Below are 52,902 nucleotides of genomic sequence, written 5' to 3' on the forward strand. Positions count from 1 at the left end.
TGGGGGAACGTACTTGACCCCATAGAGATAGAAAGAGGGTGGATGGATGGAACCTGTTTCAGCATGTACAGTGCCATTGTGTTCTTCCACCATTACGTGGCTTTATACCTTTCAGACTATACACACTCCAGCACAGTCAGTGGTGCTACACACCTTTTCAGTTTATTTACGAATTGCCAATTCACTCATAGAAGTAGAGGAAACATAATACTTTAAAGTGGAGATAGCTGCCCATGCTGTCACAGAAGATGTCATTTGCAAGGATAGAACGTGTGCTATCTTTCCATATCTATGCTGGAGCCTATGTTTAATGCTGCGCTCGTAACCGTGTGGAAGGTGGGAATTTACCATTTGTGAAGTCGTAAATACTAGTTGGATGCATGCATGTGCTTTGAACTCGTTGAGAATTTGATTTGATTTATTAGGATCCCCATTAGCCGACGCCAATGGCGACAGCTAGCCTTACTGGGGTCCGACATATTACAAAAAATACATTACAGACAAAAAGCTTCACGATTGACGTACATTTAAAAACATAAACATGTAGTGTGTGTGTGTGTGTGTGTGTGTGTGTGTGTGTGTGTGTGTGTGCATCTAGCAGTTACACAGACATGTCAGTACATACACACAACAAATAGGTAACATGGGGGAGAGGCGTTGTGCTGTGAGGTGTTGCTTTATTTGTTTTTTTAAACCAGGTTTGCTGTTCACTTGCGCTATATAAGATGGAAGGGAGTTCCATGCACTCATGGCTCTGTATAATACTGTACGTTTCCTTGAATTTGTTCTGGACATGGGTGCTGTGAAAAGACCCCTGGTGGCATGTCTGGTGGGGTAAGTGTGTGTGTGTCAGTGCTGTGTGTAAATTGACTATGCGAACAATTTGGAATTTCCAACATGTTTCTTATAAAAACAAGAAGTGACACAGTCGGTCTTTCCTAAACTCTTAGCCAAGACAGACTGCCATGCATAGTATCAATAATATATATTGATTACAATGAAGAGCAAGACGTGCCGCTCTGTTCTGGGCCAGCTGCAGCTTAACTAGATCTTTCTTTGCAGCACTTGAGCATATGACGATAATCAAGATAAGACAAAACTAGAGCCTGCAGAACTTGCTTTTTGGAGTGTGGTGTCTCTTTATTATGGACAGACCTCTCCCCATCTCTACAACCATTGAATATATATGTTTTGACCATGACAGTTTACAATCTAAGGTGACACCAAGTAATTTAGTCTCCTCAACTTGTTCAACAGCCACACCATTCATTACCAGATTCAGCTGAGGTCTAGAACTTAGGGAATGATTTGTACCAAATACAATGCTCTTAATTTTGGAGATGTTCAAGACCAGTTTATAACTGGCCACCATTCCAAAACAGACTGCAACTCTTTGTTAAAGGTTTCAGTGACTTCATTAGCTGTGGTTGCTGATCCGTATATGGTTGAGTCATCAGCATACATGGATAAACATGCTTTGTTTAATGCCAGTGGCAGGTCATTGGTAAAAATAGAAAAGAGTAGAGGGCCTAGGGAGCTGCCCTGCGGTACACCACACTTTACATGTTTGACATTAGAGAAGCTTCCATTAAAGAAAACCATCTGAGTTATATTAGATAGATAGCTCTGAATCCACAATATGGCCGATGTTTATGGTCAATAATATCAAAGGCTGCACTGAAATCTATCAGTACAGCTCCCACAATCAATTTCTTTCAACCAATCATCATTTATGTCAGTGCAGTACATGTTGATTGCCTTTCTCTATAAGCATGCTGAAAGTCAGTTGTTAATTTGTTTACGTTGAAGTAGCATTGTATTTGGTCAAACACCAGTTTTTGCCAATGAAGTAATCATTGAAATAATTGGCAACATAAAATGGTTTTGTGATGAAGCCATCTGATTCGATGAAAGATGGAGTTGAATTTGTCATTCTGATCATAATTTCATTTAAAGTACTCTACAGTTTTTTTCCCATCATTCTTTATATCAATGATCTTGGCTTCATAATATAGTTTATTCTTCTTGTTGTTGAGTTTAATCACATAATTTCTCAATTTGAAGTAAGTCAGCCAGTCAGACGTATTAGCCACTCCTTTTGCCCCATCTCTTTCAACCATACAAATCCATGGAGCCTTAACAGTTCTAACATTTACATTTTACATTTTTAGTCATTTAGCAGACGCTCTTAACCAGAGCGACTTACAGTTAGTGAGTGCATACATTTTACAGTCAGTTTCTTAACAGGTGCATGTTTATCATTAAATTCATCAAGCGCAGCATCTGGATACTCCTTATTAATCACATCAGACCAACAAATATTTTTTAACATCATCCACATAAGAGTCACAGCAAAATATTTTGTATGATCTCTTATATACTATTTTAGTCCCAGCTTTTGGAACTTTTGCTTTCCTGGATATAGCCACTATATTGTGATCACTGCATCCAATGGGTACGTATACAAACATGTGATCAATACATGTGGATGATCTTGTTCCTCTAGTGTTTGTAAACACCCTTGTAGGTTGATTAATAACCTGAACCAGATTACAGGCACTGGTTACAGTGAGAAGCTTCCTCTTGAGCAGACAGCTTGATGAAAACCAGTCAATATTCAGGTCCCCAAGAAAGTAGACCTCTCTGTTTACATCACATACACTATCAAGCATTTCACACATATTAATTTGATACTGACTGTTACAAAAAGTGTTAAGTAAAAAATAGATAAATAAAAAAATAACAAATAATTAAAGAGCAGCAATAAAATAAAATAACAGTAGGGAGGCTATATACAGGGGGTACAGAGTCAATGCAATTAGTCCGGGTAGCCATGATTAGCTGTTCAGGAGTCTTATGGCTTGGGGGTAGAAGCTGTTAAGAAGCCTTTTGGACCTAGACTTGGCGCTCCGGTACCGCTTGCCGTGCGGTGGTAGAGAGAACAGTCTATGACTAGGGTGGCTGGAGTCTTTGACAATTTTTAGGGCCTTCCTCAAACACTGCCTGGTATAGAGGTCCTGGATGGCAGGAAGCTTGGCCCCGGTGATGTACTGGGCCGTACGCACTACCCTTTGTAGTGCCTTGTGGTCGGAGGCTGAGCAGTTGCCATACCAGGCGGTGATGCAACCAGACAGGATGCTCTCGATGGTGCAGCTGTGGAACCTTTTGAGGATCTGAAGAACCATGCCAAATCTTTTCAGTCTCCTGAGGGGGAATAGGCTTTGTCGTGCCCTCTTCAAGACTGTCTTGGTGTGTTTGGACCATGATAGTTTGTTGGTGATGTGGACACCAAGGAACTTGAAGCTCTCAACCTGTTCCACTACAGCCTCGTCGATGAGAATGGGGGCGTGCTCAGTCCTCTTTTTTTTCTTGGCACCACACGGCCAGGTCTCTGACCTCCTCCCTATAGGCTGTCTCATCGTTGTCGGTGATCAAGCCTACCACTGTTGTGTCGTCAGCAAACTTAATGATGGTGTTGGAGTCGTGCCTGGCCATGCAGTCATGGGTGAACAGGGAGTACAGGAGGGGACTGAGCACACACCCCTGAGGGGCCCCCGTGTTGAGGATCAGCGTGGCAGATGTGTTGTTACCTACCCTTACCACCTGGGGTCGGCCCGTCAGGAAGTCCAGGATCCAGTTGCAGAGGGAGGTGTTTAGTCCTAGGGTCCTTAGCTTAGTGATGAGCTTTGAGGGCACTATGGTGTTGAACGCTGAGCTGTAGTCAATGAATAGCATTCTCACGTATGTGTTCCTCTTGTCCAGGTGGGAAAGGGCAGTGTGGAGTGCAATAGAGATTGCGTCATCTGTGGATCTGTTGGGGCGGTAATCAAACTGGAGTGGGTCTAGGGTTTCTGGGACAATTGTGTTGATGTGAGCCATGACCAGCCTTTCAAAGCACTTCATGGCTACAGACGTGAGTGCTACGGGTCGGTAGTCACTTAGGAAGGTTATCTTAGTGTTCTTGGGCACAGGGCTATGGTGGTCTGCTTGAAACATGTTGGTATTACAGACTCAGTCAGGGACATGTTGAAAATGTCAGTGTAGCAGCAGTACTAGATTTTTTGCACCAGCTGTTGTTTACAAATATACACAGACCGCCACCCCTTGTCTTACCGGAGTCAGCCGTTCTATCCTGCCGATGTAGCGTATATCCCGCCAGCTGTATGTTGTCCATGTCGTCGTTTAGCCACGACTCTGTGAAACATAAGATATTATAGTTTTTAATGTCCCGTTGGTAGGATATTCTTGATCTTAGGTCGTCCATTTTGTTTTCCAATGATTGTACATTGGCTAATAGGATTGATGGAAGAGGCAGATTACTCGCTCGTCGTTGGATCCTTACAAGGCACCCCGACCTACATCCACGATATCTCAGTCTCTTTGTCATGCGAATGATGGGGTTTTGGGCCTTGTCGGGTGTCTGTAGATATCCTTCGCATCCGACTTGTCAAATAAAAAACACTCGTCCAATACGAGGTGAGTAATCGCTGTCCTGATATCCAGAAGCTCTTTTTGGTCATAAGAGACTGTGGCAGAAACATTATGTACAGAATAAATTACAAATAACGCGAAAAAACACACATAATAGCACAATAGAATGGCGTCGGAGGAGATGGCTGCCGTGTTACGGCCCTCTAACCAATTGTGCTATTATGTGTGTTTTTTCGCGTTATTTGTAATTTATTCTGTACATAATGTTTCTGCCACTGTCTCCTATGACCAAAAAAGCTTCTGGATATCAGGACAGTGATTACTCACCTCGTATTAGACAAAGATTATTGATTTCTAAGGCTACATCTACATCTATTAATATGGGCTATTTTCAGCCCTTTCCTGGGTAGCATATTGGCTAATGGCCAACAAGCTGTGTCAACCATACACTAAAAGTACAGCTATCATGCTTGTAAACAAATTATATAGTTTAAAAAATATATTAATAGATTGCTTTTTATAAATAATGGTTTTTTAACTGCTGAAAATGCTGTTATCGATGTCATTTCCTTAGTGGGTGATGTCAGAGGTCAGCATATGGTAGAAGTTGGAGCTCAGGGAAGATTTCCCAATAGTAACCAGTTGGAGGGCTGTTCAAGTGGATCTTTCCCAGTATGTGGTAAATTCCCACTTCGTTACTAACGTAGCATAAGGCTCCAGCATAGATGCCATAAAGTAATTGCCTGGGGAATCACTCCAAAACAGAATCAAACATCAAAAATACTTTAGTAGGCCAATCTCTGTAAACTGAGAATCTAGTTCATGCATGAATTTCTATTTATAATCAAGCCTCATTTAGTTGATTATTCAACTGCAAGTAACTGTTGAAAACATCTCTGGTTTAATATCTACCATATAATTTCTTCAATCAATTTACCTAAGCGAGTTGGTTTAGTGAACTATGATGAGTAACCTTGCCTGAGACCTGAAGACTTGTGTTGGCTTCCTGGGATAATCTCATCAGAACCAGTGTAATTCTGAAGATTGTTAATTAAAGAAATGAGACCTACAGGGGTGAGTGTGCGCATGTTCACTTGGGGTGTGAAATCCAAACACAAGCTCATTTTCGGCGCAGTCCCCAGAGCAGAAACACTCTTCCCGTTCTCATTTAATATTGAAGAGCCCTCACTCTTGTGGTTCATTGGGAAGAGATCAACACACACACATGCACAGGGGAGAGACAAAACACACACACACACACATACATACACAGGGGATCAACAGGTTAAACACAAGGAGACTGCCAAATGACTGTGGAAGAGGGCAGTGAGAGGCCATTGGAGACTCCAGTTATGGAGCATTGAGGAAGTGTCTAAGATTGCGTCCCAAATGGCACTGCTTTTAACCAGAGTTCTATGAACCCAGATCAAGAATAGTGCACTATAAAGGGAATAGGGTGCTATTTGGGACACAACTTAACACTTTATTTATGGGTCTGATTTTGTTAAACATCTTTCCAGTTTGTTAGAACATGTATAAGGCCTGTTGTTCATTCTTTATATATGATTACATTCAGACTTAAAATGGTTTATACTGTTCATAAATATATAAATGGTATTTATGGATAGACTTACTTGTATTTCTGGATAAAAATAGATGTATATGTCATTTGTTGTAATGATTTACTGAGTTTTCTAGACTGTTGAGATGCACCCTCTGTATGTATCAAGCGTCTCAACGTCGGAGTGCTGATCTAGGATCAGGCCCCCCCTGTCCATGTATTCTTATTCATTGTGATCTAAAAGGCTAAACTGATCCTAAATCAGCACTCCTGCTCTGAGATGCTTGATACATACGGCCCCTGATCATGCTGAACGGGTGTGACATCAGAGCTACCTGCATCATCGTAGCCAGACCTGTCACCTGGTGGCTGTGTCACCTGACACTGACAGTCCTAATTTATATGTGCCCGTCCCACCTAACCGTGTTACCTCTCTGTAATGAGCAGCCATGCTGAGTACACACACCTGTAGATCTCATTTCTTTACTAAACCATCTTCACACAGGTTCTGATGAAGCAGGCAGCTTTAGCTCTCTGGGAGAGATTGAACAAGCAGAGAAAGAAAGGATGGAGAGAGTGATGAAGAGAAGGCAGTTGTAGGTGAAAAAGTGTGTGTGTTCTGTTCTATACAGCTGGAGAAAGACTTCCTCCCCACTATGGTAATAAACCAACTGCTGAGCGGGCGGGTGGACGGACGGACAGACAGACGGACAGACGGACAGAGCCTTTGATCTTTGATAGATGCGACTGTTTGGTAATTGGGGCTTTACAACAGAAACCAATGTTAAACACACAAAACGAATGCTATTAAAAGGCATAGAGGTACTGATGTGAAACCACTTTTGCTTTCAGCAGATGAATAAACTATAAACCAGCAGGGGGTTTAATGAGTGGGCAGCCCGTGGTGGAAGTACAGCCAAAATCTAAAATAATAAGATTGAGACGAGGTCTTTTGTCATCTCTCTTTTGTAGTTTTTCCCCTCACTCCTTTCATATTTTTTTAATGGTTCTTATTGAACAGAGGACAGCAGACAGAAGCCAGGAAAGACTGGAGGAGATCGAGTCAGAGGGCCAGATTTGAACCCATGTCGACTCTGGTATACGTGTACCAGGGTCAGTGGCACTATAATCACTGGACCACACAGGTCACGTAATCTTTCTGTCAGGTGCCTTTATTTGTCTTGTTTAGATCATGGATGGATGACTGTGGTTCTTAAGGGCTACTGTAGGAGTGTACATCCTTTTGTTACAGCCCAGGAACAAAAGTTTCCTGATGGATCTGCGGTGAGCCATTCAAGCTTTCTGTGATTCATGCTGCTGCACTTGGCAATGTCATATCGCTCAGTCTCAGTTTAAAACAGGCAAAACTTTGATAAGCAAAACATAAAAAGACTACCAGAAAAGTATGGATTCATTCCCAAAGGCATCACAGCAATTAGGCAAACAAGCGAGGCAGGCACTAGGCAGTTCATTAACATTCTGCCAGTCAAACACTCATTCTCAGCGTGCTCTCAGTCTCCTGTAATAATACTGTTATTCCTTTGTTAAGACAACAGAGAGTTTTGGATCCCACTTCTAACACCAAAACTATGCTAGCTAGCTTTGGTGAGCAATAAACAAGTGTGTACTCATTCAACAGTCTTTATTCCTAACCAAACCTCCTGTGTCCCCTGATGGCAGCATAATTGTCTCATTACAGAAGACGAGAAAGAACTGAATCACAGGAATCTTGAAATGGAAACAAGGTAGTGTCATCTGTAGAGAACCTAACAGTTTATTCCTCGCCAATTCAGGCACATTCTAAGACAACTTGTTTGACCATTATGATTACTAGGGGTCTTTAGCAAGCACTTAAGAGGGCCCAAGTCGAAACTGAACCCTGGCCCCTTACCTAAGCCCTTGTTGATGCCCCCACTAGAATATTTAAATGGATTGGATCAGTATTTAAACAAAAACATTGGAGTAAGGGCTAATGATCAGTTTGGAATTGGGCCACCAGGCTCAGCTCCACCACTGTCTTGTTGACTAGTTCACAGCTTCATGTCTTATCATAATATCATCATACCAAACAATATCATCACAGCTAGCACAGAACGTTCCCTAAAGGTTCTCTTTTGGTTGTTTGAAATAACTTTCTCACAATGTTCTGGGAACCTAAATCTGTTAGCTGGGATCACATAATATGATATAATGTGCTATATAATACCATTTCATCCACAGAAGGTTGGTGGCACCTTAATTGGGGAGGACGGGCTCGTGGTAATGGCTGGAGCGGAATCAGTGGAACACATGGTTTGATGCCATTCCATATGCTCCGTTCCAGCCATTATTATGAGCCGTCCTCCCCTCAGCAGCCTCCACTGATTTCATCATCAAACCATTGAAGTCCAGTTGACTAGTCACATCACAGTTAAAGGAGAATTTTCCTATTTCTGAAGTAGATCTATATTTCTGATGTAAATGGCATGTTATAGAAGGGTCGAGACACTTTTTGTGTGATTTGTCTTGTTTTTTAAACGTTTATCCCAGCCACGATACACTTCCTCATTGCTCGTTATGCAGTAGCAGGGCACACAAAAGACATGAACAAAAGCTCCAAAAACAACCAAATATGTCCTTTTAGAAACGGACACGCTTTCAGTATAGTGATGTAGGTCTTCAGATGTTGTACACATTAAATTGTGTCATTCCGAAATGTATCCGCAATGTTATAATCCATTTTGGTCGAGTTGCACTGTTTCCCCCCTGCAGCTGTGCAGGTTGAGCGTGTCCCTATCGTACACGGACACAGCCCGCGCAGCACAGCTGGTAGAAGAAACGTCTCCAGTCGCACAAAATGTAATATAACATTGTGGATAAAGTTCGTAATGACACAATTTAATGTGTACAACATATGAAGACCTACATCACTATACTGAAAGCGTGTCTGTTTCTAAAAGGACATATTTGGGTGTTTTCTTCATGTCTTTTGCGAGCCCTGATACTGCACAACGAGCAAGGAAGTGTATCACGGCTGGGGTACGTTTTCTCAAAAACAAGCCAAATAAACAAAAAAGGTGTCTGAACCCTTCTTTCACATTACATTTACATAAAAAATAGAGATTTACTTCAGAAATAGGATGATGTATGTGCCTTTTAACTAGTCCAGGACTTCATACAGGACCTCATCTATCAGCATGTCGTTGTTGTCTACAGGTATGTCCTGACACAGCTGTTCCCTGAAGGCCAGAGCGATGGCGTACGGCTTCCCCTTGGGGTGCTTCATACAGCGTTCCAGGTATGTGTCATAGAAGCCCTTCCCTCGGCCCAGCCGGTTCCCATTCCTGTCAAAACCCAGGCCTGGCATCAAGATCAGGTCAAGACCTCCTGTATAGGAGCAGGAGGAAGACATGAAAATACATTAATGAGAAGGCTTACTAGAATACCTTAAGAACGATTTATTTTAGTTTTCAGACAGCTGATGCCAATGGCCAGATGCCATCTCCCTTATGTGAGCACAATGTTTACTTGCAATCTGGGTAAGAGGTTTTACAGCAGTGGTGTCTGATGTTCAAACTGCAACCTTAATTGAATTTCAATAAATCTTGTTAAACAGTTGACCTACCCCCGTATGGTATTCAAAGCACAACACTATGAAAGGATTGGTTGGTTCAAGAACTTGAAAGGAGCTCCTCAAAGCTATAAAACAACGCTGCTTCATCCTATTTAAAACAGAAATACACTCCACCCTACAAAATAAATTTGGCAAAAAATGCTATTGTTGCTTCGTATTAGTGAACTGCAGGCCTGCTTCAATAAATGCCAGAACTAAAACATGCATTCCCAATTTCAGTTCCAATTCCCAATTTCTCATGAAAAAGAAACTTAGCAATTTTAGCAGTCACGTTCTACAGTCTCCAGCATGATCAATTCTTTAGAATTCCATCAGACCGAACAAGCTGCAGATTCTCTGTGAGTCAAAAGATGGATGGTGTTCGCTGCAAGACTTCACAAGCCCTTGGATTCATATTTCATAACATCCTGGTGCAACCATAGCATCAAGTGCTCGCTCACAACTCAAATAAATAACAGATGAGATAATTCACAGAATGTTTCTTAGAACATCTGATATCAGAGTGCTGATCTAGGATAAGTTTAGCCTTTTCGATCAAAATGAATAAAGGTTACATGGACAGGATGAACCTGATCCTAGATCAGCACTCTAACTCAGACGCTTTATGAATGCGGCCCCAGGTTTCTGGTGATGATGTGAACCTCCCACTCCATCCTCCTGTGTGTAGCTTGAGACTCTAATATCTAAAGCTTTTCCTGTTGTCACGTAACCATGACATTCATTAATCATTTATGCAGATTAAGCAGGGACATTATGCATACACGTTCCTCAAAACAGCAGCAGGTTGCGGATGTCATACTGTTGCGTTCTCTTTTCCGGCCCTCCAGACTGCATGGTAATAACATTGATCTATTATTGATGCATGTAGCCTACTGCTGTTCAGAAAACTAATCTGGCATCACATCATCTACTTTAATGGCAGTAAGGATTTAATGCTAACAATTGAACCCTGATAGTAAAACATTTTTTAAGCCTGACGCGCACGCTCGCACACTCCCACACCCTCCCTATGTGTAAATAACACAGAGCCAATCAAATATCTCGGTTTTTTATCTACTCCAGTCTGTTCTATTCCTAGCCAATAACAAAGATCTCGGTTGAATGTTAAATCATTCCCTTTCTGAAGGACATCTACTCCTGCTGTGCCAATTTGCCATTGCCCCTTCTCTCTCTCTCTCTCTCTGCTGTGTTCTCTCTATCCCCACATGTAAGTATCTGAACAAGAGGAAAATGATTTGAAGACGACTTTCAGACGCTCAGCAGGATGGCAATCCTGGCAGGTAGCAATTTGTGTTGTGTTGTCCACACACACACACACACACACACACACACACACACACACACACACACACCTCCTGACCTTTGCCGTCTATGCACCCCAGGACAAAGATACATTCTTTATGTGGATGGAACTGCTGTTATGAAAAGAGGGAACGATATTGTGGTCTAAAACCCTTCTGTAAGTCACTGGGAATATTCAAGGTACTTGGAATAAGGTGCCCTTGTTGCTAAGTAAAAACCCTGACGCTAATCAAAGCTAATCTGGTGGCACGGCAAGAGAGACCTTTTGTTTCCACTTCACATGTATTAACATTTGCATTGCATTATGGTCTATTGGTAGTTTCCTTGACAACAGCCATGACAAGTTCATGAGAGGTATTGAAGGCTGCAGGACTGAGTCAGAGTCGAGAGAAACACATCAAACAAACTGTTCACTGTCAGAGAAAAGACATGTGATTGATTGGTATACAGTGCCTATAGAAAGTCTACACCCCTTGAACTTTTTTTCACATTTTGTTGCGTTACTAAGTGGGATTGAAATAGATTTAATTGAATTTTTTTGTCATTGATCTACACAAAATACTCAATAATGTAAAGTGAAAATATATATTTTTATTTTTCAAATTAATAACAATTAAATAACTAAAATAGTCATTGCATAAGTATTCACCCTCTTTGTTTAGGCAAGCCTAACTTAGTTCAGAAGTAACATTTGGCTTAACAATTCACATAATAAGTTACATTGACTGTAAGGTCCCTCAGTCAAATATTGCATTTCTAGCACAGATTCAACTACAAAGACCAGGGAGCTTTTCGAAAGCCTCATAAAGGAGGGCAGTGATTGGTAGATGGTTACAATAACAAATGAGACATTGAATATCTCTTTAAGCATGGTCAAGGTAATAGTTACAGTGGGGAGAACAAGTATTTGATACACTGCCGATTTTGCAGGTTTTTCTACTTACAAAGCATGTAGAGGTCTGTAATTTTTATCATATGTACACTTCAACTGTGAGAGACGGAATCTAAAACAAAAATCCAGAAAATCACATTGTATGATTTTTAAGTAATTAATTTGCATTTTATTGCATGACATAAGTATTTGATACATCAGAAAAGCGGAACTTAATATTTGGTACAGAAACCTTTGTTTGCAATTACAGAGATCATACATTTCCTGTAGGTCTTGACCAGGTTTGCACACACTGCAGCAGGGATTTTGGCCCACTCCTCCATACAGACCTTCTCCAGATCCTTCAGGTTTCGGGGCTGTCGCTGAGCAATACAGACTTTCAGCTCCCTCCAAAGATTTTCTATTGGGTTCAGTTCCGGAGACTGGCTAGGCCACTCCAGGACCTTGAGATGCTTCTTACGGAGCCACTCCTTAGTTGCCCTGGCTGTGTGTTTCGGGTCATTGTCATGCTGGAAGACCCAGTCACGACCCATCTTCAATGCTCTTACTGAGGGAAGGAGATTGTTGGCCAAGATCTCGCGATACATGGCCCCATCCATCCTCCCCTCAATACGGTGCAGTCGTCCTGTCCCCTTTGCAGAAAAGCATCCCCAAAGAATGATGTTTCCACCTCCATGCTTCACGGTTGGGATGGTGTTCTTGGGGTTGTACTCATCCCCCTTCTTCCTCCAAACACGGCGAGTGGAGTTTAGACCAAAAAGCTCTATTTTTGTCTCATCAGACCACATGACCTTCTCCTATTCCTCCTCTGGATCATCCAGATGGTCATTGGCAAACTTCAGACGGGCCTGGACATGCGCTGGCTTGAGCAGGGGGACCTTGCGTGCGCTGCAGGATTTTAATCCATGACGGTTTAGTGTGTTACTAATGGTTTTCTTTGAGACTGTGGTCCCAGCTTTCTTCAGGTCATTGACCAGGTCCTGCTGTGTAGTTCTGGGCTGATCCCTCACCTTCCTCATGATCATTGATGCCCCACGAGGTGAGATCTTGCATGGAGCCCCAGACCGAGAGTGATTGACCGTCATCTTGAACTTCTTCCATTTTCTAATAATTGCACCAACAGTTGTTGCCTTCTCACCAAGCTGCTTGCCTCTTGTCCTGTAGCCCATCCTAGCCTTGTGCAGGTCTACAATTTTATCCCTGATGTCCTTACACAGCTCTCTGGTCTTGGCCATTGTGGAGAGGTTGGAGTCTGTTTGATTGAGTGTGTGGACAGGTGTCTTTTATACAGGTAACGAGTTCAAACAGGTGCAGTTAATACAGGTAATGAGTGGAGAACAGGAGGGCTTCTTAAAGAAAAACTAACAGGTCTGTGAGAGCCGGAATTCTTACTGGTTGGTAGGTGATCAAATACTTATGTCATGCAATAAAATGCAAATTAATTACTTAAAAATCATACAATGTGATTTTCTGGATTTTTGTTTTAGATTCCGTCTCTCACAGTTGAAGTGTACCTATGATAAAAATGACAGACCTCTACATGCTTTGTAAGTAGGAAAACCTGCAAAATCGGCAGTGTATCAAATACTTGTTCTCCCCACTGTATGTTGTGGATGATGTATTAAACCACCCAAACACATCAAAGATGCAGTCTTCGTTCTGAACTGAGCTGCAGGACAGGAAGGAAACTGCTTAGGGATGTCACCATGAGCCATTGGGGATTTTAAACCAGCTACAGAGTTCAATGGCTGTGATGGGAGAAAACTGAGGATGGATCAACAACATTGTAGTGACTCCACAATAATGACCTAAATGACAGAGTGAAAAGAAAAATACAAATATACAGAATATTCCTAAATATGCATCTTGTATGCAACAAAGCACTAAAGTAATACTGCAAAACAAAACAAGGCAAAGGAATACACTTTTTGGCCTAAATGCAAAGCCTTATGTTTGGGGCAAATCCAACACAACACATCACTGAGTAACTGCCTCCTTATTTTCAAGCACGGCAGCATCATGGTATGGGTATGCTTGACATCGGCAAAGACTGGGGAGTTTTTCAGGATGAAAAGAAACGGGATGGAGCTAAGCACAGGCACAATCCTAGAGGAAAACCTGCTTCAGTCTGCTTTGCACCAGACACTGGGAAAGGAATTGACCTTTCAGCAGAACAATAACCTACAACACAAAGCCAAATCTACACTAGAGTTGCTTACCAAGAACACAGTGACTGTTCCTGTGGCCAAGTTACAGTTTTGACTTAAATCTGCTTGAAGATCTATGGCAAGACTTGAAAATTGCTGTCTAGCCATGATCCCCAACACCTTGACAGATCTTGAATCATTTTCAAAAGAATAATGGGCAAATATTGCACAATACAGGTTTGCAAAGCTCTTAGAGACTTACCCAAGAAGACTCACAGCTGTAATCGCTGCCAAAGGTGTTTCTAACATGTATTGACTCAAAGGGGTGAATATTTATCTAATCAAGGTACTGTATTTTAGTGTTTTATTTTTCAATCATCTTTAAAAAATGTTTGAATTTTTCTTCCACTTTGACAGAGTATTTTGTGTAGATCTTTGACAAAAAAATGACTATTAAATCAATTTTTATCCCACTTTGGAAAGCAACAAAATGTGAAAACATTTAAAGGGGGTCTTTCCATAGGCACCAACGCCAAAAGTGAACCTGGTGTCTTGAGGTGGCGTGAGGTGAGAGGTGAGAGGTGAGAGGCGTGAGAGGTGAGAGGTGTGAGAGGTGAGAGGCGTGAGAGGTGAGTGAGTGAGTGAGATAATTAGAATTTACACAGGTTATTGCCAGACAGGAGTGCATTCAGACATACACAATGAACGAGCGTGGTTATGACCTGTTTGGTTCCATAAATCATGATGACATTATTTGAACAGCTCAAATAGACTCAGAGAATGCACCATAAACACATTTCCTCCCCAGGCGTCGGTATTTAATATCCTATCTAAAGATGAAAACTGTGACGGTCTGGATTAAAATAGTTGAGAGGTTGACAGTGCCTAAAAAAAAGAAACACCATCCAAGAGATTACAATGCTAATAACCATTATCAATATGACTTGTCTTCTTATTCAGCAGCAGCAGAGGTGATTAGAATAGAATTATGCAACTTCACCAATTATTCACAAGTGCTTATTTGGTGCTCAGGGTAGATGTTATCAGATCTAGGATCATCTTATCCTCCCCCTACCCCATGATTAACCTTTAGGGGGGGGGGGGGGGGGGGGGGAATGCCAAACTGACCTTAGATAGTATTTCGATTAAGTGTCACATGACAGGTTTGTGGCCAGATGTAAGATTGTTATTGCAGGAGACTACAATTTTGATGTCTCGATGATGGTGCTATACCACCATCTTGTGGAGGAAACCAAAACATGAACTTTGGTCTGACGCTAATATGGTGTTATTTGGGGGGTCACACGTTGGAGACTGTGAATGCATCCCAAATGGCACCCTTTTCCCTAAATAGTGCACTACTTCTAAACAAGGCACATGGGGGAACAAAGATGACCTGTGTATAAGGGAAGAAAGATTAACTTTGCAAGGCCATGCCAGGATTTAGGTAATTCAAACACATGTAGGTCATAAGTGTGTTATGATACACACAGCTGGTAATATACAACAGACAAACTAATAGGGCACCCTGTGTGTGTGTGTGTGTGTTTTCCTACCTTATCAGGCCCACAATGTCCTGACAAGTCACCAGAATGTCCTGACAAGTCACCACAATGTCCTGACAAGTCACCAGAATGTCCTGACAAGTCACTTGAATGTCCTGACAAGTCACCACAATGTCCTGACAAGTCACCACAATGTCCTGACAAGTCACCACAATGTCCTGACAAGTCACCAGAATGTCCTGACAAGTCACCACAATGTCCTGACAAGTCACCACAATGTCCTGACAAGTCACCAGAATGTCCTGACAAGGTAGGAAAACATGAATCATTTTGAAGAGTCAGGACTTTTTTCATGTCCTGAATTTGTTAAAATGTTATTTTAGGCTTAATGGTTAGGTTTAGGAGTTAGGTTTAGGTTAGGCATTTGGGTTAGAGTTAGGGTTTGAGTTAAAGGTTATGGGTTAGGGAAAATAGGCTTTGATTGGGAATACATTTTTACTCCCCGAAAATTCACGAAAACAAAGCTGTGTGTGTCTGGCCTTGTGTGCGTACTGAAAGAAGGTACCATCACGCTTACCTGACTCAGTAGGATATAAAGGATCTTTGGTTGTTGTGTAAAACCAATAAAGAGTTCACCAAGAAATAGGATAGGTTCTCACACAAAGTGGACGGACTCCAATATCTTCTTCTTTGTAATTTTGTATGTTTTAATTTTATTTTCTTGCAGCAGCAGGGCAAAAAGCTTTTGTTTGTGTGTGTGTGTGTGTGTGTGTTTGTAGGCTAACACTGACCTGTCTCCAAGGCCTCCTCTCTGGTGTTGTCTTCATCGGCGGGCTGTCTGATGTTCCAGGAAGTCAGAGGCAGTGACATCATATCCTCCATGCTGGTGAGCTTCACCATGTCCATGTGGTTACTGGTGCCCTGGGTCAAGTACTTGGGCATAAAGCAGGTCTTACCGTGCTTAAACACGTCCTGAATGATCTCCTCTGTTCTCACCTCGTCGTGCATGCTGAGGAACACAGCGATGCGCTCACAGCTAGCATACTTGGGGTGCTTGAAGAGCTGGTTGAGAGGAGAGAGTATAAGGGGTTAGGCCTAGTTTTTTAATTTCCCTGTCATTTACGGATCAAATTACATCAAATAATGCATGTAAATTAACCATTCAAAATGTGTTGTTAGGTATTGATGAAAGTAATTAGGTATGAGGTGTCAGACTGGTAATTATATGATTACAGCATTGAAGTATTGGCAGTTTAACACGCTAGGAGGCAGTATGGCCTATCAAAACCACGCAAGGTCATCAACTGGAAACATCTGAAAAATGAATTGTTTGATTTATTTGATTATTTTAAAAGCAATATTGTCTATCTGTTAGTAAAAGACAAGTTACATATAATTGAAAGGATTCATGGCTAGGTGTCTTCTGCTTGCGGGTATTGACAATACTAAATACAAAAGTAGCTATAGAGAGCAATAGTAATGGTGTGTTTTTGTAGGCACCAACTCCACCCTGGCTCACACTAAATCCAGTTTTTGCTCCACAGGTTGTCTAGCCGTGACCAGGGGATGGCTCCAGGGGCCCTTGGGGGTGTGCTGGGGGTCCATGGCCAGGTTGGGTGAGACTCCCTAGGGGGGCCAACACCCCCCCACCTGTGACCCGCCACAAGGGAGCGCCACTGGTCGTTTTAGGCCATTTTTAACCACGGCACCTGGGAACCATTGTACAAAGCCTATGGGGAAATTAATGGAATTTTTGTAGGGTTTTGAGATAAACGCCGAAAATGAGGTATGTGGTAAACACAGGCTTAGGAGATCTTATAAGTTTTGTTCTATGATATCATCTCCATCAGCTAGAGAGCGCAGTGGCGCAGTGGTCTAAGGCACTGCAGCGCAGTGGTAGCTGTGCCACTAGAGATCCTGGTTCGAATCCAGGCTCTGTCGTAGCCGGCGCGACCGGGAGACCCATGGGGCGGCGCACAATTGGCCCAGGGTAGGGGAGGGAATGGCCGGCAGGGATGTAGCTCAGTTGATAGAGCATGGTGTTTGTAACGCCAGGGTTGTGGGTTCGATTCCCACAGGGGGTAGGAAAGAATGTATGCATTCACTAACTGTAAGTCGCTCTGGATAAGAGCGTCTGCTAAATGACTAAAATGTAAAATGTAAATGTCTAACATCAAATAATAATAATAAAATAATCAGAAAAGCTTCATAATTCATAAAGGTCATGTTAACTGACTGATATCTTCTCATAGAACAAAACATACCAGATATCCTAATGCAACATTCAGAACAACTGGGATCTCTGAAATCTCCGACGACTTCTGAGCGTTCAAGACAACCAGGAACTCAGAAAAAACTAACTCTGACTGTAAAAAGTATTTTGAAAGGTCAACTGGAATTCCATGTCCGAAACTCTGCTATCTTTCTAGAGCTACGACCTGAAGCTCACCGACATCGTGATTTCACCTAGTTTTGTTTCTAGTTCCCATTTGTCTTGAAAGCACCATAAACCTTGTTAATCCCAGACCTTATTTTCGGCATTTATCCCAAAACCCTATTCTTTCCGCATTCATTTTCCCCATAGGAATGGCTGAACGAACCAGAGGTAACTCATTTCCGGTTTTTAGGACTACAAACTGGCGAGCTCTATTGGCCACGCGACGATGACATGTATACACAAAATGAGTTTGTAGCATTGTTTTTCACGAAACGTCATCCTCCATGCACATTGTAAATGTGATGGCCACTTTTTTGCTACATGATTGTTTATATCTCACTGCAGTTACCTTCTGCGAAATGACTCGAGACTGGCGAAGTTTCTCTTGATCGTCCAACGCTGCTACTCGTTTCTTTATTTCTCTCCTCAGAGCTTGTTTGGCTGCACGCAAGGCGGCCATACTGGCTAATGTAAAACTCGTGTCCAAAGATAAAACTGTTGCAATGTGTGTGAGTTCAGGGAAGGCAGCAATTTAGGCTGGCCTTGAAATTAGCAAATTCAACATTTGGGTTGGACTCAGCTAGCCACGTAATCGATTTGCCAATCAATCATTAAACAGACTGCAATAACATAATTCTCATCTATCTCGCTATCTATCACACACACTTAACTACCCACATTATTTGACAGCCCAGTGACGTGTATCGAGTTGTCTGTGACGTCACAACCAATTTTACAGTCGGAGTTTAAGTGAAAAAAGTAACAAAACAGGCAGTGTCTGGTTGGGGGTAGGGAAGAGGCGAGAAAAGACCGACCCAACAATACCGCGTTGAGTTAGCGAGCAAGCCTACAATCATTCGTTTTTCTTAGCTAGATATTATTTTCCGAAGTCCAAAAAAGTTGTCGTGGGGTAGCTAGCTACTTACGAGCAGAAGCGTAAACAGAGAAGGTAAGCAACGTGAGTTCAAACTAGCTAGCTACTGATAGGTCTGGGTGGGTAGCTAACGGACTAGCCAGTAGATATCGCACTAACTTTTAACGATGCTTTGGATCTTTATTTAGCTACAGCATCTATGTTCTGGTACAGCTAAGTTATCGAACATTAACTAGCTAACGTTAGTGTGACTAGATATACGATGTACTATCCTGCCAGTGCTACTAGTTAGTTAGCTAACCCCGTTAGCTACTGTAACTGTATGACCTCGGTCCTTAAACTAGGTTAGTGTCCACTGTCCACTTATCGAAGGACGGCTAGCCTGCACAAAACTTTAACACTTGATGCTAGCTAGCTACCTATCATTTTTTTTTTACATTCCCTGTTTTAAACTTAGATTTCACTATAAAAGGTCAGTAGACGAGTTGGAAAGCTAGTTAACTACATCATCATGTTGATGTCAGCAACTTCTTAGACGTACAGTAGATCACATTTGCTTAACGTTACACTGATAAATGGCAGCTAGTTAAGAGGCCGCTAACGTTACAATATTTTATTGTCAGTGACAATTTGTCACTATGCTTGTTTTTTGTCACTTTTATGGCGGGTGTATACTTTCACATTCCCTGTCCAACCAGCTGTGTTTTTAAAAGGCTGTAAATGATTGACGTTTAATTTGTGAAAGACGATAATATATATGGGCGTGGTTTACTAAACAAACAGCCAATGACAGTGGATTTTGTGTAGTCAGTAGAGTACGTTACGTTGTGGCATCATTCTGCGTATGATGTCGGATGTAATCTGCTGGTGTAGAGACGAAGAAATAGAGGAGTAGAAAGAGAGAGGTGGAATTTGAGACGATTCTTGAGGTTGGTCCAATACAAAGTTACATGATTGTGAAGGACACCCATTTCAGGTTTATTCTCAATCAACGTTATTTGTCTACCTAAATTGCCTGTTACAATGATGCACTTATTTGAACATTACTGTGCACTGTTGAGGCAGGCAATGAAACGATAATACAGGCTAGGCTGGGGATTTTCAACAACCTTTTTCACACAGTTCCGTGTGATTTTAATCGCAATTTACTACACTCACTGCAAGCTACTGTAAGAGCTCCTTACTAGGTTAATTGTTGCTAGTTTATATTGTCTGATTATATGTTTGGGTAATGTTATGTAGTTGATGGCAGCATTTGTTTTCCCAATTAGATATTGTAGCTAATGTGCCTGGGAGTAGGACAAACAAATAGCTTTTATGACGTTGTCGTACAATGCCCTTCACTTTGTTGCATCACAGAGCTAATATTGGACTATTTCGAGTCACAATGGAGGTAACAGACTGGACCCAAACCATGCTTCCTCTGTTGCTGCTAGGTCCATCCTTACTAGTAGAGACCCAGTGTTGCTGTATCTGTAGCAAGACAGGCAAACTCGCAGTAGCTGTTAAGTTAAAATGATAGCTCATTAGCTAAATAAACAAAGCCAATGGCAAATCATATGTAGACTAACACGTGATGTAATGTGAATGTAGGCTAGCCTATGGCTATGGGTTCCTGTGACTTGGATAGTGTTGGGCTATTCAAACAACACTAGTAGGCTATTACCCTAGCCTATAAGAACAGTTATTTAGTTACATTGGTCCCACAAACCACATTATGCCATTGAGATAAATGAAATCAGCTGACAATGACAAGTCCCTGGCCGATACCCTCATGACATCCTTGCTAGTAGAGGAGAGAGCTCTATCCGCAGCAGAGCTCTAGGTGAATGTGTCGGCCTATCTGTGTGAGAGTCAGCATGTAGCCTATAGTCATGTGTGACTGTGTGTCAGTCTCTGTTGAACTGGTTCACTGTGGTTTGAAAACATAGTTACACAACTAGGCCAATGACATAACACTGGCCTAGCCTATGGTGTGATGTGTGCAACAAGACTTCAGCTGGAGTTCATAAATTTGTTTTCCAGATTTCAGCTAAACTGAATGTGTAGGTCTACACAAATGTTTTGGCATTTAGATAGGCCTTATGTCTCTTACCTGTTAGTATGATTAGGGAAGTTGTTCAGGCTAGCCTACATATTGGATTGGATTCCTCACCATGTTCGTTAAAGACACGTTACTGTACTGTGTAACAATGACATGCCAGACATAGTTTCAGCTCCAGGTAGGTCTAATGCTTGTTGTGTTCTCCGACTCATTCACCTCTCATCAGGGCTGGGTCCTAAATGGCACCCTATTCCTTATATAGTGCACTACTTTTGACCAGGGCCCGTAGGGAATAATAATAATAATAATATGCCATTTAGCAGACGCTTTTATCCAAAGCGACTTACAGTCATGCGTGCATAAATTTTTGTGTATGGGTGGTCCCGGGGATCGAACCCACTACCTTGGCGTTACAATGGTGCCGTTGTTTTGGGCTGGAGCATCTCTCATTTGCCTGCAGTAAAGACAGTCCACATTGTTTCTATGTTCAACCTGAGAAAGTAGCCTTCTGTGTGTCAAGTCGCCACGTTTTATTGCTTCCACGTAGCCTACTCAAGCTGTGATCTGATTTCAGTCTATATGCATCGTTGACGTGTGTGTGAGTTTCTCTCTCCCTTATGTGCGTATTGTGTGTTTGTGTGGGATTGTTACTAGTGTAGATTTTAATGGCAGATTACATAACATAATCTAGACTAGAGGAGGCCATCATAAAATCTCACTGTAATTAATCTGGAGATCACCATCAGGCGGAGCCTAGGGGGTCAGGGGGAGAGAAAGGGGGCGATGATTGGTGCAAGGAAGGGCAGCGAGGAGGGACTTTAATTAAAGTGGCAGTAATATTGAGAAGGACAGAATGGAATGGTGCTGATCTTCTGAACCTGAGATCTGAGCCTGTATTTATCAAGCGTCTCTAAGTAGGAGTGTTGATCTAGGATCAGTTTAGCCTTTTAGATCATAATGAATCACATTATTATGGACAGGCAGGATCTGATCCTAGATCAGACGCTTCATAAATACGGGCTCTGGCTATATAACGTTTCAAGTTGTATTAGTCGTATGTACGGGATACACATGGTATACACTGTCCAACTAAATTCTTATTTAGGACCCCTGCATGTCTCTTCCCCCAGTAAGCTATTTCAGATCAAAGGAGAAAAATCACACAGGCACAGCCAAAGTTTTAATCGTGGCACAGGACCTGAGCAAAAAGAGAGCCTATAGGTGGTCTATCTTTTCAGGCTGTAGCAATAGAAAGAGAGTGAATCTCAGCTCACTGTTAGCATGATCTTCATTGAGTTAACCTGCTGTTGTATCGCTAGCTTTCTTTTCACCATGGTAATCTTGGTATTTCAGCCCCTCTGTGAGTGGTTGCTATCCACCCAGATTAAAGACAGTCCCTGAGATTACCACTGGATTATGCTCTCTCTCTGACTTTCAGTCAAATCACTCTGTTTATGTAAAAGATAGAATTAGGCTGGTGAAGTCCATGTCACGATGAAGTCATATGATGTCCTCTCCGTACTACCAAGGAGCCCACTACAATGCTGACGACACTTTGGCGTCACACGTCCACACTCACTAAAGCTTGTTATGCTTTCTGTATAGTTTTCATATGCATTCTCAGGGTAGTGAAGCAGCCCTCCCTATCCTGTCTCCCACAGACAAAATGATAGTGTACTAAACCATACACCAGATGTCCAACCCAGCAAATGCACCATTACATTACTACCAACCCAGCAAATGCACCATTACATTACTACCAACCCAGCAAATGCACCACTACATTACTACTACCCAGATCACTGTTACCATATCCAGGCTTAGGTTAGACTACGTCCCAAATGGCACCCTATTCCCTATATAGTGCACTACTTTTGAGCAGGGTCTAGTATAATGTCATTTGGGATGCATCCTTATGTAGCTTATACCACATTAGCAGTGATTTCATTTATCTGTGGCTTCTTTGATGTTTTGACATAGTAGCCTAACTGTTACGAAGAGCGTAGGCTATCGACATGGCTATGGAGCAGTAGACTGTATCGAATTAGGCCTAATGCTGTTCCCCGCACAGAAAATGAGGCCGTATAGAATGGATTAGGCCCAATTATATAGCCTAGTGCAGGGATCATCAACTAGATTCAGCCACAGGCTGATTCTTTTCTTGAGAGGATGGTCGGGGAGCCAGAACATAATTACAAATAATTTGTAAACTGCAAATTGACCGCAAGAAGCCCAAACATATATAATATTTGACTAAAACAGTCATTTCAAATCTTGCTTAGATTTGTATACGATCACATCTCTCTCTATGTGTGGAAATACTTTGGAAAAGATCTCCAAAATTATTTGGTGGTGTTTTTGCATTCTTTAGTGTCCCCCCAAATAAATTCAACTGTGGGCTGCCAGTTGGGGAACCCTGGCCTAGTGTATAACATAAAAGGTGAGCTGTAATTCAACAACATAAAGTTGTTGGCCTACGCCGAGGCTATATGTTACCTGTAGTTAGTCTCTATGTATAGGTCACTCATATCCAGTTCTACTGGTGACATAAGCAGCCTCATTCCTTACCCCTCTTCTTACCCTCTTCTCTCAAGTCTGTCACTTGTTATACAGGAGAGTGACTGTGAGGCTTAGATTCCTCGTCTGATTTTAATACAGCACATTTGAACTCTGCACATAGACTATATCTTGTTTTGACTGCCTTACAAGGGCAGGCTGGCCCAGAGAGAAGCAGAAGTGAGAGGGACATCATACACACTCAGCAGTCGGTTGGTCAGAGATTAGTGGTAGCTTTTATTATTACTTGTATTATCTGCTTTCAGCAATTCATCTACATAGGAGAGCTATGTGTTAATATCAGATAGCCTAAGTACCAGTGATTACACATTTTCAGCGCTTAGGTCATTGTGTTGCCATAGAATGCTCGGGCATTGTGATGCAACAAACAACTTCTAGAATTTTCTAGGGAATTATGACCAACTTGCTTAGGCTTACACCACGTTGAATGCTACAGCCAGCTGGCTAGAGATTAGAAGAGTAGAATCTTCTGGTCCTGTGTGTCTCATTTGGTAAGAGTATGGCACTAGCAACACCACAGTTGTGTGTTCAATTACCACAAGGATCACATACTTATTCTAAAAATGTACACTCTCACGGTACTAAAACTCACTTTGGATAAAAGTGTCTGCTAAGTGGCATAGCCTAGCCTATAGCCTTTTGCAACAGCACACTTGGCATCTCTCTTTTTTCAAGAAACTACCCTTTGGCTTTCACCAATACCTAAGCATGTTTTAGACCTAGGCAGCGTCCAATCCTGAAACGGCGTGATAGCCATATTGACCTTTGAACTCTCACCTCTTGACCTCAACAGGAGGGACATGGCCCAGGAGACCAACCAGAGCCAGGGGCCGCTGCTCTGCACCACGGGCTGTGGTTTCTACAGCAACCCGCGAAACAATGGCATGTGTTCGATGTGCTACAAGGACTTCCTCCAGAGACAAAACAACAATGGACGAGTCAGTCCACCAGGTGAGTAGGGAGGAAATACCACAGAGCTTTCAAATATCTTATTAATGATAATTGAGTTCATCAATCCAACAAGTCCTCTTAGACGAAAATATTGACACTGACCCATTTGACTTTTGACTGAGTGAGCACGATTGCTGATGTTTGGGACTTACTATTTCACAATGAAGAAGTCAGTTTACAAAAAAAAGGACTTAAGTTTGTTTGAAAGACTAATGATGATGACAGTAACTCCAGACAGTGACTGTAACTTTAGACAATGTCTCATTTGAGTGAGTGACTTTTGGCACAGATTATCCGTTATATTGAGCAGATACTCAATGAAAATAAATGTCTTTAAAAATGGAAGGCAGTCGGGAGGAGGCAAGATCAGATTGGACCATTCTATCCAATGAGAGGGCAGATACAGTGAGGGGAAAAAAGTATTTGATCCCCTGCTGATTTTGTACGTTTGCCCACTGACAAAGAAATGATCAGTCTATAATTTTAATGGTAGGTTTATTTGAACAATGAGAGACAGAATAACAATGAAAAAATCCAGAAAGAAAGCATGTCAAAAATGTTATAAATTGATTTGCATTTTAATGAGGGAAATAAGTATTTGACCCCCTCTCAATCAGAGATTTCTGGCTCCCAGGTGTCTTTTATACAGGTAACGAGCTGAGATTAGGAGCACACACTAAAGGGAGTGCTCCTAATCTCAGTTTGTTACCTGTATAAAAGACACCTGTCCACAGAAGCAATCAATCAATCAGATTCCAAACTCTCCACTATGGCCAAGACCAAAGAGCTCTCCAAGGATGTCAGGGGGAAGATTGTAGACCTACACAAGGCTGGAATGGACTACAAGACCATCGCCAAGCAGCTTGGTGAGAAGGTGACAATAGTTGGTGCGATTATTCGCAAATGGGAGAAACACAAAATAACTGTCAATCTCCCTCGGCCTGGGGCTCCATGCAAGATCTCACCTCGTGGAGTTGCAATGATCATGAGAATGGTGAGGAATCAGCCCAGAACTACACGGGAGGATCTTGTCAATGATCTCAAGGCAGCTGGGACCATAGTCACCAAGAAAACAATTGGTAACACACTACACCGTGAAGGACTGAAATCCTGCAGCGCCCGCAAGGTCCCCCTGCTCAAGAAAGCACATATACAGGGCCGTCTGAGGAGGAGGAGGAATGCTGCCTATGACCCCAAGAACACCACCCCCACCGTCAAACATGGAGGTGGAAACATTATGCTTTGGGGGTGTTTTTCTGCTAAGGGGACAGGGCAACTTCACTGCATCAAAGGGACGATGGACGGGGCCATGTGCCGTCAAATCTTGTGTGAGAACCTCCTTCCCTCAGCCAGGGCATTGGAAAGTGGGTCGTGGATGGGAATTCCAGCATGACAATGACCCAAAACACACGGCCAAGGCAACAAAGGAGTGGCTCAAGAAGAAGCACATTAAGGTCCTGGAGTGGCCTAGCCAGTCTCCAGACCTTAATCCCATAGAAAATCTGTGGAGGGAGCTGAAGGTTCAAGTTGCCAAACGTCAGCCTCGAAACCTTAATGACTTGGAGAAGATCTGCAAAGAGGAGTGGAACAAAATCCCTCCTGAGATGTGTGCAAACCTGGTGGCCAACTACAAGAAACGTCTGACCTCTGTGATTGCCAACAAGGGTTTTTTGCCACCAAGTACTAAGTCATGTTTTGCAGAGCGGTCAAATACTTATTTCCCTCATTAAAATGCAAATCAGTTTATAACATTTTTGACATGTGTTTTTCTGGATTTTTTTGTTGTTATTCTGTCTCTCACTGTTCAAATAAACCTACCATTAAAATTATAGACTGATCATGTCTTTGTCAGTGGGCAAACGTACAAAATCAGCAGGGGATCAAATACTTTTTTCCCTCACTGTACCTGTGTGAACAACAGGCACAACTCCGATATAAAGTTGTTTTTTTTCTCCCAAGTTTCCAGGATGTCCTACTTATATCAGTACACTCGTAACAACCTAAGCATTATAAAACGTATATTCGATCAAATAAGCCATCATATTTTTGGTTAATCAAATTCTACAATCATTGACCTAAATACAAAAACTCCTTGCTTGGTGAGCAAAATAAAAGAGGAAAACAACGCCACCTGCTGGCGAAGACAGATTTTGTGTCTAGTTATCACTCTCTGGCTTTGCCTCTTCCTCTCTGCTTTTGGGCTGCTCTGATTGAAGCGTGTGTTGTCGTTGCAGTGTCGTCCTCGGCGGCGGTTAGCAGCCTGGGAGAGTCCCTCCTAGCCCAGTGCTCAGAGAGCAGTACTGTAGACGTGCCGTCAGCCATGACCCACACAGACACAGCCACTGGGATGAACAGGTACAGTAGGTATACAGCTACTCTTCTCTGAAACACGCTATCGGCATGACCACACCACCACCACCACCACCATGTCAAGCCAGCCATACAACATACAGTATATGATACACAGCCCATGTGGAAATTAATTTAATAAACTAGCCTATGTGAAACGTAGGTACTCCAGATATACATACCCCTTTCTATAAAGACACATTTATGGCAACAAAAAACCCCAGCTAAATGGCGATCCTGCACACGTCTGTATTTTTGCTACGTAACTACGTTGAATCATTTTGCACCACTATTTGTAGTTCTTGCATTGCTTACTACGTAGGGTCAAGGCTAGTATTACAGTGGATTCCCAGGGTTTCATTATTATTTTAAACCTGGGTAATTTATTTCCTGTTACAAAATTAAAAGATGTTGTGTCATTTTAAAAAAGCGTGTCAATCGTTAAGGGGTTTCTCTGAGGAAGGGAAGGTTATTTTTGCACCATGGTCTTCCTGTACCCCATTGGAGTACAGTACAAGGAAGTCTATCATCTCTGGTTCTGTGTCTGAATAGTGTGATGTCATCTCCCTGGACGCTTCTGTCTCTTCTATGAGACAGATTCCACTTGACATGCCATGTCCGTTTCCCCAGCGTGTGCGTTAAGACAGACGAGACCTTCTGTGGTTATCTAATGAGCTCTCTTTGTCTATCTATCTGTACCATACCTAGCCCCGACCAAATCTACAGGGACACTGTTTTCTCAAACCCACAGAAAATATTTGAAATAAAAAAGAATTGTAAAATCACTGTATGTAATTTGAGTACTGCTCAATTCTATATAGTCGTTGCAGTTTTATCGATTTAATACACTTTTTATTGCTTCAACAGCTGCCACTAACTGTACGTCTCTCTGGATAAGATTGTCTGCTAAGTGACTCAAATGTAAATGTCAATGCCAATCATTCTGACTGTGTCTGACAGTGAGGTGAAATGCTTTGTAATATGATTGCCATAGTTGATGACAATGAGTCCCATGTCATTGGATTTTACAGTCTGTTTTCTTCCGTTCGGTGCATTTTCAGAAAAATTCCTGAATGGGATTACATTTGAAATCTTCAAGTGTATCATTTTCATAATACTGTATATAGCTAGTCTTCTAATCAAGACTACCAACTGATGGATCATGCTTTAGGCTAATTGAACACTTTTATTTATGTTTTTCAGTGTTGTATCTAGCCAGTCACTCTTAACGGCAGCACCAGCTACTCATTCAGAAGAGAAGAGTACAGCCACGTCTGAAGAAGACCTGAAAACAGAAGAGATACAGGGTGTGTATTACCAGCGTGTTTCCCACAAACCTTTTCTCATAGGGACGAGTCAATCCTCATTTGAGATCTGCGTGTGTAACTCACATTTCTGTGCAAAAATGTCATTGACATGAATGCACAATTTACACGTTGTGGTCTCATTGACATCAATGCATGGTTTACGTAAAATACTTGAGTTATGCAGGCAAATCTCAAGTTAGGATTCACACAATAGTGCTGTTGCCGTGCTACCCTTTCATGTTCCTGTGAATAGCCTGAGAGGCTGTGAGGTCTCTCTCTCACACACACACACACACACACACTGACCAACGCTGGCTCACTACCATGGAAACCCTTCACCTCATACCCTCTTGCAGTCAATCTCAGTCCGAGGGGTGGTTCTACACACAGACACACATTGTTGTCCCATCTCTGTTTGCTTAGAGATCGGTAGTAGAGAAAGCCCAAAGTTCAGCCTAGGAATTTCAGGAAGGATTTCAGACACAATCCTCTCCTGCTGGATTACAGTTACACTGGTTCTCTAGTGTTTCTGTCTACTGTCTTCTAGAACTGTTACACTGGTTCTCTAGTGTTTCTGTCTACTGTCTTCTAGAACTGTTACACTGGTTCTCTAGTGTTTCTGTCTACTGTCTTCTAGAACAGTTACACTGGTTCTCTAGTGTTTCTGTCTACTGTCTTCTAGAACAGTTACACTGGTTCTCTAGTGTTTCTGTCTACTGTCTTCTAGAACTGTTACACTGGTTCTCTAGTGTTTCTGTCTACTGTCTTCTAGAACTGTTACACTGGTTCTCTAGTGTTTCTGTCTACTGTCTTCTAGAACTGTTACACTGGTTCTCTAGTGTTTCTGTCTACTGTCTTCTAGAACAGTTACACTGGTTCTCTAGTGTTTCTGTCTACTGTCTTCTAGAACTGTTACACTGGTTCTCTAGTGTTTCTGTCTACTGTCTTCTAGAACAGTTACACTGGTTCTCTAGTGTTTCTGTCTACTGTCTTCTAGAACTGTTACACTGGTTCTCTAGTGTTTCTGTCTACTGTCTTCTAGAACTGTTACACTGGTTCTCTAGTGTTTCTGTCTACTGTCTTCTAGAACTGTTACACTGGTTCTCTAGTGTTTCTCTCTACTGTCTTCTAGAACTGTTACACTGGTTCTCTAGTGTTTCTGTCTACTGTCTTCTAGAACAGTTACACTGGTTCTCTAGTGTTTCTGTCTACTGTCTTCTAGAACAGTTACACTGGTTCTCTAGTGTTTCTGTCTACTGTCTTCTAGAACAGTTACACTGGTTCTCTAGTGTTTCTGTCTACTGTCTTCTAGAACAGTTACACTGGTTCTCTAGTGTTTCTGTCTACTGTCTTCTAGAACAGTTACACTGGTTCTCTAGTGTTTCTGTCTACTGTCTTCTAGAACTGTTACACTGGTTCTCTAGTGTTTCTGTCTACTGTCTTCTAGAACTGTTACACTGGTTCTCTAGTGTTTCTGTCTACTGTCTTCTAGAACTGTTACACTGGTTCTCTAGTGTTTCTGTCTACTGTCTTCTAGAACTGTTACACTGGTTCTCTAGTGTTTCTGTCTACTGTCTTCTAGAACTGTTACACTGGTTCTCTAGTGTTTCTGTCTACTGTCTTCTAGAACAGTTACACTGGTTCTCTAGTGTTTCTGTCTACTGTCTTCTAGAACAGTTACACTGGTTCTCTAGTGTTTCTGTCTACTGTCTTCTAGAACAGTTACACTGGTTCTCTAGTGTTTCTGTCTACTGTCTTCTAGAACAGTTACACTGGTTCTCTAGTGTTTCTGTCTACTGTCTTCTAGAACAGTTACAGTACATACACCCAATTCAACATTTGTTAAAGAGGAACATAGTTTTAGAATGGTAGAAAATACCCAAAAGTGTTTTAAGCTTTTAGTTTTGAATGACAAACCAGTTGCTAAAGTGTGTGTCTGTGTGTATGTCTATGTGTGCAGAGCGAGCACCATGTAGAGCAGCTGTAGATAGTGAACAGCAGGAGCCCAGCACAGCAGGTAGCTCAGGGACTCGCCCTGATAGACAGGCCAGTCAGCCAATGAGAAGCCAGGATGGCCAGGACAGGAAGTCAGTCAGTCGCAAGAGGAAGCTAGAGGAGCCAGATGGAGAGAAGGGTCAGTGAGGACAATCGAGACAAATGTCACCCTATTCCCTATGTAGTGCACTATTTCTGACCAAGGCCCATAGTGCTCTGGTCAAAAGTAGTGCACTTTATAGCACTATTTCTGACCATGGCCCACAGGGCTCTAGTCAAAAGTAGTGCACTGCTGTGTGTGCATATAGGGTGCCTTTTGGGACGCACACAGACAGAACAGACGGCTGTCAATGGTTAGGTCATCATGGCTTATAAGCTTTTACAGAGAGGGTTGAGTGAGTTCTAGAGATGGTGAGAGTCTGGACAGCTGCTAGCTGCTTCCCCTACAACAAGGGTGGCCAAAGCCTGGGTCGTATTCATAAGTGCACACCGTAGCAAAACAAGCATTTCTTAGTGGACAAGTTCAGGTACTCCCTCCCTGTTTCGGTCCATTTCCTTCCGTTTGGTTTCTACTGAATCCCAATGGCTACCTTGTCTCCTTTCCTCTACGACCGCTGGTCTTCCATGTCATGGTAGGTGAAAGGGGGTTGTAGAAACCCCATCCAGTACTGTACATAGGTAATGAAGGATAGGTCATGAAGAAAGGAGTACCGTATTTGAGAGTACCGGGACACAGTCCCAATCTTCAGGCACCTTCTAAAAATCGTCCCTTCATACATACCCATTTGGTCAAGACTGTACAACATGGGTTTTGTAAAAAACGTAAAAAGGACACGTATATAAAAATGTTTACTTTGTTAATAGGAGGAAAAAATATCAAGAAACGAACAATAAAGGAACTGGTTAGTATTTTAACACTTAATTCTTACAGTTCAATGTTTACTGTGTGTATACATTTACCCAAAGGCAAGTACGACTGGCATCCTGCAATAACCCAGTCACTTCTGTTCTGTTGTTTTCTGACTTATTTTCACCATTACTGGGAAAGGGCGCTGTATTTGTGCCAGATAAACTAAGCGTTTCTACCCATTATGGTCAAAAGGTGAATAAAAACCAAAGAAAAGCAAATGCGTCGTAAAAATGTCTGCATACTTTTTTCATCCCTTTTTATTTCCTACTGAAAATATGTTAAAAACAGTGGGAACAAGCATAGTAGGCCTAGTCTGTAGCACAGTGAAATGTAGTGCCATCACCTGAAAAGCATGGGTATTGGGGATTCCTATAAAGCTGCAGTAGTATTGATGCGCTGAGAAGGCGATACGGTAAAGTTGTTGTTCTGTGTGATCCCTCCAGTGTCTGTATCGGTATCCGAGGACACGGACCAGGCCTCTGTAGACGGACAGGACAAACCCTTGGACTCAGACAAACCCAAAGCCACCAAGAAGAATCGCTGCTTCTCCTGCCGCAAGAAAGTGGGCCTCACGGGTAAGGTTCTGACACACATTCTCCTGTTGGCTCAGTGCAGTGACTTAGTTGTTGCCCATTTTCTCTGTCTGTGTGTGTGTGTGTGTACTTGATATCCAGGAGACACATTTGGCGATCAGCCATTTTAATTTCTTTTACCTTCAAACTCTGCCTTCTGTGTACCCAGGCTTCGACTGCCGATGCGGCAACGTGTTTTGCAGCATGCACCGGTACTCAGACATTCACAACTGCACCTTCAACTACAAGGCCGACGCAGCGGAGAAGATCAGGAAAGCAAACCCTGTCTGCGTCGGGGAGAAGATCCAAAAAATCTGAAAACGGGATTGCCGCGAATCGGATCTCACCCGAAAGCCTGCGGTTTTAGATGAACCATCGACCACCTTTTCGTTTCTCTCTCTGTTTCCTCTTTGATTTGAAGTTGTTTGTGTGGACAACGCTCCGTTCCTATTGGACCCTTTTAAAATCATGCATGCCAGCTACAAAAAATGTCTTTGGAAATGTATTTTTACTTCCTTTGTAGTTTTAATTATTTTATCCCTTAAATGTTGTGGTTTGTGAAAAATCTGAAGATTTAAACTATGTTACAATATTTAGATTTTGATTAATTACCATACTAATAGGGCTATAATTACTTTGAGATGGGTACTACTGGAAGGGCTGTGCTTTGCTGGTGTCAAAAAGAAAAGAAAAAAAAACATGTTAAAACGCATCAAGGATCTTTCCATTCCTCCTTTTGGACTGTATGTAGCCTGACGACAGAACAGATTTTGTTTTACATTATCAGCGAGAGAGAAGAAACCAGGATTGTGGCATACGTTTGCTCCTTTGCTCCCAGACCTTTTTGTATAATTGAGTCATTTAAAGACTGTGTGTGTGATCTGCTGTGTAAAAGAGTTTATGTTTATCACATGATTATGAATAGCCTGTATGCATGTTGTTGCCGGTTGTGAGTTTATATGATATGAGGATTATATAGTTCATTTATGGGTGCACAGAAGTATGACCTGAATCTATTGTTCTGTATTTATGTTAGTTTATTCACTGTCTAAACTTTGATCTGAATAAAGCTTTAACACATTTTTGAAAATTTGAAACATTGTGCATTTGGTACAATTTTCTCACATAGAAACCAAATGAAGCAAGGTCCAAAAAGTGGTTTTGGATATTAATGAGGACTGTCATATAATGCCTTTACACAGGCAGCCCAATTCTGATATTTTGTTCACTAATTGGTCTTTTGACCTGTCAGATCAGCTCTGAAAAATATCTGACGTGAAAAGATCTGATGTGATTGGTGAAAATACCAATGAGTGGAAAAAAGATCAGAATTGTTCTGCCGGTGTAAACGCAGCCTTAGACCTAACGCAGTCTACTTCATTGATATCACAAAACAATAACTTCACTGTAGCAACTTTTTTAGTTGAGTAATATTTGTCACAACCCAAATTATAAAGGTTAATCAATTCTAGACCGCATAATTTTTGCTGAGTCATTTTCAAACCGTTTTGGATTATTTACAGTTCTTGAAAAGGGTGGATATAAAAGAGCGTTTCCTATTGGTCGTTGGTTCATTCTGTGGGAGGCGGGCTGTCCTATGGCTGCGGTCAACATCTGGAACAGGTTACTCACGCTGTTGCTTACCTTGGAGAGTATACCGGAATACAACTGCAATTTAAAAATGTCTTTCGTAAAAGTAGACGAAAAGTCCGACTTCTCCTATCACAATTTACCATATGGCGTGTTCTCGACACCGGATAATGTGAGTATGACGATACATTTGTTGTACTTTTAGTTGAATCGGTTTTCCTACACATCGTCTCCTGTGCCATGAAACTATGGAATGTAAATTGATTTTCTTAGGACAAAATGTTACAAACGACCGTGGAAACGTGAAGTTCTCTTGGATGAAACATTGTAGTTTACAAAGTAGCTTCTCCAATATCGTTCCACTTTATTGTTTCATTCCTGTTCTGCTGTATTTACAAATGTCTCGTGTAACTCTCAGTCCAGGCACCGGATTGGGGTCGCTATTGGAGATCAGATTTTGGACCTGAGCGTTATAAAGTCACTCTTCAGAGGTCCTGTGCTCTCCACTCACCAGGATGTGTTTGACCAGGTAAGGCCATCAAAATGTGTTGTGCTCCTCAATGTCTCAAATTTATGGTTGATATTTCTTATCGGCACTGATGGCAATATTGTGCATTCACCTGGTAATGTAACATGGCACGTTTACTATGCATCTCCACTAGTTTACTTATACATGGGCCTACCTTATGTAGCCAAAGTGCAGTATACTAGGTGGGTAGGTCTAGTCAATGGGCACGATGCACTGCTTTTCTTCCTTGAGAAAATCCACACCGGTGTCATAATCGAGTCATCAACTATGATGTATGCTTCATATATTGTGGACTATACAGTACATTAAATCTACAAGTGAGTAGTTGGAATTGGTTTGGAGTGTCTTCTCTCGCCCCCTGCCTGTGAATGGGTCCCTAATAACCCTATTGTCTGGAGGCCATGTGTGCCGCTGCCTCCCAACTGACTCCTCCCCTTCAGCTCGGTGCTGCTCTGACATAACAGGATCGGTTAAAGCACAATGGTGGATTCCTACTGGGAATTGGCTTTCACCTTTCCAGTTTTGTCACATTAGTGCTGATAGGGGAATGAGACAAGGAGTGAAAGCCACATCATGCTAATGAAATCACATGAGGTGTCAACAGGGTTGAAATGATGAAGAAGACAACTTTTCTGTCATGATTTCAATCCCTGAATTCAATGTTAAATGCACAGGTTCCCCCTATGATATTTCCACCCCTGGGCGTCAAGGAAGAGACCTGCTTTCATGAGTGAGAGCCGCCCGAACACCAACGTCAAAACTGACTTACAAACATGCCTGTTTTTAAAAAAAGTTTCTTCCTTTTAGGGAGTTTTCCCTTGCCACTGTGCTGTTGCTTGCTCCTTGGGGGCCAGACTGGGTTACTTGTTATGAGGGCTATATACAGTATACAAAGAAAAAAAGCTTTCGATTTTTATGCGTTTCCTCATAATATGTTCCGACCTCTCAACTAGCCGACCCTGAATGCGTTCATGGGTCTGGGGTACGAGGCATGGAGGGAGGCCAGGAAGAGTCTACAGCAGCTGCTGTCTGCCAACGAGACAACACTCAGAGACGACGTCAGCCTCAGGAGCAGGTCAGCCTCCAGCACTTCTATAGCACTTTTTTACAATTATTTATTGGATTTTGCAGTATGTAATAAGCACTTCTATATTCTATAACACTTCTATACAGTATAGCACTTCAATAGTACTTCTATAGCACTTCTATATTCTATAACACTTCTATACTCTGTAGCACTTCTATATTCTATAACACTTCTATACTCTGTAGCACTTCTATATTCTATAACACTTCTAAACTCTGTAGCACTTCTATATTCTATAACACTTCTATATTTTATAGCACTTCTATATTCAATAACACTTCTATACTCTACAGCACTTCTATATTCTGTAACACTTCTATACTTTATAGCACTTCTATATTCAATAACACTTCTAAACTCTATAGCACTTCTATAACACTTCAGGAGTTCGGCAAAGTAGGATCATGTCAAATATATTGAATTATTATATTAATTGTTTAGGATATGGTTTTTGACTGCAATCAAAATCATATTATTTTCTGGTATTCCCTTATCTTTTTATTTTCTATCATGGTTTGTAGCATGTTTACGTTTCTATAATGTGTGTGTGTCTCCTCAGAGCATTTTTCCATCAGAGTTCAGCCATGATGCATCTGCCTGCTGAGATAGGTGAGTTGTTACACAGTAGGAGAGGAAGCCGATTTAGACTATTGACATGCACCTCATATTTCACCCCTCCTGTCTCTGCACCGAGCTTGAGGTATAGTACAAGTTGTCCCTAAGCACAGATCTAGGATCAGATTACACCTCCGCCGTTACTAACTTTAACTCTCAGGGGTATAAAACAAAATCTGACCCTGTATCAGATGTTAGAGGTGACTTATAGCTACTTTCAGAGAAGCAATCCCAGTCAGCATTGCAGCATCAGTCACCAATGCACTACCTACTATCCCTCATCGGCTGTGTTTTGAGAACGTCAATTCAAGACTGACATAATCTATAAATCATAATGACTAGTTATTTAGGATGCAAGGTAATTTGTAGATCAGTCAGTCTGTGATCACCGTCTGAGCAGAATTCATGCTCCTAAAGGAGCAACATGTCACATTTTAGCCATAATTTTCAATTTCTTCATGTTTTTTGAAGGACACTGCTTAGAAATACCTATGAATGGCTTAGTACTGCTTCTTACCTGATCATAATCCAATCCATAATCGGTAAAAAAATCATTTGCAGTGTCACGCGGCATTCTAAAAAGTATGTTTTACTCTCCTGAATTTCTATTCCTTTGCTACTACACGAACAGTATGCAATTCATATTTGATGCTAGCTGCAGCTAATGTTACATGTATAACCTTTAAGCATGGAAATCCTCTCAACTAATGATATGCTAAATCCAGAGTTACCATGGAGATGTTACTTTTTTTCTCTTTGCTGATCCAATGGTGCGTTTCTGAAATTGATGTAACTTTCTAAATTATTTATCTGGTCTTCAGTCATGTTAATGCTACCTCAGGTAATTCAAGAAGCAAGCTTGACTTTTCGGTCACGTTTGGCTGTGCATGTCATATGTCTTTACACAATCTAAATCCACTTTCATATGGCTACATTGAAATTCTATGATGGAATGCCAGTGTGAACCAACTCAGGGGGAGAATCTCAATTGCATTTAGTTTATTCCTTGTGGATGAGAAGGTCATCCAATGGGTTTTGAGAAGGAGGCGAGGAGAAAGGATGCGAGGAATCAAGGAAATGCAATTGAGGTGTTTGTATGATGCTTGAACAAGAGGTGGCGCTGTTAACCAATATAAATATACTAGTGTAGTAAGATGAGTGATTGAGAGATTTGTTTGCTATCTAAATGTTGATATAAAAAAAGGTTCTAAAGGCTAACCATTGGTTCACTGTACATATTTAACAGTGTCACTTAACTACCCTCTTTCTCTCTCCATCTATCTCTCTCACACACAACCACACACACACACACAGGTGACTACACTGACTTCTACTCATCCAGGGACCATGCCACCAACGTTGGCATTATGTTCCGAGGGAAGGAGAATGCCCTGATGCCCAACTGGTATGATATGACAACCAGCACCTCATCTGTGTCCCGAATGGCTTCCTATTGCCTTTATAGTGAGGGAGGCCAGAAGGAGTCTACAGGGCTATATACAGTAACTGTAACTGAGCTACGTCGTCCCCTGTAGCTCAGTTGGTAGAGCAAGGCGCTTGCAACGCCAGGGTTGTGGGTTCGTTTCCCACGGGGGGCCAGTATGAAAATGTATGCACTCACCAACTGTAAGTCGCTCTGGATAAGAGCGTCTGCTAAATGACTAAAATGTAATAGTGCACTACTTTTGACAAGGGCCCAAATAGCTCTGGTCAAAAGTAGTAAACTACAAAGGGAATAGGGTGCCATTTGGGACACTGAGTGTAGAAAACATTAAGAACGCCTGCTCTTTCCATGACATAGACTGACCAGCTGAATCCAGGTGAAAGCTATGATCCCTTATTGATGCCACTTGTTAAATCCACTTCAATCAGTGTAGATGAAGGGGAGGAGACACGTTAAAGAATGATTTTTAAGCCTTGAGACAATTGAGACACAGAGGGTGCATGTGTGCCATTCAAAGGGTGAATGGGCAAGACACAATATTTAAGTGCATTTGAACAGGGTATGGTAGTAGATGCCAGGCGCACCGGTTTGTGTCGTGAACTGCAACGCTGCTGAGTTTTTCACACTCAACAGTTTCCCATGTGAATCAAGAATGGTTCACCACCCAAAGGACATCCAGCCAACTTGACACAAATGTGGGAGGCATTGGAGTCAATATGGGCCAGCATCCCTGTGGACTTCGACATCTTGTAGAGTCCATGCCCAGACGAGGCTGTTCATTCACCACTTACTAACTCACTAACTGACTATATTATTAGATGTAGACAGAGTAACTCACTAACTGACCATATTATTAGATGTAGACAGAGTAACTCACTAACTGACCATATTATTAGATGTAGACAGAGTAACTCACTAACTGACCATATTATTAGATGTAGACAGAGTAACTCACTAACTGACCATATTATTAGATGTAGACAGAGTAACTCACTAACTGACCATATTATTAGATGTAGACAGAGTAACTCACTAACTGACCATATTATTAGATGTAGACAGAGTAACTCACTAACTGACCATATTATTAGATGTAGACAGAGTAACTCACTAACTGACCATATTATTAGATGTAGACAGAGTAACTCACTAACTGACCATATTATTAGATGTAGACAGAGTAACTCACTAACTGACCATATTATTAGATGTAGACAGATGAATCATATTGGTCAAACTGTCTGAAAACCATCCACTAGAAGTCCAAATCCTCAGATAACAATGTAGCTTTTCTTGTTTGAGTTGTTTTTATCGCTTCTCGTTGTTATTTGGAGAGAGACACAGCGAGAACAAGAAGGATAAAAGAGAGATAGAAAAGAAGGTGACGGAGAAGAGGAGAGAATAAAAGAGAGGGAAAAATAAGAAAAAAGAGAGAATGAGAGAAAGGATAAAATAAGAAGAAAAAGTGAGAGAGGTAGAAAGAGAGAGAAATGTACTAAGGCCTTGTGCTGTGCTGTGAGCTATGATGTGTGAGGGACACAATTCGTTTTCTCTAATTGACTGGAGCACTCGGACAGTTTCAGTGTTTTCACAAACTGCACCTTCCTTCAGTCAGTCAGTGAGTCTGCAGTCCATCACTGCACCATCCTTCAGTCAGTCAGTCAGTGAGTCTGCAGTCCATCACTGCACCATCCTTCAGTCAGTGAGTCTGCAGTCCATCACTGCACCATCCTTCAGTCAGTCAGTGAGTCTGCAGTCCATCACTGCACCATCCTTCAGTCAGTGAGTCTGCAGTCCATCACTGCACCATCCTTCAGTCAGTCAGTCAGTGAGTCTGCAGTCCATCACTGCACCATCCTTCAGTCAGTCAGGCAGTGAGTCTGCAGTCCATCACTGCACCATCCTTCAGTCAGTCAGTGAGTCTGCAGTCCATCACTGCACCATCCTTCAGTCAGTCAGTCAGTGAGTCAGTGAGTCTGCAGTCCATCACTGCACCATCCTTCAGTCAGTCAGTCAGTGAGTCTGCAGTCCATCACTGCACCATCCTTCAGTCAGTGAGTCTGCAGTCCATCACTGCACCATCCTTCAGTCAGTCAGTCAGTGAGTCTGCAGTCCATCACTGCACCATCCTTCAGTCAGTCAGTGAGTCTGCAGTCCATCACTGCACCATCCTTCAGTCAGTCAGTCAGTGAGTCTGCAGTCCAACACTGCACCATCCTTCCTTCAGTCAGTCAGTGAGTCTGCAGTCCATCACTGCACCATCCTTCAGTCAGTCAGTCAGTGAGTCTGCAGTCCATCACTGCACCATCCGTCAGTCAGTCAGTGAGTCTGCAGTCCATCACTGCACCATCCTTCAGTCAGTCAGTCAGTGAGTCTACAGTCCATCACTGCACCATCCGTCAGTCAGTCAGTCAGTGAGTCTGCAGTCCATCACTGCACCATCCTTCAGTCAGTCAGTCAGTGAGTCTGCAGTCCAACACTGCACCATCCTTCAGTCAGTCAGTCAGTGAGTCTGCAGTCCATCACTGCACCATTCCTGGCTTCAGACACCACAGCTGCTGAACCTCTTAGTGTAGAACCTCTCTTCTTTCTCTTTCTGTCTCTCTTTCTCTCTTTCCATTTTTCTTCCTTGCTCTCTCTCTTTCTCTCTGTATCCGTATCTCTATCTCTGTAGCTGTATAATGCTGACCGATTGGCTGACTGTTTATTTGACTGACTGTTTATTTTACTGACTGACTGACTGATTGTTTGACTGACTGTTTATTTGACTGACTAACTGACTGACTGTTTGACTGGCTGTCTGTCTGACTGACTGTTTGACTGCCTGGCTGGCTGACTAATTTACTGTTTATTCGACTGACTGACTGAATAATTGATTGGTAGTCTTGAGGTTAGATCGTTGGGCCAGTAACCGAAAGCTTGCTGGTTCCAATCCCAGAGCTGATAAGGTGAGAAAAACCTGTCGCTGTGCCCTTGAGCAAGGCACTTAACCCCAATGGCTCTAGGGACGCTTGACAATGGTGATCCCACTCCCTGCGGGTGTCTTAGGGGCAGTTGGGATATGCAAAAAACACATTTTCATTACACACTTGTTTGTAACAGGACAAGTATAAGCATCCCCCCAAATTATTATTATGTTTGTTTGACTGACTGATTGTGTCCCTCAGGTTGAGGCTGCCCGTGGGGTATCATGGCAGGGCTTCTTCCATAGTGGTGTCTGGGACCCCCATACGCAGACCCTCTGGACAGATGAGACCCGACCAATGTAATGAAACACAACACCTAGTCTGAAAATCAACACGGACTCTGAAAACAAAGAGAAACACACACACCACACAAAACCTCTCAGACTAGTGTCACTATCTTTTTGTGTCCCTCACTAACACTCTTCCATTGTGTTCTCTCTTAGCTAAGCCTCCTGTGTTTGGCCAGTCTAAGCAGCTGGACATTGAGCTGGAGATGGTCAGTATACACTTTATATAGCTACACTTTATTACAACCAAGGAGATGGTTCATATCAATGGCATCACAAAAAAAGTATCTCTCTCTTTCTCTTTCTCTCTCTCTCTCTCTCTCTCTCTCTCTCTCTCTCTCTCTCTCTCTCTCTCTCTCTCTCTCTCTCTCTCTCCTCTCTCTCTCTCTCTCTCTCTCTCTTCGCTCTCGCTCTCGCTCTCTCCTCTCTCTCATCTCTCTCTCTCTCTCCTCTCTCTCTCTCTCCTCTCTCTCCTCTCTCTCTCTCTCTCTCTCTCTCGCTCTCTCTCGCTCTCTCTCCTCTCTCTCCTCTCCCTCTCCCTCTCCCTCTCCCTCTCCCTCTCCCTCTCCCTCTCCCTCTCCCTCTCCCTCTCTCTCTCTCTCTCTCTCTCTCTCTCTCTCTCTCTCTCTCTCTCTCTCTCTCTCTCTCTCTCTCTCTCTCTGCTTTTTATCTCCTTTCTCTCTGTCTTTCTCTCTCAGGCATTCTTTGTAGGTGGAGGTAATCGTCTTGGTGAGCCCATTCCCATAGAGAAAGCCCACCAACACATCTTTGGCATGGTGCTGATGAACGACTGGAGTGGTAAGGTCTCACACACACACTTATACTCACTCACTCACACAGGCTCATGCACGAGCACACACACACACACACACACACACGAGTACACATACAGTCACTAACGAATAAACACACACACACACTTACACGCTTGCTCAATTATGTACACACTCATATGTGCATACACACACACCTACACAGCCCACATCACTGGAAGACAGAAATGAATAATCACCATACAGTATATCTTAATTTTCAAATGAATGCAGCCAATAGTAGAATCATTAGCCAAAAACAATATATCAGTAAATGAAAAATCCTAACGTCAATAACACTAATTGAAAAGCATCCACTTTCCCTGATAACACTAACTTAAGTTCCTTAATTTAGTTCTGCATTATAAATGTTGATGTGATCATTTCATATTTCATCACTGGGAGCAGGGTAAACTACTCAGGAAAACATGACAGGCTATGGATTATTAATAAGGCATAAGGATCTTGGGAGGAGAAGTGGTATCGACTGTAGCCTTGAGATTTCAAGATAGTCTTCTCTCCATCTCTCTCTTTCTGTCGCGATCTGTCTCTGTCACCGTCTGTTTTTCTCTGTCTCTTTCTCCATGTTTTTTCCTCTTTCTGTCTCTCTCTGTCTCTCTGCTTCCTTCGTTCTCTCTCTTTAGGTTAAGCTCCCACTGTATACTGTCTATCCTGTATTCTCCTCCTGGGAAAATGGAGAACTAACTGTTCGACAAATACATTTTACAAAATTGTATGTGTTTGTCAAGCACATAACCACTATTATTTCGTAGTTAGCTCCCTAGCTAAGCCGTCATTACGACGAAGGTAGTTAGCTACAGCGTTGTTAGTCAACTAAGCGAGAACACTTTCTTGCCCGCACATGTTTTGATCTCAACGGTAGTAGGCGTGAGCGTATTGACGAGCAAGGAAACGTGCAGTGTTGCAGTAGTTCATGGCAGAGAGAGCTGTTCCACTAAAACTGTCCGTCAGGGTAAGTTATGTTAGACTGTTAAAGATTAGTAGGCCTATGTTAATGAATCAGTTGTTGATCTGTCCTCTTGATATCGCTGTATGTCAACAGTATGATGTGATAATAGTCAGTTGAATGACAACAAGGCATGTTGAATGAATGGCAGCCTAGTAGTCAGACTTAACTGGATGGATGAGGTCAGGGATGGAGATCTGAAACAAGCTTATATAGGCCTAGATCAGTTGTTTCATATTCCAAATAGCCTGTACTGAACTAGACAACTACATTGCATCCAGTAATTTAATAATTCAGAATACGCCCCCCCCCCCCCCCCCCATTTACATTTTAATTAGACTATCCACATAAAGACACCTATTAATTAGAATAATCATTACCCCTAAAGTTAAACTAGTGTGAGTGTCATTGAGACCACCTCAATTTCATTTCGAATCAAACACCAGACTTCTGTGTTGGCTACATTGTTTGATATAATTAAAGACTCCAAGTACCATAACAGTCTATAGCCTACCATTCCTACTGAGGCAGTCTTCTGCCAACATCATTATTAGGCAAAAAAAATTGCATTTGCCTATGATTTGAGCAGTGTGGGTGTCACACGTGCGCCGCCAGGGGTGCCAGTTATGCGCTGAAGTGGTACTCATTAAAAATCCTTCAAGGTTGGCAGGGCTTAGTGTAGAACCCATAGACAGACATATACAATACTGTATTCACTTTATTCAAACAAGTTGTTTTCTTCCCACTGGCTTCAGTCACTCCGATTGAATGAAATCCAATTAAAAGAAATGCAAGTTTTTGCCATGAGGGAACTCCTTATGAGAAATGTTACATTTGTGTGTGTGTGTATGCGTGTGTGTGCATGGAAGCATGTGCTAGCAAGAAAAATGTGTGTGTATCCACTCTGTGTGTGATGGCAATGTGCCAACCGTTAAAAGAGATACACAGTCAGGGACCAACTGATATCAAACTGACTCTCTCTCTCAGCCCCGCCTCCCCCTCTTATCTTATTTAAATATTGAAGATATCTCATCTTTGCAAAGCTGTTGTCACCTCTTAATGCGGTCGGGACATCTCAGCTTGACTTGCTGAGTTGCTGTGATTTAGTGAGACTTTCAAGGCAGAGCAAGTGGCATTTCAGCACATTGACTAGGGCTGTGTCCCAAATGGCACCCTATTCCCTATATAGTGCACATTCCCTATATAGTGCACTACAGAAGGAGTGCACGGTAGGGAATCAGTGACATAAAGTACTTAAGTAAAAAATACTTTAAAGTACTACTTAAGTCATTTTTTGGGGTATCTGTACATTACTTTACTATTTATCTTTTTTTAAATGTGTACTTTTACTCCACTAACTACATTCTTAAAGAAAAGAATGTACTTTTTACTCCATACATTTTGCATGACACCCAAAAGTACTCAGTACATTTTGAATGCTTAGCAGGACAGGAAAATGGTCCAATTCACGCACTTATCAAGAGAACATCCTTGGTCATCCCTACTGCCTCTGATCTGGCGGACTCACTAAACACAAATGCTTTGTTTGTAAATTATGCCTGAGTGTTGGAGTGTGCCCCTGGCTATCCGTAAATAAAAAATGGTGCCGTCTGGTTTGGTTAATATAAGGAATATTTAGTAATTACATTTACTTTTGATACTTAAGTTTATTTAAAACCAAATACTTTTAGACTTTTACTCAAGTATTATATTGCTGGGTGACTTTTGGAAGGCAGACTACTAGGCTTCACCTTATTTTTCAATTGCCAGAGCCCATGTTGACTCCAATGCTTCCCACAGTTGTGTCAAGTTGTCTGGATGTCCTTTGGGTGGTGGGCCATTCTTGATACACACAGGAAACTGTTAAGCGTGAAAAACCCAGCAGCGTTACAGTTTTTGACACAAACCAGTGCGCCTGGCACCTACTACCATACCCCGTTCAAAGGCACTTAAATCTTTTGTCTTGCCCATTCACCCTCTGAATGGCACACATACACAATCCATGTCTCAATTGTCTCAAGGCTTCAAAATCCTTCTTTAACCTGTCTCCTCCCCTTCATCTACACTGATTGAAGTGGGTTTAAAAAGTGACATAAATAAGGGATCATAGCTTTCACCTGGATTCAGCTTGGTCAGTCTATGTCATGGAAAGATGTTACGTACACTCAGTGTATAGAGCTCTAAGGGCTTTGGCCAAAAGTAGTGCACTATATAGGGAATAGGGTGCCATTTGGGAAGTGGCCTCCACCCCTGCGGCTACTGCTGACCAGTCCTTTACAGTAAAATACAGTGAGGCTGATTGACTGACTGATGGATGTCATATCATATCTGTCAGTTGTGAGAAGTCATTTCTCAGACAGATGTATGGGAGTCTGAGCCAGGTTACACCTGGGTTGGTATGTAGAGGAGAGTGGTACTGATAGTTGAAATGGCTTTTTCTGCTGACTGCAGTACATTATCATTTATCACATCCCTCAAAACAATATTTCATAGAATAGTTCCTGGGTTGTCAATAGTCAAAAAGACCAGTAGTTCAAATGAGGTCCTCCAGTAGTTCAAATGTGGTCCTCTGTAGCTCAGCTGGTAGAGCATGGCGCTTGGAACACCAGGGTAGTGGGTTCGATCCCCGGGACCACCCATACGTAAACATGTATGCGCACATGACTAAGTCGCTTTGGATAAAAGCGTCTGCTAAATGGCATATTATTATTATTATTAACATAGCACAACTTACCAAGGTTTTGTAGCTATGCCTATGCACAAGTACAGTGGTAGTACAGGTACTGTAGCTATCTTGGTGAACTATCATCCAAACAACATAGCATGGACTCACCACTGGGCAGGTTGCATACTATTCAAACCTACCTGTAATATGTGTGTCCACTGAGGAATATTCAGTAAATACCAGTTCAATATCTAATGGTAAAATAAAGGGTAACCACTCTTCCTGTGTGGGTTCCAGCCAGGGATATCCAGGCGTGGGAGTACGTTCCTCTGGGTCCCTTTCTGGGGAAGAACTTTGGGACAACCATCTCACCCTGGGTGGTACCTATGGAGGCCCTACTGCCCTTCGCTGAGCCCAACACTGTCCAGGTGAGGAACACAAACAGTATAGTATAGTAGTGTAATATAGGATAGACCTGGTGGTCCTACTGCCCTATAGTATACTACGGGTGGTCTGGATGTATTTTACATTACATTATGCTACGGGTGGTCTGGATGTATTTTACATTACATTATGCTACGGGTGGTCTGGATGTATTTTACATTACATTATACTACGGGTGGTCTGGATGTATTTGACATTACCGCATGACTGTAAGTCGCTTTGGATAAAAGCGTCTGCTAAATGGCATATTATTATTATTATTTATTATTACTATAGGTGGTCTGGATGTATTTTACATACATTATACTATGGGTGGTCTGGATGTATTTTACATTACATTATACTATGGGTGGTCTGGATGTATTTTACATTACATTATACTACAGGTGGTCTGGATGTATTTTACATTACATTATACTATGGGTGGTCTGGATGTATTTTACATTACAATATTGCTACGGGTGGTCTGGATGTATTTTACATTACATTATGCTATGGGTGGTCTGGATGTATTTTACATTACATTATGCTACGGGTGGTCTGGATGTATTTTACATTACATTATACTACAGGTGGTCTGGATGTATTTTACATTACATTATACTACGGGTGGTCTGGATGTATTTTACATTACATTATACTACAGGTGGTCTGGATGTATTTTACATTACATTATACTACGGGTGGTCTGGATGTATTTTACATTACATTAACACTTTTACATCTTCACCATTCAGGTAAGCCTTTAGTAATGAGAGCCAGTATCCATACCATCTTAGAAAAAAAGGTGCCATCTATAACCTAAAAGGGTTCTTCGGCTGTCCCCATAGGAGAACCCTTTGAAGAACCCTTTTTGGTTCCAGGTAGAACCCTTTTAGAACCCTTTTTTCTAAGAGTGTAGTGGCTCTTCATGCTCTTCTATTTCCACTTCCTGTTTCAGGATCCAAAGCCCCTCCCTTATCTACACCATGACGATGCCTTCACCTTCAACATTAATCTGTTTGTGTCAGTGAAAGGTATGTAGGGTTTTACATACACACACACACACACACACACGTACGTGCACAGACACACAGTAAAAAGGAATTGTTGTTGAATGAGTGCCATGCCTTGGTAATTAAGCACACACATTCAAGGGAGGTAATGATTTACCATTAAGAGCTTTGTATTCCTAATGTATTCATTCTCTCTCTCCTGACTCTCTCTCCACTGACTCTCTCTCCGCTGACTCTCTCTCCTGACTCTCTCTCTCCTGACTCTCTCTCCACTGACTCTCTCTCCACTGACTCTCTCTCTCCTGACTCTCTCTCTCCTGACTCTCTCTCTCCTGACTCTCTCTCCACTGACTCTCTCTCTCCTGACTCTCTCTCTCCTGACTCTCTCTCCACTGACTCTCTCTCTCCTGACTCTCTCTCTCCTGACTCTCTCTCTCCTGACTCTCTCTCTCCTGACTCTCTCTCCACTGACTCTCTCTCTCCTGACTCTCTCTCTCCACTGACTCGCTCTCTCCTGACTCGCTCGCTCCTGACTCTCTCGCTCCTGACTCTCTCTCCTGACTCTCTCTCCACTGACTCTCTCTCCACTGACTCTCTCCACTGACTCTCTCTCTCCTGACTCTCTCTCCACTGACTCGCTCTCTCCTGACTCTCTCTCTCCTGACTCTCTCTCTCCTGACTCTCTCTCCACTGACTCTCTCTCTCCTGACTCTCTCTCTCCACTGACTCGCTCTCTCCTGACTCGCTCGCTCCTGACTCTCTCTCCTGACTCTCTCTCCACTGACTCACTCGCTCCACTGACTCACTCTCTCCACTGACTCTCTCTCCACTGACTCTCTCTCTCCACTGACTCTCTCTCTTCACTGACTCTCTCTCTCCACTGACCCTCTCTCTCCACTGACTCTCTCTCTCCACTGACTCTCTCTCTCCACTGACTCTCTCTCTCCACTGACTCTTTCTCTTCGCTGACTCTCTCTCCGCTGACTCTCTCTCTCCGCTGACTCTCTCTCCTGGGTCTCTCTCTCCTGACTCTCTCTCTCCTGACTCTCTCCACTGATTCTCTCTCTACTGAATCTCTCTTCACTGACTCTCTCTCTCCGCTGACTCTCTCGCTCCACTGACTTTCTCTTCACTGACTCTCTCTCTTCACTGACTCTCTCTCTCCTGACTCTCTCCACTGAATCTCTCTCCACTGAATCTCTCTCTTCGCTGACTCTCTCTCCACTGACTCTCTCTCTTCACTGACTCTCTCTCTCCTGACTCTCCAATGACTCTCTCTCCTGACTCTCTCTCCACTGACTCTCTGTCCTGACACTCCATTGACTCTCTCTCCTGACTCTCTGTCCTGACTCTCTCTCCACTGAGTCTCTGTCCTGACTCTCTGTCCTGACTCTCTCTCCACTGACTCTGTCCTGACTCTCTCTGTCCTGACTCTCTCTCCTGACTGTCTCTCTCCTGACTCTCTGTCCTGACTCTCTCTCTTGACTCTCCACTGACTTTCTATCCTGACTCTCCACTGCTCTTCCTATGTATTTTCTGAGGTGTTATTGAGGGGGTATTTCGGGTGTTGATATCCAGTCTCAATCAACTATTGTGGGTTGTTTTTTTCAGGAGAGGCAATGAAGGAAGCAGCCACTATATGCAAGTCCAACTTCAAGGTAAGTAATTGGTAAAGTTGACTTGTCTAAACATTGGATAGCTTACTACAGTTGCATCAATGTGCAGAGTTGTGGACTCGAATCACATGACTTGGACTCGAGTCTGACTTGAGTCACAAATTTGATGACTTGAGACTCAACTTATATAACTTGAGGCTTGACTTTGACTTGGAGCCTCAAGACTTGGGACTCAACTTTTACTTGAGACTAATGACTTGAAATGATCTTGTTCTCTTTGTCACTCATTTTGTGGCACAGAGTCTCAGTGCATTGCTTTCCACTATCCAGAGACAGTAGCCGCAGCATCGCACATTGCAAAAAAAAAAGGTGCTAGTGAAACGCACACTTGGCCCTCTGATTGGACCAGCAAACTGTCAATTAATACAGGTCAGGTGAGCTAGCGCAGTGGTTCTCAAAGTGTAGAAGGATTTGGGGGGTCGTGAGCAAAATAAAATGCATTATTATTCCCATACCATTATTACAGAGAATCAGACAAATTATGCTACCCTCTGCCTATTGGCTACTTCATTTATCAGTGGAGAGAGATTCAGTGGAGAGAGATTCAGTGGAGAGAGAGTCAGGAGAGAGAGAGCCAGGAGAGAGAGAGCCAGGAGAGAGAGAGCCAGGAGAGAGAGAGCCAGGAGAGAGAGAGCCAGGAGAGAGAGAGCCAGGAAAGAGAGAGCCAGGAGAGAGAGAGCCAGGAGAGAGAGAGTCAGGAGAGAGAGAGACAGGAGACAGAGAGACAGGAGACAGAGAGCCAGGAGACAGAGAGCCAGGAGAGAGAGAGCCAGAAGAGAGAGAGTCAGGAAAGAGAGAGCCAGGAGAAATTATATATAACTGGGCTAATAACTCGCTAACTAGCAAAGGATATGAACAAAATGACTTATGAGGTACCGGATGTCTTTCTGACTGACTCACTGTCTCTTTTTTATCTGTCTTTCTGTGTGTGTGTGTGTGTGTGTGTGTGCGCGCATCTGTGTATGTGTGTTAAAGTTACGTTTTATTAGTCGTATGTACAGGATACAAATGGTATACACCGTCCAACGAAATGCTTACTAGCAGGCTCCTTCTGGACAATGCAACAACAACAATAAGAAATAATAAAAGATAAGACTATGAACATAAAGTAAATGGCTCAGTAGAATAGAATAAACATTTTAGCATCAGTATAATACAGGAAGCACAATTTATATTAAAATTTTTTCATATGTTCTGGGCAAGGGGGGATTGGGGGTTTAAATTGTGCAGCATTGTATATACATAGTGTGTGTGTGTCTCTCTTTCCCTCTCACTTCTCTCTATCTCTCTCTCCATCTCTCTAGTATATGTACTGGACTATGAAGCAGCAGTTAGCCCATCACACAGTCAATGGCTGTAACGTCAGACCTGGAGACCTGCTGGCCTCAGGAACCATCAGTGGACCGGTGAGGTTGTGTTTGGTTGCGTGTGTGTGTCTGTGAGCATTTTGTATCTGAATCAGTGTTTACATGTGTGCACATTTTACTGTATATGTTCTGATGAGTTGTTGTTGATTCACTATTGACCTATCTCTCGCTCTCTGTCACTCTCTCTTTCTCTGTCTCTCTTTCGCTCTCTCTTTCTGTCTCTCTCTCTCTCTTTCACTCTCTCTGTCTCTCTCTGTCTCTCTCTCTCTCTCTCTGTGTGTATGTGTAGGAGCCAGACAGTTTTGGTTCTATGTTGGAGTTGTCATGGAAGGGTTCTAAGACCGTGGACTTGGGAGGAGGAGAGACAAGAACCTTCCTAAAGGATGGAGACGAGGTCACTCTTACAGGTGGGTGGAACCCTATTATACAGAGACTATTACAGACAGAACCACTACAGAAACCATGATATATCCTTACTGAGCTCTCTACAAACACTATTACAGACAGAACCACTACAGAAACCATGATACACCCTTACTGAGCTCACTACAAACACTGTTACAGACAGAACCACTACAGAAACCATGATATATCCTTACTGAGCTCTCTACAAACACTGTTACAGACAGAACCACTACAGAAACCATGATATATCCTTACTGAGCTCTCTACAAACACTGTTACAGACAGAACCACTACAGAAACCATGATATATCCTTACTGAGCTCTCTACAAACACTATTACAGACAGAACCACTACAGAAACCATGATATATCCTTACTGAGCTCTCTACAAACACTGTTACAGACAGAACCACTACAGAAACCATGATATATCCTTACTGAGCTCTCTACAAACACTGTTACAGACAGAACCACTACAGAAACCATGATATATCCTTACTGAGCTCACTACAAACACTGTTACAGACAGAACCACTACAGAAAACATGATATATCCTTACTGAGCTCTCTACAAACACTATTACAGACAGAACCACTACAGAAAACAAGAGACAACTATCATTTAGCAGACAATCAGTGCATTCAACAATTAAACTGTATTGCTCAGTTGGAAGAGCATGGAGATTCCCGGTACCACCCTTATGTAAAATATATGCACGCATGACTGTAAGTGGCTTATGATAAAAGCATCTTCTAAATGACATACTATTATTATTATTATTATTTTAGCTTCAGGTAGCTAGGTTAGACAACCACATATCACAGTCATTGTAAGTAGAGCTTTCCTCAATAAAGCAGCTATCAGCTAAATCAGTCCTGGTAAGAAATGAGGAAGTGTTAGGGAAGTCAGGTGCAAACCACACCCATCAGGATGTTCAGGCACGTTCAAGCAAACGCTCAACATTTTATTATCCTATTTAAACTTCGGTCTGTCACCTACGTGTTAGTGACCACAGCTTCTATTAGCCATCGTTCACACACACAACCAAGCCAATTCAACACCCTACAGCTATCTCATACAGACGATTGAGACTCAGAGAAAGCAAATCTGTTTGAGAGCTGCTGACCCTCATCTGAATATAATACAGCAGAAACCTTTTGGGATTTCAGGTTAACAGCTATTGAATGTTATTCCTATCATATTGGCGTCTCTCAGTCACAGTGTGTTAAGGACAAAACAGACCATGCTGACGATTCTACATGTTGAATCTACCATCCGTTGACACCCAGCAGGTAATCTACTGTGCATGGACGACGTTCCTGTTGGTCTGTGTTGTCCTTTAATTTCTTTCTCCCACTCTGTCTCTAGGTTACTGTGAGGGGAGTGGGTATAGGGTGGGTTTCGGACCGTGTGTGGGGACCATTCTACCAGCCCTGTAACCCTGAGAATCATCCACCCTCAATGTCTCTTCCATCCAGTGGGGGAGAGGCTGTAAAGTTACCCTTTCCCAACATTGTTACTGAAGTCCTTTAAAGGGACGATCTGGGATTTTAAAAACAACAAAGCAGTCGTATGGATGTACGTACCAATCCAGGATTGACCCTTTAAATGTTCATTTTAATGAAGGATTCTTGTTTATCATTCCAAAGTATTGTTGCCAGAAACAGTGTTATATTCCATAATGTTGTAACTATGTGGTTTGGGACCTGACATGTAAAAGAAACGGATGAATCTTTTAACCCTTTGTCTGGGTTTTGTTTTCATCCTGTTGACTTACTGGGTGATACAGTCAGAAGTTTACATACACCTCAGCCAAGTAAATGTAGACTCAGTTTTTCACAATTCTTGACATTTAATCCTAGTAAAAATTCCCTGTCTTAAGTCAGTTAGGATCACCACTTTATTTTAAGAATGTGAAATGTCAGAATAATAGTAGAGAGAATTATTTGTTTCAGCTTTTATTTCTTTCATCACATTTCCAGTGGGTCAGAAGTTTACATACACTCAATTAGTATTTGGTAGCATTGCCTTTAAATTGTTTAACTTGGGTCAAATGTTTTGGGTAGCTTTCCACAAGCTTCCCACAATAAGTTGGGTGAATTTTGGCCCATTCCTCCTGACAGAGCTGGTGTAACTGTGTCAGGTTTGTAGGCCTCCTTGCTCGCACACGCTTTTTCAGTTCTGCCCACAAACTTTCTATAGGATTGAGGTTGGGGCTTTGCGATGCCACTCCAATACCTTGACTTTGTTGTCCTTAAGCCATTTTGCCACAACTTTGGAAGTATGCTTGGGGTCATTGTCCATTTGGAAGACCCATTTGCGACCATGCTTTAATGTCCTGACTGATGTCTTGAGATGTTGCTTCAATATATCCACATAATCTTCCTTCCTCATGATGCCATCTATTTTGTGAAGTGCACCAGTCCCTCCTGCAGCAAGGTACCCCCACAGCATGATGCTGCCACCCCCGTGCTTCACGGTTGGGATGGTGTTCTTCGGCTTGCAAGATCCCCCTTTTTCCTCCAAACATAACGATGGTCATTATGGCCAAACAGTTCTATTTTTGTTTAATCAGACCAGAGGACATTTCTCCAAAAAGTACGATCTTTGTCCCCATGTGCAGTTGCAAACCGTAGTCTGGCTTTTTTATGGTGGTTTTGGAGCAGTGGCTTCTTCCTTGCTGAGCGGCCTTTCAGGTTATGTCGATATAGGACTTGTTTTACTGTGGATATAGATACTTTTGTACCTGTTTCCTCCAGCATCTTCATAAGGTCTTTTGCTGTTGTTCTGGGATTGATTTGCACTTTTCGCACCAAAGTACGTTCATCTCTAGGAGACAGAACACGTCTCCTTCCTGTGCGGTATGACGGCTGTGTGGTCCCATGGTGTTTATACTTGCGTACTATTGTTTGTACAGATGAACGCGTTACCTTCAGGCGTTTGGAAATTGCTCCCAAGGATGAACCAGACATGTGGAGGTCTACGATTTTTTTTCTGATGTCTTGGCTGATTTCTTTTGATTTTCCCAAGTTGTCAAGCAAAGAGGCACTGAGTTTGAAGGTAGGCCTTGAAATACATCCACAGGTACACCTCCAATTGACTCAAATTATGTCAATTAGCCTATTATCCACAATATAGCAGGGGGTGTAAAGCCATAACACATACGTTTTTCCAGCAACAGACTATGATCGATAATGTCAAAAGTCGCACTGAAGTCTAACAAAACAGTGTAAGTGCTGTGCTTGTTGAATGTCCTTCCCTATAAGCGTGCTGAAAGTCTGTTGTCAATTTGTTTACTGTGAAATAGCATTCTATCTGGTCAAACACCATTCTTTCCAAAAGTTTACTAAGGGGTGGTAACAGGCTGATTGGTCGGCTAGTTGAGCCAGTTAAGGGGGCTTTACTATTCTTAGGTAGGGGAATAACTTTTGCTTCCCTCCAGGCCTGAGGGCACACACTTTCTAGTAGGCTTAAATTGAAGATATGGCAAATAGGAGTGACAATATCGTCCGCTATTATCCTCAGTAATTTTCCATCCAAGTTGTCAGACCCCGGTGGCTTGTCATTGTTGATCGACAATAATAA

At 42.3% G+C, this 52,902-nt stretch overlaps 3 protein-coding genes across 6 annotated transcripts; 2 read left to right on the top strand and 1 right to left on the bottom strand.

Annotated features, from left to right (window-relative positions):
* Positions 1-7,617: 7,617 nt before the first annotated feature.
* On the bottom strand, positions 7,618-18,348 carry LOC311125971 (5-formyltetrahydrofolate cyclo-ligase-like; the record flags this gene model as incomplete). The annotated part of the gene is made up of 3 exons (XM_084199995.1): positions 7,618-9,358; positions 16,243-16,513; positions 18,238-18,348. 3 exons carry the CDS (start codon positions 18,346-18,348, stop codon positions 9,132-9,134), a joined length of 609 nt encoding a protein of 202 aa, XP_084056121.1. The 3' UTR covers positions 7,618-9,131.
* A 224-nt stretch (positions 18,349-18,572) lies between these two features.
* Positions 18,573-32,564, top strand: LOC311125969 (AN1-type zinc finger protein 6-like). Of its 4 annotated transcripts, none has more exons than XM_084199991.1 (6): positions 18,573-18,837; positions 24,177-24,334; positions 26,569-26,698; positions 27,887-27,990; positions 31,339-31,470; positions 31,637-32,564. In XM_084199991.1, exons 2-6 carry the CDS (start codon positions 24,184-24,186, stop codon positions 31,783-31,785), a joined length of 666 nt encoding a protein of 221 aa, XP_084056117.1. In that variant the 5' UTR covers positions 18,573-18,837; positions 24,177-24,183; the 3' UTR covers positions 31,786-32,564. The 4 variants fall into 4 exon arrangements, with proteins under 4 accessions (XP_084056117.1, XP_084056119.1, XP_084056120.1 ...); XM_084199993.1 differs by having other exon boundaries at positions 26,569-26,689; XM_084199994.1 differs by lacking the exon at positions 18,573-18,837 and adding an exon at positions 19,570-19,691 and having other exon boundaries at positions 26,569-26,689.
* A 480-nt stretch (positions 32,565-33,044) lies between these two features.
* LOC311125968 (fumarylacetoacetase-like) lies at positions 33,045-51,056 on the top strand. The gene is made up of 14 exons (XM_084199990.1): positions 33,045-33,229; positions 33,476-33,586; positions 34,540-34,661; positions 35,233-35,282; positions 36,603-36,693; positions 39,900-39,997; positions 40,142-40,194; positions 40,684-40,783; positions 44,727-44,857; positions 45,814-45,889; positions 47,480-47,526; positions 48,849-48,950; positions 49,201-49,318; positions 50,686-51,056. The coding sequence occupies exons 1-14, from the start codon at positions 33,065-33,067 to the stop codon at positions 50,754-50,756; spliced, it is 1,335 nt and encodes a 444-aa protein (XP_084056116.1). The 5' UTR covers positions 33,045-33,064; the 3' UTR covers positions 50,757-51,056.
* The last annotated feature ends 1,846 nt before the right edge of the window (positions 51,057-52,902 follow it).

The sequence above is a fragment of the Coregonus lavaretus genome (assembly GCF_964263955.1).
Source record: "Coregonus lavaretus genome assembly, contig: HAP1_SCAFFOLD_631, whole genome shotgun sequence".
NCBI classification, from domain to species: domain Eukaryota; kingdom Metazoa; phylum Chordata; class Actinopteri; order Salmoniformes; family Salmonidae; genus Coregonus; species Coregonus lavaretus.

Coding starts and splice junctions, on each gene's coding strand:
- LOC311125969 (XM_084199991.1), top strand. CDS start 24,184: ATGGCCCAGGAGACCAACCAGAGCCAGGGGCCGCTGCTCTGCACCACG. Junction 26,699..27,886: donor GGGATGAACAGGTACAGTAG/GTATACAGCTAC, acceptor TATGTTTTTCAG/TGTTGTATCTAGCCAGTCAC. Junction 27,991..31,338: donor GAAAACAGAAGAGATACAGG/GTGTGTATTACC, acceptor TGATCCCTCCAG/TGTCTGTATCGGTATCCGAG.
- LOC311125968 (XM_084199990.1), top strand. CDS start 33,065: ATGGCTGCGGTCAACATCTGGAACAGGTTACTCACGCTGTTGCTTACC. Junction 36,694..39,899: donor AATGCCCTGATGCCCAACTG/GTATGATATGAC, acceptor TGTGTCCCTCAG/GTTGAGGCTGCCCGTGGGGT. Junction 39,998..40,141: donor ACAGATGAGACCCGACCAAT/GTAATGAAACAC, acceptor GTTCTCTCTTAG/CTAAGCCTCCTGTGTTTGGC.